Source organism: Miscanthus floridulus, chromosome 2 (genome assembly GCF_019320115.1).
Source record: "Miscanthus floridulus cultivar M001 chromosome 2, ASM1932011v1, whole genome shotgun sequence".
In the NCBI taxonomy this organism is placed as follows: Eukaryota; Viridiplantae; Streptophyta; class Magnoliopsida; order Poales; family Poaceae; genus Miscanthus; species Miscanthus floridulus.
In genome coordinates, this window is record NC_089581.1 from 150,586,134 (window position 1) to 150,647,081 (window position 60,948).

Here is a 60,948-nt window from a genome sequence, read left to right on the forward strand (position 1 = left end):
TCGGATCGATCTCCTAGATCATCAACGTTGACGGAGTCGGAGAGCTCCTCGAGCCGGCGCAGATCGTTTCTGCGCCGATCATCCTCGCACCTGCGACTGCAGATCCGATCTCGGAACCACCTTTGAGGTTGCCTTCATCAGCAACTCGCTGCCCGCTTCCTCGCTACCAGAGGAGGCAGATCAACAACGACGATCTGATTGAGTCTATCGACCGGGTCGGTCTGAAGCTTGCCGATTTTCTCTCCATCGCCGAATCGACCCTGGACACTTTGGTTCAGTGCCGACCACCCTCCGATTCAAATCTATCGGAGTATGCTCGGAAAACTCCAGAAGTTGTGGCTCTGCCCTTCGGACTCACCAACGTCGCCGCTACTTACCAAGACGCCATGAAGGGAAAATTCGCCGACCAGGTGGGAGACGACCATCCACTCGTCGACCAGCTCGCCGTCCAGCCTCCGCCAGCCGTCAACATGCTACACATAGGCCAGTGCCCCGGAGCGTCCCTCCAGACCATCCCAGAGGAAAATCCGGGCTCCAAGTCTCAGGGCTCTACGGAGACCGTCGCCGAAACCTTCACCGAGCAACCCCTTCTCCTACCCTTCCGGGGTGGCACGATCTTCAACGTCAGCGTCGACAGCCCTCCTCGGAACGGCGAAACTGAGGAGGAACGTGTCGCTCGTGAGAACCAGAACATCAACCACGCGCAGCGCCGAGAAAATGAGGCAGCCATTGCGAGGGCCGATGCTGCTCGAAATAATCGGCTCGACTCACAAGAAAGGTCACTCCTGCTCCACTGTGACCTCGACGAAGAGTTTCTCCGCGTTGATGGCCACGACGTCTTCAAGACTCCAAGCGCCAATCTGGCAGTGGCCGCCAACGAGCTCACCCGCCTCCCGTAGACGCCCGAGCTCGACAAGGTCGCCGCCATGCTTAAAGCGGCACACTGTCAGGTTAATGAAATTCGCGAGGATCAGAGACCTTCGCCAGAGACCTTCGTCACTGCCTCTCCAGGGGGAGCCGAGGCCACCGCGCCGAACACCATCGCCAACACGACCAGGAGGTCGAACAGGACGCTCGAGTGCACCTCAGCAACATCCGGGATGCACGACGGCGTATCAAGCAACGTCGCTTCGGTCGCCATGAAGACGAAGTACGCCGCCGCCCAGAGTACGGAAACCTGGACTCGGCTCTCGAGCCGATCGACGCCAGCAACGCTGCGACCGACGCCAACCACAAACCCGAAGGACCCCAACGTTTACGAGGGTGCTCCGAACACTCCAGTGGCCTCGTGGTTTCAAAATCACTGGGTCCCGCGCCATCTGCGAGGCATGGCGCCGAATCACCTCCGACCGCACCTTCCTCATCTCCCACCACCGCCGCCAACCTCAGCGGCGCCTCTTCACCTTCGTCCGCGACGTGGGAACTCACTACGACAACCTGAGACTTGTTGACTACTGCGTCGAAGCTCTTGACTTCCGCAAGCACGAGTTCCGGTCCGTCGTTCGGTTCACCTTCGACTACTACGACCCGTTGGTGAGTGACGGACCGTTCTCCGTCCACGGTGCTTGCGATGGTCTCCTGCTCATGTCGTTCAGAAATCGTTTGTATCTCAGCAATCCGACCACTCGTCAGTGGGTTTCCGTCTTCCCACCCGCGCTTAAACATGTCAAGGTCAAGGCTGCCGGGCTTTATGTTCATGGCTCCGAGTACCGAGTATTGTACTACCGAGAAATTGGTTTGGAAACTACATTCTACATCAGCACGGTGGGATCGGGGAATGAGGGGTGCATTAGGCCCCATTCATCGTTGGTATTTGTGAGAAAATTGATAGCAGCAGGATCTGATGCTATAGACTTTAAAGAGCCTTTCCTATTCCATGCAACCTGCACTTGCTGATTTCCTTGCCCAATTGCAGAGACATACTGGTGTTCGACACCATAGGTGAAGTGTTCTGGTTGTTGCATGCACCTGTTAAGAATTTAGCTTTGATGTCATCCTTGCTTGAGATTGATGGCATGCTTGCAATATGGAACAGTAATGTCGTTGGATCAAAGGTGAATCTTTGGCTTCTGCAGGACTACAAAGGTGTTGTATGGATCCACAAGTACCGCATTAAATTGCCAGTCGTTGAGACAAGCCGCTTTGAAGAACTTGGAGAAGAGTGGGACTAGAAAGATGGAATACCCATGTGAGGCCATGTAAGGCCAATAGTTGAGGTACCTGGATTCAGACAAAACTCCAAACATGTAAGAATCTACCTTGAAGCAAGGTTTCTACTGGTTAATGCGTTCCACCCTATTGATGACAGCTAAAGTTACTAAAAGCTTAGATGAAGAAAGAGCTTCTGAGCGAAGGCTTGTTGGCTTTGGTTGTTGGCGTGGATTATCTTGTTAAGCTCTGCAGAGATGGTGAGCGTGAAGAACTACCATCAAGGACAAAGAAAGACAGCTCTCAAATGGATTTGCTGGTCTATGATGACCAAGTAGAAGCATCCGTTCCACATAGGTGAGAGCCTAGTCTTGCATAGGCGCAACACATACCTCTTCTCGGTGTGGTGGAGCGATATACGAAAAATAGATGCTAAGCCTGCAATGTCCGATAACGGGGCTTCAGTAGTGAATTTATCGGCACCACAGCAGTGGCATACAACTTTGGACCTAAGGGCCGGCCCCGTTACCTTTCGGAATGGGGGATCCCCGTTGGCAACAACAACGGTAGTAGTTGCGGAACTACTGGGCCAAGAGAGGACAACCTGTTGTTCCTGCTCCTCCTTGGTGCTCGCGTATTCTATCCCGGGAGGGAGATGTGCTGGTTGATGGTTATCATTGGCAGCTGCACTTTGACAGAAATGGCAATTTACTGGAAAAATTTCAATGCAATGGCCGCTTGCTAAACTTCACTGTAAATGTTTTCAGAGAAAGCCTCGTTCCACTTGCACTCTTCTGAGAGCAAGAGAACAGAGCTGCACGTGATCCACCTTTCTTCAGGGGGCTGTAGAGTGTAATATGGTTTTCCATCATTCCACCTACTAATTTACACTTTTGAGTATCTAATTATCTATGCAAGAGGCTTTACTGTTAGTAGATGGAGCTTAAACTAACTAGCTTCTTTGCTATCTGTTTCAGTTTATGTGTTATGATAGTGGTAGTAACCAACTGGTCTGTATGAATGTAATATGTTTGATGTGCTCTTTAGTTGGGTACAATTAGTTCTGTTTTAATGCCTCAGTGATCTGGTCCAGTGAATATGGGATTTTGCTGCTCTTAAAACTTGAATGGGGAAACATTCAGGTACTGCAAAGGGTAATGCCTCAGATATTTTGTCTAATGAATATGGGATCTTGCTGCTCTTAAAACATGAATGGGGAAACATTCATGTTGATCAAGATTTTAATTTTTAGTACGCCCATGAGTTCATCTTCTGAACTGAAAAATGTCTGGGATCGTGCACTTTATTTTACCAACCTTGGCTTACCGTCTCCAAGTTGTTGTTTGAAACTCCTTTCTTCTTAATGAAAAACACGCTTCGGCGTGGTCGGAAAAAAAAAATAACACTGATAGTGAAAGGTCACTGTCCAAGTGTACATTTCTCGTTGCTGATGTTTATCTTAGATAAGTTTCTTCATTAGGTGACATTTCTGGCCATGAACATCCTGATGGTCGCTTGTCTTTTATGGTTTTGAAGTGTTTTTATGGTTCTGAAACAAAACTGCTGAACACTGCAGGACTGTTCTAACTGATTTTCCTCTTCACAATTATTTCCCTTGAACAAAAGATGTGTTGTTTATCCTGGACGCTATTCTAGTGCTTGATCATAGAGCAGCATTGATGCCCAGTTAAGTGATAGCTGGAAAGCTACCATCCACCAAAACAGAAGATGAAGTCTATTTTGGCTCGAGCTCTCACTTGCATTATCCACTGCATGTTAAAACTGTGGCATTTGTGATCAACTCTTGAGGTCTAGCTACTTGACAATTTGATATGTTACTTGGAGTTGGAGCACAGGATAGAGTAATAGATATCACAAGGGTCAAAGAATCCCCTACAGGGCTGCACTTTCAGAATCTGGATTTTTTTTTGTATGTATGCATTAGACGTATAAATCGACTGAATCCTTTGGTTGGTTTTATCTTCCCTTTGAGGTGCGACTGAGGAACCGAGTCTTCTCTTGGTTGAATTCGATGTTTCTGGTACAATATTTTACTGCTCTTGTTTGTTAAACTGCATTGAGGTACATGCAAAAGCATAGGATTTCTTCATTCTGTTCCAGATTATGCGAGACGCTTTAGGGCTCATTCGGTTAGTAGGGAATCATTCCGTGGAACGATACTTACCCGGATTGCTTGGCTAATTTATATAAGCATTGATCAGTTGGAACATTACTAGGTGCATTTCTGAAGAACCGAACGAGCTCTTATTGGTCTTTATGTTCTTGTAACTGATGTCTATATATTATGCACGCATGTGCAATCTTTCAGAATTCAGAAAGGATTTTTCAGTGCGATATTTTTTTTTCGCGTCGATTGCTAGATAATGTGCCAATCTGGCTCTCAGCCACAGCCCGTAGGTCGGTCTGTAGGAAAAAAATGAGAAAAATACTGAACAAATTAGGAAAATTCACAAAATATTTTAATCTGTCTCAAAAATGTTCTTGGAATTATGAATATTAGAGATATCTTTTTTGTGGTTTTAAATTCTTATCAATTGTTTTTTTTTTCAGATTTCTTAATTAAAAGATGACGAAACACTTTGAACCAGGGCATAGAGCCAACTTAAATAATTTTAAGAGTTGAGGGAGGCGATTTATCTGGTTTTGAAGTTCGAGAAGAAAACCTAGACTGTGATGATATTTTAGAATGTAAAAATGTTTTTTTATAAAAAAAACAGAAGTTGCACGGCTCGTCAATAGTAGCAACCTTCATGGCCCATTAATAACGCACTAACAAATAGACAGAGCCCAAAAAAAAAGTCATCGTGGCCCACGCAGCGTGTCTAGAAGGCGAGATTCCACAATCCAGAAGGGATCCCAATCTCGTAAATAGCCGCGAACCTCGGTGGCGAAGCCCGGAGCTGGCGCTCGAAAATATCTCGCCGCGGCACGAGCTCTGGAACCTTCACCGGCCCCAACCCCCGACGACCAAAGAATTCCCCCTCCTATTTCAGAGGAGATATTTCTCTCACGCCCTCCCCGCGGAATAAAAACTTTTTTCTCTCGCCTCCCTTCCTTGGAATCCATCCATCTCTCGCCTCCTTTGCAATTCGATGCCTTTGTAAGCTTGTAGCGCTGCTGCCTCGCCCTGCGTCGCGCCGCGTCGTCGTCGCGGGTGCCCGGCCGGCTTCGCCTGCTGCTGCTGCGACTGCGATTCCAACATAATGGACGGGGGATCCGGCAATGCCTCCGGCGGCGGCTCATCGACGTGCTGCTACTACGCGCTCCTCGGCATCCGCAAGAACGCCTCCGCCACCGACATACGCACCGCGTACCGGAGGCTCGCGATGGTGAGTTCGCTTGCTGTGCATGCGCGCGCGGCGGCCTCGCGCCGTTGTTTGATTGATTTGGTTCTGTGTGTTTCTGTTTCCTCCTCTCCCCTCCCGAACAGACCCCGCTCACATGTTCCGATCTCTTGCCGTGGGCGCGCAGAAGTGGCACCCGGACCGGTGGGCCAGCGACCCCGGCGCGGCTGGCGAGGTCAAGCGGCGGTTCCAGCGGATCCAGGAGGCATACTCCGGTAAGGCCTACGTGTTTGGTTATGCTTGGATTTCACGAGATTTGATCGAATTGCTTGTTTGGTTGGCGCAGTTCTGTCGGACAAGGGGAAGAAGGCCATGTACGACGCCGGGCTCTTCGATCCCCTCGACGACGACGACCAGGTGAATCAGCACTCGGTTTTGTTTCCTGTCCTCTTTTTTTTTCCTTGGTTCCTGCTGCTTATTGTCTCGTCGAAATCAATCAAATCCTTTTGCCATTTTGTGCGAGATTATTATGTGTATCTTGTAGCCTGATGAAAAGAAATTAATTTCCCTGCTCTGCTCTCGGACGGCCAGGATTTCTCCGACTTCATGCAGGAGATGCTGGTGATGATGGATAACGTGAAAAACGAGGTAGGCGCAACGCAATCCACCCACCACCACCATGCGGATTTATATTTGTTTAATATTTGTAATTAACCTTAGGTTCCGTGCAGAAGCCGGACACGCTGGAGGACCTGCAGAAGATGCTAGAGGACATCGTGAACGGCGACGGCGGGGGCGGCGTAGGCGGGCGCGCGCCGCCGGAGGTTGCCCAGCGGACGCGCGTCGCGCCCTACCCGCAGCCGCAGCAGGCGCGCAGGTGACCGGCGCGCAGGTGTACGAGATGTACACGCGCCGTAGCTGCGGAGTACTGTACGCTTTTGGTGAAAAGGACCGGAGAAAGATGAGCAAGCAACGGGAGGCTCTGCAAAAGAAGAATAAAAATTTCACCCTTTTTAGGCCATCTGATGGTCTGATATAGGAGTAATTTAGGCCACCTTTTGTGTAGCGGTGGTCGATTGTGCAATCAGGGGGTTGGGTTTGGGTCGGGTGGTGTTGGATACCGGCCGCGCCGCCGCAACAACTGGCGGACGCGTGGCCGGGGACTCTGATTTGTTATCTCGTCGACATTTCGACTTCGTGCCCCCAATTGCACTTTCGTTTGTATTTGGCAATTAGTGTCTAATTATGGACTAATTAGGTTCGAAAGTTTTGTCTCGCGATTGCTTATCTAACTGTGCAATTAGTTTTTTTCGTCTACATTTAGTATTCTATGCATGTGTCGCAAGATTCGATATAACACTTTGGGGTGAAATTTTTTGGAAAATAAACAGGGCCTTGGTCGGTGCTGCGAAAATCGCCGCCGAACCATCAGCCGGCCACCACTTGAGCCCGGTGCCTTTTCCCGCTCCAAGTTGCCGGGGCCAGGCCAGGGTCGCCGTCGGGACTCTGGACCAGAGGATTTTTTCTCCATGGTTGGCCGCGGAGGACTCGAGTGTTCGGGGGTGCAAATGGGACATCTATCGACAGGTCCCACGAGACGAGAGGGCAGGCCCGGACCCGGAGCATATCACGCGACGTGAATGCGCGTCGCCGGTCGAGTAGCTCTCTAGTTGTGGTGTGGTGAAGGCCCTTTTGGGCCTGGGACTCCGTGGTCCACGGAAACGTCTAACCGCGCCAGCGGAATGCGTTTATCGGTCCCTGCTCGTTTCTGAAAGCGAAGAAACAGGCCACCTGACTCGACACGAGATGGTTCCGGCACCCGTTCGTCTTGTGATCGTTGGACTAGCTAGCCTATTTCGCTTATTAATCTCCTACGGTCAGTGCTGCAACATGGTCACCGATGACGAGAACGCGATCTCATGCTTCGTTTTTTTTTTATCTTCTTTTATAATTGAGGCGTAGCGTAGTACACCAATGCCTCCTTCCTGAAGTATCCATGGCTCCATTCGTCAGAGAAAAATATCTGTTCGGCTGGAACAGTCCGGGCTCCAGCACTGGCCGGAGGACCATTTCTTCCTTGTGGACGGGAGTGTTCCATTCCATCCTCTTTTTGTTTCGCCATCACGCCCGGATTTGGTAAATTCGGGCCCATCTTTTGCTTCGTCCGCGCCTGCCGCAAGTTCCGCCGCCTGACGCCGATGGCCGTTGCCCGCCGCCGTCTGCTGGTTCACAAATCACGACTCTGCAGGGGGCAGTGCTCTCTTGACTTGAGAAGTTGAGATCGACCCCCCTCCATCCATGTGAACGCGATCATTTTGCGATCCATTATCCGTGTGAGGGCTCTTGTGTCCTAACCAGCTTTGCACGAGGACATCAATCTCGCGTGCTTATACTATTTTATTTACTGCTCCATTTGTGGCTTCGCCTGCTGTTTCCGCCACGGATGTCGGCTGCTCATCACCGTATGGATCAGATTTCAGATAGCAGCTGCTCCGCCGTCCAAGGGCGAACTCCTACCGAAGTGGACAATCAGAGGAACGTCAAGAAATAATGTGTCCAGACAAAAAGTTGGACCGTGCTCACAGAGCTAACGGTTAGCGTACTGTAAAGGTAAATATAGCAATGGTCGGACCGTGCTCACAGAGCTAACGGTTAGCGTACTGTAAAGGTAAATATAGCAATGGTCGCTCTGTACTCTTGCGTCTGTGCGGTTGACGTGCATGCCACCCCCGCTCCCTATACATGTACCTCGTACATAATATGGAATACCATTATTTATTTCAATCACTCTTTCATGGTATCAGAGCCGGTTCGCTCCTGCGACCGCGCTTCCGCAAATCTTAGCCACCCGTAGACTTTGTCGTCGGCCAACTACCCTCCCGCCGCTGAGTTCCTCTCCAGGTGCCTTGCTGCCGTCGATCCTCTCGCCAGAACCTCGCTGGGCCTTCCACCTGCCGCCGAGTTCCTCGCCAGGTGGCCTGTTGCCGCCGATCCGCTCGTCAGCACCACCGTGCCGATCACGGCCGTCGGCCTGCAACCAGCAACACCAGCGCCGCCGATTGAGGTCGTCTGCTCGTCGACGCCGCGGGCGCTCGACTGATCCGATCGCCCCACTGCGACCGCGTGCTCTGGTGATCGGTGTGCCATCGCGCTCGCCAACGCACGCCTTGGCCAGCTGCTCGCCACTGCTCGCATCCCGCGCTTGCCTCGTTCGCTCGCGCGCAACTCACGAGCGTCTGCGACCTCTTCCTCTCCTAGCGCCGCCCATCGATCCTAACTGCCGCGCGCGATCCGCCCGCTCGGCCACCCGTCCGCGCATGTGAGCCTTCGCTCGGTCGCGTTGCCCGCGTGCACCCGCTCAGCCTACTCTACTTGGCCACTTGTCGCCTGACTCGGTCTCCGCGCGTGCGCCCGCGTCCGATCGCCATCCTCTTCCTCTTCCTGTCGCGATCTTCTTGCTTCCGCATGCAGCCTTTTCTTTGTTGCTCCCGCATGCAACCTTTCCTTTCCCGCTTCCGTATGCAGGCGTGACCGCTTGCCTTTCCTTTATTTCCTCCTGATCGCATCCACCCATCCACCAGCCCGCGATCCGCGTGGACTCCTGCTTCCTCTCTCTCTCTCTCCACGCAACACCTAACCGAGTCGTACTACTACCGGGCCTGCAGCACCCGCATCGCCGCTCGCTTCCCCAGCCTCGCTCCCTGCCCATGCTGTTCGCATCCTTATTTTCTCCTACAAGCAGCGCGCGTCCCCTCCTCATGCGACTCCTTCCTAGTCGGTGGGACCTCTTCCCCTCGTGACTCTTGCACGGGACACAAAAAAAAGAAAAAAAGAAAAAAAGAAAAAATTAGAAAAAAAGAAAAGGAAAAGGAAAAGGAAAAAAACTTTTACCTAGCCACGCGCACTCGCGCCTCGCTGGCGCACTCCATGCTGCCCTACGATCCACAGGCTAGCTATGGTGTTCCCGGCTTCGGTGCCCCGCCCAACTTCGGCGCACCACCCGGCTTCCGGTACGAGGGAGCCTCTGGCGCGCCTGCCCCGGCACCCTCCTCCACGGCCACTCCACCCCAACAGCAGCCCACCGTGTGGTACGCCGACTCCGGCTTTGGCTCTCATATGGCTCACAATGCTGGTATTCTATCATTCTCCCACCCTCCTTCCTTGTTTGGTCCTTCATCAATTGTCGTTGGTAACAGGGCTGTGCTTCCCGTTACTTCCACGGGTTATATTCTTTTCCTACACCTAATCATCCTATTTTTCTATAATGTCTTAGTCGCACCTAGCATTATCAAGATTTTAATTTATGTGCGTCGCTTTACCACTGACAACAATTGTTCTATTGAATTTGATCCCTTTGGCCTTTCTGTGAAGGATCTCCAAACTCAGAGCGTGATCGCCAGGTGCAATAGCACGAGTGACCTCTATCCGTTCTTACCACCCACGAGCACACCTGCCCTTGCCGTTGCATCCGTGTCCACTATCTTATGGCACCGCCGCCTTGGTCACCTTGGCTCAGAAATTTTTTCCAAGCTCATTACCTCTCAAGCTATCTCTTGCACTAAACCAAAGAATGATCATGTTTGCATGCTTGCCAATTGGGTCGGCATGTTCGTCTTCCCTTTGATTCCTCACAATCTTGAGCCCTCAATAAATTCGAGTTGATACATTGTGACCTTTGGATCTCACCTGTTACTAGTGTGTCCGGTTACAAAAATTATCTCGTTATTCTTGATAATTGTACTCACTGTGTTTGGACATTTCTGCTTCACCTTAACCCTGACACTTTTGCCACTCTTTTTAACTTCTTTGCTTATGTGCGCACACAGTTTGGCTCCCCTATCAAGGTTGTCTAGTGCGACAATGGCCGCGAGTTTGATCACTCATCGGTCCGCACATTCTTCCTCACCCAAGGTGCAGTCCTCCATATGTCGGGCCCCTACACCTCTCAACAAAACGGTAAAGCAGAGCGCGTCCTTCGCACCATCAACAACATTCTTCGCACTTTGCTCTTTCAAGGTAGCCTTCCACCTATCTATTGGGCTGACACCCTCCACACTGCCACATATCTTTTCAATCATCATCCCACTAAGACCTTAGGCGGCCTCACACCGTTCTTTGCTCTTTTCGACACTCATCCATCTTTTACACACCTTCGTGTGTTTGGATGTGCTTGCTACCCAAACATGTCTTCCACAACTCCCGATAAACTATCACCTCATTCATCCATGTGTGTCTTCCTTGGCTACTCCTCATACCTAGGGGGTATCGATGTCTTGATCTTCATTCCAGTAGGATCATTATTTCTCGTCATGTCGTATGTAATGAATCCCTATTTCCCTTCGCCGAGATGTCAACCTCGCCATTGGACCCTACCAGCTTGGAATTTTTGGACGATGCTGATGTTTCCACTATGCCCGTTGGGCCTAGTACTGTGGTTGCAGGTTCCTCCGCTACTGCTTTAGGCGCGCCAGCTCATGCTGCGCCTAGTGCCAACACGCCAGCGCCTAGCGTCCCCTCACCTATGCCAGCGCCTAACGCCCATGGACCTGCACCTACCTCTCTTGCTTCTACGCTCGCGCAGTACACGCCCGCCATCGAGCTCAGCTCTGGCTCGGACACTAACATCGCGCTAGGTGCTAAGCTCCTCGGCGCCCCCACTGCGTCTGGTTCTGCTGCCCCATGGACACTTTGTCTCGGGTTGCTGCCAGCAGAACTAACCGCACCACCACCACCCTACCGCAAGTCATGGTCCCTATCACCAACGACCATGCCTCGTCCTCGATGGTGCCACCCCATGCTGCCGGTACTGCTGCCCCTATGGCTCATGCCTAGGTTGCTACAAGTGGCCCCTGTCGCACCGCCTCTACCTTGTAATACCCCTGGTGTTACGAGCTTGCTTAGCATTGAGATTTAGGTGCGAGAGGAATTAGCCAAACAAGTTTTTGGGTTTTAAAAATTTATAACACAAGTGAAATGATAAGCGAATCATATGTGACTCACTTTTGTGGTTGAGAAAAAACAAAATAAATAGTGTTAACCAGTGCTCTTGGGGGCTCAAAATCAAATTTGATGTTAAGATAAGCTCTTTTCGTTAAGTCAGCAAACACTTGAACTATTGTTAAAATACCATTTTTGGCAAATTATATTGAGCAAAATAGTTAAATGGTGCTTAAATATTTTGCTCCTATGGGTTAGTATAAGGTATGGACTATTGCATGAAGTATTTGTTGGTCGAAGTTAACAAGGTTTACACCTATTAAAAATTGCGACAAAAGAGTTAATGGTTACTTAGCCCCAACCGAAATCCTTAACTTTTTAAGTATGGAAAAGTAGTAAGACAATGCTATTTTGACATTTAATTTCTAACAAAAATGTTTAAACACTAGATCCATGTTTTTGTACTGTTGGTTGCTTCTAAGTAAGGACTTGAGCATGGTGTAGGTCGAAGTTGTGTTGGATGTCATGTTGTCCGCTCTAAAATTGCCCAAACTTCGTTGGAACGCGTTGTAAACCATGTTGTTGTCGCTCTGTTCGTGAACTAGCACTCTAGCAACGAACCCAAGTTGGCATCCTTTTATCTTCCTCTTTTGTTGCTCTTGGGTCATGACGGTTGCTCCGCTAGCTAGCTGGTAGTGTCGACTTTAGCTTAGTAGGATTGGTTGAACTTCGGTTGAGAAGATCAACATCCTTTACTTTGCCTTAAAATGCATGCACGGCACCAAGCGTAGCCGCTCGGCCTAAGTCCGTAGTCACAGCGCGCACGAACGCTGTGGGTGTCAGTCTCACACCGTGGCTGGGTCATGGCCGTAGGCCAGCTCGTGTGAATGGATGGTGCCATGCAGCGCCTCGGCCTGGCATTGGTCAGCCCCGGCTGGCCGTGGTCTGGCTCCCACTGTGCCGTGCGCTGGGCCGAGCCAAGGCTGTGGCTACCGTCGCTCGATCGACATGGCGTCCGCCTCACCCCTTGTTTCACCTACTGTGTCGAGGCTCTAGGCATGTGTCAATGCCGCCACATCTGGGTCAATGACCTCGGTCGCAGGGGTGATGGTGATGCCCCTCTGCCATGCTTGCCCCCGCTAGCCGACGTCGGTGTGACCTGCTTAGGTTTGGCCGCTCTAATTCAAGCGCTTCACGCTATGCTTCTAGGTCTCATCGTCTGAGTACATGTGCACGTACTGCTGGCATCAATCAGGGCCGCCTTGTCTTAATTCGCTCGAGCTTACTCGTGTGACCTCCCCATAATCACGCTGAGCGTGGAGCCACCGTTCCTCCTTCCAATCAACAGCTCAAGGCTTCCTAGTCTAATTCCTCATGTCAGCGAGTACCAGAGGAAATTAGCTAGGTGCCCCGTTCTCACCGAGACCAGTTGTTGTCTATCGTGGTCGAATTTGGTTTCTACCCACCATCGGTCATGGGCACCGTCGAACCAGTAGGTTGGGAGGTGAGTCATGTAGGAGTGGTAGCAGTTAAATTACTCATAACCCTGAGCTCGCCTTGACTCCCTCCATCCAATGCTCACGCTGCTTTGGCCAGGATGCTCGTCGATGGTGTGGTGACACATCGGTGCCACGCTTGGAGCACTGCCACGTGTTTCGGGCGCGTGTGTCTAGGTCACCTCAGCACTCCCTGGTTTCAACCGTCACCATAGCACGGTCCTCGGTGAGATCCTAATGCTTCTCCGCCATCTCTACCCCTTTGTTAGCGCTCTAGGTCATCAGAACAATCACGCCGTCATCGTGGATAGCCACTCGCCGTTGTAGCCCGCGATAGTGCGCCTCCGACTCCCTAACTGCCACCCATCCTTGCACGTTTAGCTATAGATGATGGTCGGCCCCTTACTTTCGTCGTATCCCGCCTAGGTTGCTTGGCGTAACCACCTTGTGCCGTTGGCTGCCGTGCCGGCGCTCGTGGGGTTTCTAAAGATCTCCCCGTGGTAAAGGCAAAAACATCCGAGAAGTTTGGTTGCAAAGTTACTAACGGTAGGAATAGTGTGCATAGTAGTCGTATTAATCTCTGAAAGCTCGGGGCCTTTCTTCAAAATAGCCAACACGCGCGGGCACCTCCAGCCTTAGGTCGTACTGGGCCATCGCGATGCGCGCGCAGCCACGCCGCGCTAGGCTGTCGGGCCAGATAGGGTTGCTGCCGGCCCTTTTCCTTTTCTATGTATTTTCTAATTTAGTTTCTAAGGTAAACTTATAAATACAATATAAATTTGTGTAGTTGGTCAAAAATTATGAAACCAATTTTGTTAGGTTGCTAAAATCATGATCTATCTGTTAGTATATTTTGTTCTCATAGTTTTATAATATTTCTATGAGTTATTTAATTAATTTAAGATGCTTAATATCATAAGATATAAATTTGTAGGAATTATTGTAATAAATTGGTGATAGTGTTGGTTCTAAAAATTTCATAGTAAATTCATCACATTATTAGGTGCTCACTGTAATTTTTGTAACTCCATAATAATTAGTTTGCTAAGATAGCTAAATGAGCCCTAGTTCAAAAATATATGTTTAATTAATAAAATGCCGAAACACCTTGGGATTTTAGAACTAAAACATTTTTCGAGAGATAAAGCCTTACTTGACAATGTGGATACATAGACTAGTACGTTATCATTAAATCTAGCTCATTAGCTTGCGGAGCGTAATCGTATATTTAAGAGTTGCGGTTATCGTTGATCAATTGCGCCTCTACGTTGCATCCACCTATATCATAATAGGAACAACGATGAATCATGAAGTCGGCTGAAGTAGCGGAAAAGATGGTACCTTTATAATTGTGTCACTATAATAGAATGCTAACTTTTGGTTATATCTTACACAGGCAAGCCCTGGTGCATAACCTCTATTATTCTGCACTTTATTTTATGCGTGTGCATTAAGTTTTAAGGAGTTGAATGAAACCACTTACATATATATATATTCTTATCCTATGAGTCCTACTAGTATGTTAGGATTGTGTAGATTGCTATGCTATAGGATTCGGTAGAAGTCTAGTGATTACCTGTCACTCGCGAGAGATAGGAAAGCTATTATTGTTGTTATTATATTACTATCACATGAAATATATATGAATGATAATTGGAGACCGGGTGAGACTGTGCTTTGGATTTGGACTTGGTTAGGCAATCAAGCGAGGCTCGGATTGCATTGGTTCCACTTGTGTCGATTGAGGACCGTCTATTGCTATGGATGGTAGTCAGGTCATAGACTTATTATCCTGAGCACATACTTGCTTATGGGAATGAAAAGGCTCATTATGTTCTTGTCGTGGGTTCCGACTCTTTCCGGATCGACTGATTAGAGGCACGAAAAGGTGGAGGTCTAAGCACTATACTAAGATTGGGTCACAAGTGTGGAGGCTTGGAGTCTAAGTTTGGACGAGGACCTAAACCCCTTGATAGGAGTGGAATGGGTTGATCTTGTTTGTGCCTGGGTACAAGCGAAGCGTGTGTTTTGGGGTACCCAGCTGGGATACATTGATTCATGAATCGCTGTTTCTATGAGACGGTACCGACTTGGCTACGGTCTAGCACCGTAGTAAGAACTAAAATATGAAATGTGGTAAAATGGTTTTGATTGCTCACCACTTGCTTGAAAGTAGCATATGCGCTTACATAGAATGAATAGTTGATGAACTAATGATGACTGCTAATAAAACTGACTATAAAGACGCACGTTTAGTAATGCTTCCTGCAGATGCAATAACCCACAAGCCCGACAGCCTTGTATATCCTTGGAGTCTTTTATTTTTCTTCTGTCGGATAAGTCTTGCTAAGTATAATCAAGTACTCGGGGTTTTATTCCCCCTGTTGCAGGTGACCGGAGGATACGTAGAGCTGACTCTTATGTGTGGAAACCTCCTGGTGGTCTCAGAGAGGATTCCTTTTCCGCTACGACCGTAGTGTTTATTTATAACCCTCACTAAATGTTTTTATAAGAAAATATGTAAAATCTGCTAGCATCTTTTGTATAAAAATGTCCCCTATGTTAATGCTTCACTATGTCATTAAATTAATCTTGCTTCCTTGGTAACTCTGATAGAATTGTTATATTTTGTTGTTATAATAAATTAAGGTAATATTCTGTACCGTAATAAAGTGATGTAAGAAATAACTTAAGAATGTTGTAAACTTTATTCTCTCATTTATGATCCTGATGGAAAAATATAGATTTTCAAGTTCTCCTTTGGGGTGTGCTCGATGGAACTACGTAGTTTAGTGTCCTCTCTTGAGTACTTAGTATCCAATAGAAGATAAGTACTCTTGAGAGGCATTAGATTAGACTGGTTATGCTTCCCCCATGGACACTTTGTCCTAGGTTACTGCCAGCAGAACTAACCACACCACCACCACCCTACCAGAAGTCGTGGTCCTTGTCACTAACGACCATGCCTCGTCCTCTACGGTGCCACCCCGTGCTACCGATACCACTGCCCCTACGTGAAACAACCCCAATTTCTGCGAAGGGAAATCCACAGAGTTGAAGTGTAATAAGACCATTGGAGATCATATTACCCAAATTCCAGTCGAATATCACATCCATACAACGATAATATCAGAGTACAAATAGTGCGGAATTACATAATTTATTACATCACTACATTGGTGGAATCAAAAGTAGCATTCATTCAGAACAGCTTGAAGATAAGATCGCCAAACTCGAGCGTAGGCACGAACCCCTCATCTGTCAAACTCCTCGGAGCTATACTCCTCAGCAGAACCTGTGTGCCAAAATTTATCAGTACGATTTGTACTGGCCACTCCCATCCCTATGAGCATTGCTTTGTGGAAATTGGATGCAAGTGGGACATAGTCAAAGGAACCTATAAAGCTAGGGTTTCCTATGCATTAGCATATCAAGTAAATAGTAATAGTTTGTCAAGTTTTAACACCATTTCCACACACATTCCACTCCATTCCCTTTACCAAGCCAGGTTTCGATCCTAGGATCGATATACCACCATATCCACACCATCACCATACCACACTCATTCCATCGCTTAGTCGATAGGCCAACTCCCTCTTGGCACTGTCTCAAGGCCCGTAGCCCCTGACTACGTCTGAACACTCATCCCAGGGGGAGAAAAAGAAAGACTCATCTCACTATCTAGTTTAAGCAAAACCCAGGAAAGGTCCATAGCCGACAAGTTGGCACATGTATCGATCGATCAATCATACACTCTGCAGAGGTTTTACATAACCACAAGATCCGCCTTCCTCGCTGACCGTCGTCAACTAGGCTGATTCCGGCTGCTTGCTAGCCTAGGATAATGCCACTCTACCATTCAGTCCTGGTACACCCCAAGTCCAGTCTGGGGTGGCTGAAACTGTGAGTCATGAGCCGGGTCCACAAGGTCTCCATGAAGTCTCGGTAGGGTGTGGGGGAAATCCTCCGCACCCCATACCTCCTTACACTGTCCACTAACAACCTAGCAGTAGTGGCAATATCCTACCAAGTAGTCTGGCCATCCCGCACCATATAGGGTGAGTGGTACGTAAGGCTTCCCGGTAAATCTGAGTACTAGTAAGTCCTTATGGATGACTAAGCCAGAATGTCTTCATCAGGGTTTCCATTTACCGTGCCACCACAGCACCTCCACCCTGGGCTCCTCCCATCACAGGTTCACACCTAGGGCCACCTTATATAACATTTACCCACCACAGGTATCCATTCCAGGGGTGCCCAGGTAGCACCCCATGGCAAGACTTGCCCCAGGCTTGTCGTATACTCTAACTTGGTCAACACAACCCGCACCCTCCACGCACCCAAGTCACACATGTAGCACTCTCCCCATGGTCCAGATAACACCATTTTCCACCATGCCTCCATTTAGTGCGAGCATAGTAGAAGTAGTAAGCAATGAAATATATTAGCAAGCGTGTGACTAGCCTAACAGCAGGGTGAGCAGGGGTAAGGTTGCATCAAGGTAAAGGCCATCAAGAAAGCATACTACCATGCAAGTCCTACCATAATGTGATCATGACAATAAAGTAAGCGCTAGCATTTCTATATTAGCCATGCGTAATAGGTGCTACGAGATTGGGTGGGATGTGGCACCTTCAGTGTAGTCGTCTCCATACTCCTCATGGTACTCACGATCCTCGTTCATCCGGTTCTCCTCCGAGTCTACAAACGACCGCATTATAGTCGCGTTAGCGACGTCTATAGAATATCACAAAGATGCAATGAAAATTCAAAAGGGCCAAATGCACTCAAACATGGGTCCATTGCATAGATCTCAATTTTAGATGAATTTTGGTCCTAGTTTCGTATTTTTCCGAGGTCATATGAATTAGTTATGAATTTTCGAAGATTAATTCCATTTCTAAAAATAAAAAAGGCTGAATTAATCCTGGGCTGACACGTGTCACGCTGTGGTTGGTCCACGTGGCTTGCTGATGTCAGCAAGACGTCAGCATCACGATTCCGAGCTGACAGGTGGGGTCTAGCTGACGTCAGCATGACGTCAGCATAACATCATCAACGTCATGCTCACCGACAGGTGGGGCCAGAGGCTATTGAGTCACTGACAGGTGGGTTCGGTCAAAGTCAACGACGAGTCAACAGTCAACATCTTTGGTCAACGGTTAGGGTTACTGACGTGTGGGGCCAGGGCTGCTAACGTCATTAGCTAATGTCAGCGTGACGTCAGCATGACGTCACCTCGGCTGTGCTGGCTTCTGACATGTGGGTCCCACGTGACGTCATCATGATGTCAGCATCTGACGTGTGGGTCCAGGGTGTTTGTGTCACTAACAGGTGGGCTAGGTCAACGGTTAGTGTTGACCAGTCAACGGTCAATACGGGCCGGGTCCGAACTAGGCCGGTTGGGCTTCAGGTTGGGCTAGGCCGGACCGAACACGTGGCACATTGTGACGCGGCCACGTCACGGCCGTGGGCTCGTATTGGGCTATGTCCACAGCGTGGCTCACACCGTGTGGTTCACGGTGGACCAGTGCTCATGGTCCATAGACCTACGGCAGGACGCATGGTGGACCGTGTCCACCGCCTCTTCTCCCTAACTTGGCTCATGTGCACCGGGCTCACGCTCGGGTGGTCGGCGAGGGGGGGTGTTTCCCCTGTTTTCTTCCGCGGCGGTGCTCCCGTCGGCGACGAGCTCACAGTGAGCCCCCGCGGTGGCTCAGGTGTCCGATTGGGGAGGGGAAAAGCTTCCCTGGACCACGGCGACTGCGTCTGTGGGGTCAAGGTGGTGGCTAGAGCTTTCCAAGGTGCTGGCCACGATGAGCGGTGGCTCGGCAGTGCTTGCCGACGATGAAGTCACACGTGCGGCCTTCCGGGTGGCTCGGCTAAGCGGGTAAAGGCTACTGCGAGTCCGTGGGGGCACGGTGAAGTGTCCAGGGCTCAAGGTGGGGCTTCGGTGTTTCCATGTGGCCGGCAGGGATTTCTCGGCGGCCACGGCGCCATGGAGACGACGGCGAGGCACGCGGTTGATCAACGGGGCTCCAACGGGGTGGTCACGGCGTGGTCACAGATGTGTGCGTGGGTGCGGGTGTTCCCAGCGGCCGGCGACGGCCTTGGCCTACACGCTCCTGGTGTGGAGCGCCATGGCCGATGTGACAGAGTCCGGCGGCAAGTAGAGGGATCGAAGGAGGGCTCACCGTGGGTGCTGTGGAAGAGAGGATAGCGGTGCCGTGACGAGTTGCGGCCGTGTAGCTCCGGAAGCTGTGCAGTGCTGACCCGTGGCGGTGGTCGGAACCCCGACGTGCTCCTGGTCCTTCCCCGACAGTGGCTTCGATGTTTCCATTCCCCCCTTCTTCCCCTTCTCCCTCTTCTCTCTTGGTTTGGGTGTGCTGTGGTTGGCCACCGAGGTGGCGGTGGGCGACGGGACAAGCGCTAGGGCTCTTGGCCGAGGCTCTTATAGCCGAGCGGGGATCGGTGAGCCCGGTGATCGGCGGTTGGGAATTCAAGGGCGATCGGGGTGCGAGCTTGCATCTAACGGTGTGCGCGGGGTTGCGTGGGCGCGGCGCATGGGGGAGACAGGACCATGCCCCGGGCATGACCCCTGGCCCACTCTGCCATTTCTATCGGGGCTCTGTCGCGCGGTGGTTTGAGCACGGCGTGGGGAAGAAGCACAGTAGTGCTGACGTGCGGGGTCCAATAGGAAGCGGCTGCAAGTGGAGACGGGGAGACGTGCGGGCATGGGCAACGTGCGGCTGTCACGCGGGGCCAAGGTGGCAGCGACCGCAAGCGAGGCTGACGGGCGCGCGGGCGACGCTGGGCCACAAGCTGGGCCGCGTGAGCCGAGCGGCTGGCTGGCTGTAGCGCGTTGGTGGGGCTGGTCGGTGGCTGGCTGGGCCGGTTGCTGGTCGTGTGGGTTCGGCCGAGCAGCTGGCTGGGAGGCCTTCTTCTCTTCTTCCTTTTCTATTTTTCATTTCTTTTCCATTTGTTTGAATTCAAATTTGGTTTGAAATTTGATTTCACAACTGAGGTGACTTATTCATTGAAGTTTAGGGAATTTTGTTTAATAATAACTTTATGGTTTATTATTTTATTGGAGTTGTTTAGCAATCATAACTCAAATGGAAATCCAAATCACATTTTGAATTTAACAATGTATGCAACATTATATTTGTTGGAAATTAATAAACACAGTCATCTAATGACATGCCATGCTTATATGTTGACTGGGGTTAGGTTAGACCTAATGCATCCCTTAGGTTGGGTTTCTATACATAGCACTCATCATCACATGGGATTCTTGAGAAAAAAAATTTGTAGCTAGTATTTTTGGTGTATAGATTTTTGGGTTGTTACAGTCCTACGCCCTTAACAGAATCTCGTCCTCGAGATTAAAGCGTAACGTACTCTTCAAAGAGGTAAGGATATCGTAGCCAGAGGTCAGACTCTTTCTCCCATGTTGCTTCTCTCTTAGTGTGATTATTCCATTGGATCTTGCACATAGGAATAGTCTTGCTTCGGGTTTCTTTGGTATCTCTGCCTAGAATTCTGATAGGATGTTCTCTATACTCAAGTGTATCCTAAATGTCAAGTATATTAGTCGGGATCACTTCATCAGACACTCTCAAACACTTGCGTAGCTGTGAGACATGGAATACGGGATGTACACTCGTCAATTCTTCAGGTAACTCAAGTTTGTAGGCGAGCTTCCCAATTCTCTTGCAAATCTTGTATGGGCCAACAAATCTAGGGGCAAGCTTCCCTTTCACATGGAATCTGACAGTCCCACGTAGCGGAGATACCTTGAGATAGACGAAGTCTCCCACATTGAACTCAAGTTCTCTTCTTTTATCAGCATAGCTCTTGTATCGACTTTGAGCAATCCTCAAATTCTCTCTTACTTGAGCAACTCTTTCTTCGGCATCTTGAATCTTAGCGAAATCAAAGAATGATCTTTCACCCAGTTGAGACCACATCAAAGGTGTCTTACAAGGTCTGCCATATAGGGCTTCAAACGGCGACATCTTGATACTAGCTTGGTAGCTGTTGTTGTAAGAGAACTCTGCATAGGGTAAGCATTTCTCCCAATCAGATCCATAATTCAGCACACTAGCGCAAAGCATGTCTTCTAAGATCTGATTTACTCATTCTGTCTATCCATCTGTCTATGGGTGGTAAGCGGTACTGAAATCAAGTTTAGTTCTAATAGACTTGTGTAGAGCTTCCTAGAATCGGGACACAAACTGAGGACCACGATCAGATACAATACTAGAGGGAGCTCCGTGTAGTCTGGGAATATGCTCAATATATAGATCTGCTAATTTTTCTACATTAGTCTTGGTCTTCATTGGTACGAAATGAGCAATCTTGGTTAAACGATCAACAATCACAAATATGGAATCGTTGCCTTTCTATGAACGGGGCAATCCAACTATGAAGTCCATGGATATACTCTCCCATTTCCACTCGGGAACGTCAAGAGGCTTTAGCAATCCTGCAGGCCTTTGATGTTCAGCTTTGACTCTATTACAGGTGTCACATTGTGCCACATGTCCTGCAATGTCTGTCTTCATGCCTTTCCACCAAAAATGTTTCTTTAAGTCTTGATACATCTTTGAATTTCCAGGGTGAATACAGTACTTAGAATCATGGGCTTCTGACAGAATTTCCTCTCGTAGGGCTGGATCAGAAGATACACAGATTCTGTCCTTGAACTAAATGGTTCCTTATTCATCTTCATGGTGGTTGGTCTTGTAGCCTAGTTTCATCAGACCACGGAGATATTCAATCTCCTCACAATTTTTCTAAGCTTGACGGATGCGATCTGTGAGATCATACTGTATGTGGAGCTCATTCAGCAAGCCATGCAGTAGTATCTCAAGTTGGAAATTATCAATCTCTTCCTTGAGCTCAGGTGGTACAGATTCAGTGATCAAGGTGTGATAGTAACTCTTGCGACTGAGAGCATCTGTGACTACATTAGCTTTTCCTAAATGATAGTGAATTTCCAGGTCATAGTCCTTGATCAACTCTAGCCATCGGCGTTGCCTCATATTTAGATCTTCTTGAGTGAAAAAGTACTTCAAGCTCTTGTGATCGGTATAGATATCACACTTGTTACCTATCAAGTAGTGCCTCCAGATCTTCAAGGCATGCACAACTGCTGCTAACTCAAGATCATGAGTTGGATAACGGTTCTCGTGTTCTTTCAACTGTCGAGACGCATATGCTATCACTCTTCCATTCTGCATCAGTACGCAACCAAGTCCTTGGTGGGATGCATCACAATAGACCACGAAATCTTTGCTGATATCTGGCAATGCTAACATAGGAGTTGTGGTAAGCTTCTGTTTCAATTCCTAGAAGCCTTGTTCGCACTCGGGCGTCCATTCAAACTCCTTGGTCTTCTTCAGAAGGTTGGTCATCAGACGGGCTATCTTGGAGAAGTTTTCGATGAATCGGCGGTAATATCTAGCCAATCCCAAGAAACTTCTGACTTCTGTCATATTACGGGGTTGTTCCCATTCTTTCACAGCCTCAATCTTAGCTGGGTCAACTGCAACACCTTCAGCTGATAGTACATGGCTGAGGAAGGCAACTTCCTATAGCCAAAACTCACATTTGCTGAACTTTGCATAGAGCTGATGTTGGGCTAGTTTCTCAAGTACAGTTCTCAGATAATGTTCGTGTTCTTCAGCGGTAGGTGAATAGACAAGGATGTCATCAATGAATACTACATGAACTTATCCAGATCATCCATGAAAACCTTAGTAATCATGTTCATGAAGTATGCAGGTGCATTCATGAGTCCAAAGGATACCACAGTGAACTCAAATTGTCCATACCTAGTCACGAAGGCTGTCTTCGGGATGTCACTCTCTCGAATCTTCATCTGATGATAACCAGATCTGAGATCAATCTTGGAGAAATACTTGGCACCTCTAAGCTGATCAAGCAAATCATCAATCCTTAGTAGGGGGTACTTGTTCTTGATGGTGACAGCGTTCAAGTTCCGGTAATCAATGCACATTCTCATTGAGCCATCCTTCTTCTTAACAAATAGAATAGGGGATCCCCAGGGTGAAGCACTGGGCCTCATATATCCCTTCGAGATGAGCTCATCAAGCTGAGCTCAGTCAGTTCATCAACTGACATGTGATAGGGTCTCTTAGCAATGGGTCCCATTCCCGGTAATAGATCAATGATGAACTCGACATCACGGTCTGGTGGCATACCCGGTAATTCTTCAGGGAATACATTGGGATAGTCTCTGACTACTGGCACATCATGAACTGTCTTCTTCTCTTTTCGTGATTCTGAACTTGCTTTAAGGGCACATAGGATAGAGGTGGACTTTCCGGACTGGGGTTCATATCTAATGACTTGGCCTGATGGGTGGGTCACTTGGACATATCTAGGTGAACATGATATGATACCTTGGTGAATGGTTAACCAATCCATACCTAAGATGACATCTAGGTTAGTGGAAGGTAGCAGGGTTAGGTCGGCTCTAAAGATAAGACCCTCAATGGTAAGACTCACTCCCTTACAGATGTGGGTGCACTTTAGGTCTCCTAAAGGTGAGCTAGTGATGATAGAATCTTCATGTGGGGTTACAGATAGGTCATGATCTCGTGCAAACTTGGATGATATGTAAGAACAAGTTGCTCCAGAGTCAAATAGAACTGATGCAGTATTGCCATTAACTAAAAACATACCGTACACAACGTCAGGGGCAGCTTGTGCTTCCTTGGCGTCCAGATGGTTGAGACGTCCATGAGTAGCTGATCCCTTGAACTGAGACTTCTGTGCAGCTGAGTTCTGAGGACATTCAATGGCTTTGTGACCTGGTTGGCCACAAGCAAAGCAGGTGAAAGGCACACTGCCTATAGGGGTTGGCGCGGGTGCCTTCCAGTTTCTAGTGCCTGGTGCAGATCGGTTCTATGCTGGGTGTTCATTCGCTGTGCGGGGACGGTTGAAATGGTCCTGACTGTTGTGGTCCTGAGCATAACGGTCCTGGGTGTAACGATCCTGAGTAGGGCGGGAGTATTTGGTGGTGTAGCCTCCACTTCCCCTACTCGATCCAGGGTTGTCATCCCTATTATGGCGAGAGCGTTCCCTGGATGGTGCATCTCTGTGGAACCTCTTACGATCATGACCATGGAAAGACTCCTTAGGCTTATGTTTCCTATCCCTATACTCTTCTCTAGCTTCAGTATGGTCCTTCTCAATCTGGATGCAGCGATCCACCAGAGCACGCAATGTGTTGCTCTCAATACTGCCAAACTTCAGCTTAATGTGCGGGTTAAGTCCCTTGCGGTAATAGTACAGCTTCTCCTTCTCAGAGTTCACAACATAAGAAGGTGCATAGCATAGAAGGTTAGTGAAACAAGTAGTGTACTTAGTCACCCTGTCTTTTCCCATCTTGATGTTGCGGAACTCCTCGGCTTTGGCCTCCATGATATCCTTGGGAATGTGATACTCAGTGAATGCTTCAGCGAACTCATCCCACAAGATGTGGGTAGGGTCCTCATGGGAGTCACTGAAACTGTCCCACCAGGCACGTGCTGCACCTGTGAGTTGGTGTGTGGCAGCTCCAACACACTCATCATCGGTGAAAGTAGTGAGGTCAAGCTTCTTCTCCATTTCCTTGAGCCAGTCATCGGCTACAAGCGGGTTAGGGTCGGTGCCATCATAGGTAGGTGGCCTTAGCTTCAGAAATCCCTCCAGCTTCCTTTGGAAGTCATTCTGCTGACCTCCCTAGCGATGGTTTGCTCCTTCAACAAGAGCTGCAAGAAGCTAGGTCTGCTGTGCCATCAATTCTGCCAGGTTCGGTGGTGGTGGAGGAGGAATGTTCTCCTTAGGCGACAGAGTATTCTCCAGGTGGAAAGGTATCCCTCCACGTCTACGGCCACGGCCACGACCACGGTTATTGCCACCACGTCCCCTATTGGGTTCAACTGGTTCAGGGGTGGGCGCACGTCCTTGATTCATTAGGCGATTAGAATGGTGGTTCGGCATCTGCAATCACGGATCATCGAGAGTTTAGTGCTTGTGCCATAAGTGCTTATAATTCAATATGATTACATAATTTAGATGATTTAAAGAAAACATTTACACTATCCAACACTCATTATAAAGAAGCAATAAGATCCATAAGATGCAATAAGATCTGAAACATTCATTACATGGTTTTTATTACATAGCATCATCTCTAGTAGCTACACTTGAAGATGTGTGAGAATCGTTCTACTCATAGTGTCTCATAATACATCTCATAAGGGGTACATCATGGGGTACAACTCATGGAAGCTTCTGATATGACTCATGACCACATAGGGTCATCTACTCTAACTCGTACACCGCAGCTGGGATACGACTATTCTCGATCTCGATCTCCTCGTCAGACTTGTGAAGTCAAGACACGTACTTCAAGGCCTCGGTGAGCTCCTCAGTAGGCTTGGCTCCAGGTAGGGTAGGGTAGGCGTCTAGGTTGAGGCGAGTCAAGGCTAACTCAAACTCCTCCATCCTAGGCCTCGTCTTGCTACGAATCTCCTTGGGTAGCTGATCCCACATACCCTTCATCTCCCTGAGGCACTTCTTGTTAGTCCTCTCACACTTGTCCTGTAGGTACTCAGTCTGCCTGAGTGCCTCGATCAGATGACCCTGGTTGCGAATGGCCTTCTTCCTAGACTCCTCCAGCTCCTAGGTCAGGGTCTTGTTCCGAGAGTGAATTTTTAGCATATCAATCCCCTTGGACCTCTCTCTGTCTCCCCTGTGGTTGAACTCGGCCTTCTTGTCATCCAACTCACTCTGCAACTCCAAGACCTTGCTGTCGAGGTAGCAGTTCCTATTGCCTAGGTCAGCGGCTTTGTCCTGTAAGTCAGCGACCTTGGCTCTGTGGTCCTCCTCACGACGGTTGAGTTCGTCCTGCAGCTTGGCAACTGTCTCTAGTAGACTAGCTCGCTCCTATGCTCCCTATGAGTCTCGCTCCTAGTACACCCACCAGAGGGCCTGGTCCTGATGTCTCCTCTGCTCCAGCTGGGTCATGTACCTATCCTGCTCCAATAGGTGAATAGCTGAGACACGAAGGCATCTATCCTCCTCGGCAAGGATAACTCTGCCTGCTGCGAAACTCTGCTCACTGGGGGTAAGGCTGAGGTCAAAGGCCTGGGGAAGTAGACAGAACTCTATTGTCTTCAGGTGCTCGTAGTGGTCCCTCATCACTCTGCGAAGTGCCTTGTGTGAGATAGCTCGAAGTCCCTCCTCGAGTGTGTCCACTATAGTCAACTCGGTGAAAGCTGGGACAGAAGGTAAGGTAGTGCTAGCTGGGAACTCCACTGAGGTGACAATTGGTCCTTCGATTCCTCCTTCCTTAGCTGGCTTCCCAGTGTAGGTGACCTTGACAAGCTCGTCGGGGACACCTAACGTGACGAGAACTCGGCAGAGGGTCTGTGCAAAACCCCCGAGCTCACGTAGGTCGAAGGTAAGCTTGGCGTGGTCCAGAGGTAGCGGTCCTAGTGGCGGCCAGTCGACATTCGTTGCCATCTGCATTTTTCAAGGGGACAGGTGTTAGCAGGTCAATAATAGATAAGCCTTGCATAAAAGTAAATGTAGGGTCAGTATATAACCGAAAGAAGGGATGTTTACGTCCTATTCTATCATCCATTTCTAAAGGTTTCGACCTAAGGTCAAGTATGGCTCTGATACCAACTGAAACAACCCTGATTTCCGCGAAGGGAAATCCATAGAGTCGAAGTGTAATAAGACCATTGGAGATTATATTACCCAAATTCTAGTCGAATATCACATCCATACAACGATAATATCAGAGTACAAATAGTGTGGAATTACATAATTTATTACATTGCCGCATTGGCGGAATCAAAAGTAGCATTCATTCAGAACAGCTTGAAGATAAGATCACCAAACTCGAGCGTAGGCATGAATCCCTCATCCGTCAAACTCCTCAGAGTTATACTCCTCAGCAGAACCTGTATGCCAAAATTTATCAGTATGATTTGTACTGGCCACTCCCATCCCTATGAGCATTGCTTTGTGGAAATTGGATGCAAGTGGGACATAGTCAAAGGAACCTATAAAGCTAGGGTTTCCTATGCATTAGCATATCAAGTAAATAGTAATAGTTTGTCAAGTTTTAACACCATTCCAACACACATTCCACTCCATTCCCTTTACCGAGCCACAGTTTCGATCCTGGGATCGATATACCACCATATCCACACCATCACCATACCACACTCATTCCATCGCTCAGTCGATAGGCCAACTCCCTCTTGGCACTGTCTCAAGGCCCGTAGCCCCTGACTACGTCCGAACACTCATCCCAGGGGGAGAAAAAGAAAGACTCATCTCACTATCTAGTTTAAGCGAAACCCAGGAAAGGTCCATAGCCAACAAGTCGGCACATATATCGATCGATCAACCATACACTCTGTAGAGGTTTTACATAACCACAAGATCCGCCTTCCTTGCTGACCATCGTCAACTAGGCTGATTTCGGCTGCTTGCTAGCCTAGGATAATGCCACTCTACCATTCAGCCCTGGTACACCCCAAGTCTAGTCTAGGGTGGCTGAAACTATGAGTCATGAGCCGAGTCCACAAGGTCTCCATGAAGTCTTGGTAGGGTGTGGGGGAAATCATCTGCACCCCGTACCTCCTTACACTGTCCGCTAACAACCTAGCAGTAGTGGCAATATCCTACCAAGTAGTCCGGCCGTCCTGCACCATATAGGGCGAGTGGTACGTAAGGCTTCCCAGTGAATCTGAGTACTAGTAAGTTCTTATGGATGACCAAGCCAGAATGTCTTCATCAGGGTTTCCATTTACCGTGCCACCACAGCACCTCCACCCTGGGCTCCTCCCATCATAGGTTCACACCTAGGGCCACCTTATATAACATTTACCCGCCATAGGTATCCATTCTAGGGGTGCCCAGGTAGCACCCCACGACAAGACTTGCCCTAGGCTCGTCGTATACTCTAACTTGGTCGACACAACCCTCACCCTCTACGCACCCAAGTCACACACACAACACTCTCCCCATGGTCCAGATAACACCAGTTTCCACCACGCCTCCATATAGTGCGAGCGTAGTAGAAGTAGTAAGCAATGAAATATATTAGCAAGCGTGTGACTAGCCTAACAGCAGGGTGAGCAGGGGTAAGGTTGCGTCAAGGTAAAGGCCATCAAGAAAGCATACTACCATGTAAGTCCTACCATAATGTGATCATGACAATAAAGTAAGCGCTAGCATTTCTATATTAGCCATGCGTAATAGGTGCTATGAGATTGGGTGGGATGTGGCACCTTCAGTGTAGTCGTCTCCGTACTCCTCACGGTACTCACGATCCTCGTTCATTCGGTTCTCCTCCGAGTCTGCAAACGACCGCATTATAGTCGCGTTAGCGACGTCTATAGAATATCACAAAGATGCAATGAAAATTCAAAAGGGCCAAATGCACTCAAACATGGGTCCATTGCATAGAGCTCGATTTTAGATGAATTTTGGTCCTGGTTTCGTATTTTTCTGAGGTCGTATGAATTAGTTATGAATTTTCGAAGATTAATTCCATTTTTGAAAATGAAAAAGGCTGAATTAATCCTGGGCTGACACGTGTCACGCTGTGGTTGGTCCACGTGGCTTGCTGACATCAGCATGATGTCAGCATCATGGTTCCAAGCTGACAGGTGGGGTCTAGCTGACGTCAGCATGACGTCATCAACGTCATGCTCACCGATAGGTGGGGCCAGAGGCTATTGAGTCACTGACAGGTGGGTCCGGTCAAAGTCAACGATGAGTCAACAGTCAATGTCTTTGGTCAACAGTCAGGGTTACTGACGTGTGGGGCCAGGGCTGCTGACGTCATCAGCTGATGTCAGCGTGACGTCAGCATGACGTCACCTCGGCTGTGCTGGCTTCTGACATGTGGGTCCCACGTGACGTCATCATGACGTCAGCATCTGACGTGTGGGTCCAGGGTGTTCGTGTCACTGACAGATGAGGCCAGGTCAACGGTCAGCATTGACCAGTCAACGGTCAATATGGGCCGGGTCCGAACTAGGCCGGTTGGGCTTCGGGTTGGGCCGGACCGAACACGTGGCACGCTGTGACGCGGCCATGTCATGGTTGTGGGCTCGTATTGGGTTGTGTCCACAGCGTGGCTCACACCGTGTGGTTCATGGTGGACCAGCGCTCATGGTCCATAGACCTACGGTAGGGCGCATGGTGGACCAAGTCCACCGCCTCTTCTCCCTGACTTGGCTCATGTGCACCGGGCTCACGCTTGGGCGGTCGGCGAGGGGGGGGTGTTTCCCCTGCTTTCTTCCGCGGCGGTGCTCCCATCGGCGGCGAGCTCGTGGTGAGCCCCCGCGGTGGCTCAAGTGTCCGATTGGGGAGGGGAAAAGCTTCCCCGGACCACGGCGACTGCGTCTGTGGGGTCAAGGTGGCGGCTAGAGCTTTCTAAGGTGCTGGCCACGGCGAGCGGCGGCTCGGTAGTGCTTGCCGACGGTGAAGTCACGCGTGCGGCCTTCCAGGTGGCTCGGCTAAGCGGGTAAAGGCTACTGCGAGTCCGTGGGGGCACGGTGAAGTGTCCAGGGCTCAAGGCGGGGCTTCAGCGTTTCCATGTGGCCGGCAGGGATTTCCCGGTGGCCACGGCGCCATGGAGACGACGGCGAGGCACGCGGGTGATCAACGGGGCTCTAGCAGGGTGGTCACGGCGTGGTCACAGACGTGTGCGTGGGTGAGGGTGTTCCCAGCGACCGGCGATAGCCTTGGCCTACACGCTCCTGGTGTGGAGCGCCATGGCCGGTGTGACAGAGTCCGGTGGCAAGCAGAGGGATCGGAAGGAGGGCTCACCGTGGGTGCTGTGGAAGAGAGGATAGCGGTGTCGTGACGAGTTGCGGCCGTGTAGCTCCGGAAGCCATGCAGTGCCGACCCGTGGCGGTGCTCGGAACCCCGACGTGCTCCCGGTCCTTCCTTGGCAGCGGCTTCGACGTTTTCCTTCCCCCCTTCTTCCCCTTCTCCCTCTTCTCTCTTGGTTCGGGTGTGCTGAGGTTGGCCACCGAGGTGGCGGTGGGCGACGGGACAAGCGCTAGGGCTCTCGGCCGAGGCTCTTATAGCCGAGCGGGGATCGGCGAGCCCGGTGATCGGCGATTCGGAATTCAAGGGCGATCGGGGCACGAGCTTGCTTCCAACGGTGTGCGCGGGGTTGCGTGGGCGCGGCGCAAGGGGGGAGACAGGACCATGCCTCGGGCATGACCCCTGGCCCACTCTGCCATTTCTGTCGGGGCTCTGTTGCGTGGTGATTTGAGCGTGGCGTGGGGAAGAAGCACAGTAGCGCTGACATGCGGGGTCCAGCAGGCAGCGGCTGTAAGCAGAGATGGGGAGACGCGTGGGCATGGGCAACGTGCGGCTGTCACGTGGGGCCAAGGTGGCAGCGACCACAACCGAGGCCGATGGGCGCGCGGGCGATGCTGGGCCACAAGCTAGGCTGCGCGAGCCGAGCGGCTGGCTGGCTACAGCGCGTTGGCGAGGCTAGCCGGTGGCTAGCTGGGCCGGTTGCTGGTTGTGCGGGTTGGGCTGAGCAGCTGGCTGGGAGGCCTTCTTCTCTTCTTCCTTTTCTATTTTTCATTTCTTTTCCATTTGTTTGAATTCAAATTTGGTTTGAAATTTGATTTCACAACTGAGGTGACTTATTCATTGAAGTTTAGGGAATTTTGTTTAATAATAACTTTATGGTTTATTATTTTATTGGAGTTGTTTAGCAATCATAACTCAAATAGAAATCCAAATCACATTTTGAATTTAACAATGTATGCAACATTATATTTGTTGGAAATTAATAAACACAGTCATCTAATGACATGCCATGCTTATATGTTGACTGGGGTTAGGTTAGACCTAATGCATCCCTTAGGTTGGGTTTCTATACATAGCACTCATCATCACATGGGATTCTTGAGAAAAAAAATTGTAGCTGGTATTTTTGGTGTATAGATTTTTGGGTTGTTACACTATGGCTCACGCCTAGGTTGCTACCAGTGGCCCTGGTCGCACCGCCTTCACCTAGCTGGTCATCATGCCACCGATCAACAATGCACATCCAATGCGCATGCGCGACAAGGCTGGCCTCGCTCAGCCTGTGGATCGTCTGAATCTCCATGTTGTGCCCATGTTGCTATTGCCTCGCTCCATCCATGACACTCTTTCAGACCCCAATTGGCACTCCGCTATGCAAGCTAAGTTTGATGCACTCATCGCTAATGGCACATGGTGCCTTGTTTCTCGACAACCTGGTGTAAATCTAGTCATCGGTAAATGGATCTATTGCCACAAACTTCTTGCTGGTTCACTTGATCGCTATAATGCTCGCTGGGTTTTGTGGAGATTCACACAGCGGCCCAGTATTGATTATGATGAGACTTTCAGTCCTGTAATGAAACTAGCAATAGTTTGGGTGGTCCTATCCCTGGCATTGTCTCAAAATTGGCCTATTCATCAGCTAGATGTCAAAAATGCATTGTTGCATGGCACTCTGACAGAGTCAGTCTACTACATGCAGCCTTCTGGATTTGTCGATTCATCCCGTCCTAATTATGTTTGTCGGCTCAACAAGTCTCTTTATGGTCTAAAGCAGGCTCCCCATGCTTGGCATACCAGGTTCGCCTCCTATCTCCTGTCCCTTGGTTTTGTTGAGGCCAAGTTAGATACTTCACAGTTCACATATCACCGGGGATCAGACACTGCGTATCTGCTACTCTATGTTGATGACATTGTTCTCACTACTTTGTCAGCTGGGTTTCTTCAACACAATATTGCAGCCCTTTAGCTTGAGTTTGCTATGACTGACATGGGACATCTTCATCACTTCCTTGGTGTCTCCGTCTCTCGCTGCAATGATGGTCTTTTCCTCTCTCAGCGGTAGTACACTCTACATCTTGGAGCGCGCTGGGATGAGTGCTTGCAAGCCCTACAGCACCCCTATCGACCTGCACTCCAAGTTGTCTACCAACAGTCCTCTAGTTGCTGACTCTACCGAGTATCACAGTTTGGCTGGTGCACTACGGTATCTGACTTTTACTCATTCGGATATTGCCTATGTTGTCCAGCAGATAAACCTATACATGCATGATCCACGCGAGCCGCACCTTGCTGCTTTCAAATGGATACTACGGTACTTACAGGGTACTCTTTCCCTTGGCATGACTCTACATCGCTCTCTGCCTACCGACCTTGTTGTTTACACTAATGCGGACTGGGCTGCCTGCCCCGACACTCGCGGCTCGAACTCTGGCTACGCGGTGTTCCTCTATAAAAGGTCCTAATGGCTAGAGGGGGTGAATAGCCTATAAAAATTTCTAAAACAACACTTAGCAAACCGGTTAGATAAATATGAGGCGAATCAAGTGTTGCGCTAGCCTACTAAATATATAAGCCACCTACCACAATTCTAATTTATATAGTCTCTATCCACACAATGGCTATGTCACTACAATAAGTTAGTGTGCTCTTAAAGGCTAACTAAAGAGCCATACTAACCAAACTAACAAGCTCTCACGACTAGCTACACTAAAGAGATTGACAACTAGTTTGCGGTAATGTAAAGAGAGAGTGAGCAAAATGGTTATACCACCGAGTCGAGGAATGGACCAATCAATTACAAGAATGAATACCAATAAAGACCAATTACCTCAAAATTAAATAATGACACAATAATTTTTTATCAAGGTTCACTTGCTTGTCGGCAATCTAGTCCTTGTTATGGTGATTCACTCACTTGGAGGTTCATGCGCTAATTGGTATCACACGCCAAACCCTCAATAGGGTGCCACACAACCAACACAAGCTATGAGCAATTTACTAGATTACCTTTTGGCTTTTTGCTGGAAAAAAGATCAAGAATCCCTCACAATCACCGCGATCAGAGCCGGAGACAATCACTAACCTCCGCTTGACGATCCTCGCTACTTCAAGTCGTCTAGGTGGCGGCAACCACCAAGAGTAACAAGAGAATCCCGCAGCGAAACACGAACACCAAGTGCCTCTAGATGCAAACACTCCAACAATGCACTTGGATTCACTCCTAATCTCACAAAGATGATGAATCAATGATGGAGATGAGTAGGAGGGCTTTGACTAAGCTCATAAGGTTGCTATGTCAATGCAAATGGCCAAGAGTTGAGCTTGAGCCGGTCATAGAGCTTAAATAGAGAGCATCCATGAATAGTGCCATTGGCTCTCTGTTCCCTGAAAAATTAGGGCGACCAGACACGCCAGTCAAATCGACCTAGCGTCCGGTCACGCGATGCACGTCATGTGGCCCCTGCTTCAAATGTTGATCGTCCGATCTCAACGGTCATCAGTGCACTTAAGTTGTGACCGGACACTCTATAGTGTAGGACCGGATACAAGACCCCAGCGTCCGGTCACTTCCAGTAAGGTTCCAGTGGCGACCGAACATGCCCGGTCACCCCCGACCGGACTCACCCAGCGTCCGATCACTTACCCTCTTCTCTGTGCGCCATAACGTCAGCAGGACCAGACGCTGAACAATGTTCAACCATAATCCGGTAGCCTGCGTTCGGTGACAGGCCGAGAGTACCACTTTCTTTTATAATTGATCGGACGCTGCCCTCCAGAGTTCGGTCACACATGATCGGACTCGATCAGTCTCTGCTGACTGACCGACGCCTAGGTTTAGCCACCGAACGTGTCTGGTCCCACGAGGACAACGTCCGGTGCACTCTGTGAAAACCTGTCTTTTCTGTATAGGGCACGTCGGGTCCCACGAGGACATCGTCCAGTGCACTCTGTGAAACTCTGTGACACTCCGCCGGTGAAGTTTCGATCCCTTGCTCCCAAGTGCTAGACACAATGTGTATCACCTTTGTGCATACGTGTTAGCATATTTTAACAAATATTTTTAAGGGTGTTAGCACTCCACTAGATTCTAAATGCATATGCAATGAGTTAGAGCATCAAGTGGCACTTTGATAACCGTATTTCGATATGAGTTTCACCCCTCTTAATAGTACGGCTATCGATCCTAAATGTGATCACACTCGCTAAGTGTTTTATCACTAAATCGAAAAGCTCCTATCAATTTCACCTTTGCCTTGAGCTTTTTGTTATTCTCTTACTTCTTTTCTAAGTCCAAGCACTTGAACATCACCATGGCGTCACCATCATCAAGTCACGATCTTCATTTGCTTCACCACTTGAAGTAATGCTACCTATCTCATAAACATTTTGATATACTAGGTTAGCACTTAGGGTTTCATCAATTCATTAAAATTAAACTGGAGCTTTCACTCGGTGACAATATGGTGTCCTGGTCTTTCAAGCGTCAGCACACAGTCTCTCGGTCGAGCGCAAAGGCCGAGTATCGAGCCGTGGCCAACGGTGTCGCCAAAGCTTCATGGCTTCGCCAGTTACTTGCCGAGATTCGCCACAACCTTCGCCGTGCCACCCTGGTTTATTGTGACAACGTCAATGCTCTCTACCTCTGCACCAATCCGGTCCAACATTAGCGCACGAAGCACGTTGAGATTGATCTCCACTTTGTTCGGGAGCGTGTCTCCCTCGGTTAGGTTCGGGTTCTCCATGCCACGACATCTTAGTACGTCGACGTTTTCACCGAGGGTCTCCCAACATCGGTATTTCAGGAGTTTCGATCCAGTCTTAACGTTTGTTGTGCTTCCGATAAAACTATGGAAGAGTGTTAGCATGATGTAAATATAGCAATCGGCCTATACTTATACGCCCCGGGCTACCATCCTTCGTTCCGACCACTCTTTCACTGACTACGCAAAGAAAAGTGATGGTACAGGCTCGAACAGCACCAGTAGCCCCTGTATGTTCTCCGTCCTTGTCGCAAAATGTGACACCCGTCGTGCCGAGACGGAAAGAATGTAAAGCCGCTACTCAATACAATCTTAATTTCGTTTGGAAAAAAAAAAATCTAAGCTGGATGTACAGAGGGAAAAAAATAAAAAATAAAGTTAGAACGAACGGATAAAATGCAACTGTCCATCGATATTTTCTTTGCTTCATTACGCGTGACATTTTGTGTCACGTTGATTTTTTTTTTCAGATATATAGTTGGTGTACGTCTCCTATGGGCCATATATTCTGTTTTAGATTTTGTATCATCAAAATATCAGTTTGTTCGCTTGTTGGTTTCAGCCAGCCCAAACTAGTCAGCCAACAGTATTTTGCTCTCACAATAAATCAGCACCAGCCAACCCAAACCAGTTCAGAAACCAACCAGTGAACAAGCCGTATGACTACTTGGCATGTAGTGGTAATACAGTGGGCCCAGCCGCTGGAGTCGGGACATATTCGCTTCGTACCAATGCGGCCATGGCTTTTTTTTTTGAATTACACACTAGACTCCACAAAATGCACACATACTCACCTCTATATACACACACGTACGTAAACTCTACACTTATAAGTACTATCGAAGGAGTGAGCCGACAGATCTCAAGATTCATAAAGTCACCATAGACGCTTCATTATCGACATGACGTCGCCTACCACTAAAAACATAGCATCATTAAATCATAGAATAAATTTAGAAAAATTAGTCCTCGTGCTAAGTCAAGGACTTAACATGGGTGGACTCCGAGGCCTCGCTGATGGGGAAGAATACGAAAATAAGCAAAATTATACTAGTACGGAGGAATACGTTCACCAATTTGTCTATGGGCCGCATCCTTCCTAGTCTTCAAGCCCAGCGACGCTGTTGCTTGCCGCTGGCTGGGCCAGGCTACTCGAGGCCTTCTCTTAGATCATTTCCGCTAAAAGGCCGAATCGTCTCATCAGAAAAATCCCAAACAAAAAAATTGAACAAACGCAACACCAATAGCCACCGTCCGTCGTCGTGTGGGTGTGGGTGTGGGTGTGAGGCTCTCCCTTCACTTCGGCTCCAACGCCAATGCACAACCGTCCTCTTCGCCCTGTCCCAAATCTGACGCTGCCTATAGTAGTATAAAAACTCGTCTCGACGCTCTTGCTAGGTACTCCAATCACACCAAAACATAGAGAGTGTCGACCCTTCTATTGGTGTGGTTGGGGGCACGAAATACCTTACGCATTACATTTACGTTCATACTGTGTTTGTGTGCGTGTGTGTGTGCGCGCGCGCGCAGATAGTACATATATAGGCCGTGAGGTGTTGCGTCGCCAACCATGAAAGGCGCCGTCATCGGAGCGTCGACCGTCCTGGTGGTGGCGGTGGTCGCCACCATCTGCGTCGTATCCTTCAGAGGCAGCGGCAATGGCGACAGGGACGAGGGCGAGATGTCCACGTCGGTGAAGTCCATCAAGTCCTTCTGCCAGCCCGTGGACTACAGGGAGACGTGCGAGAAGGCGCTCAAGGCGGCGGCCGGGAACGCCACCAGCCCGACGGACCTGGCCAAGGCAATCTTCAAGGTGACGTCCGACCGGATCGAGAAGGCCGTGCGCGAGTCCGCCGTGCTCAACGAGCTCAAGAACGACCCGCGCACGTCGGGCGCGCTCGACAACTGCAGGGAGCTGCTGGACTACGCCATCGACGACCTCAAGACCACCTTCGACAGGCTGGGCGGCTTCGAGATGACCAACTTCAAGAGCGCCGTGGACGACCTCCGGACGTGGCTCAGCTCCGCGCTCACGTACCAGGAGACGTGCCTCGACGGGTTCGAGAACACGACCACGGCCGCGGCGGGCAAGATGCGCAAGGCGCTCAACAGCTCGCAGGAGCTGACGGAGAACATCCTGGCGCTCGTGGACGAGTTCTCCGAGACGCTCGCCAACCTGGGCATCCCGAGCTTCCACCGCCGGCTTCTCGCGGAGCACGCCAGCGGCGTGCCCTCGTGGATGCCCGACGCCAAGCGCCGGCTGCTGAAGGTCTCCCCCGGCGAGAAGGGTTTCAAGCCGGACGTGACGGTGGCCAAGGACGGCAGCGGCGACTTCAAGACCATCAACGCGGCGCTGGCCAAGGTTCCGGTGAAGAGCGCCACCACGTACGTCATGTACGTCAAGGCCGGCACGTACAGGGAGTACGTGTCCGTGCCCCGGAACGTGACGAACCTGGTGATGATCGGCGACGGCGCCACCCAGACGGTGATCACGGGCGACAAGAGCTTCATGATGAACATCACCACCAAGGACACGGCGACGATGGAGGCGATCGGGAACGGCTTTCTGATGCGCGGCATCGGCGTGGAGAACACGGCGGGCGCCAAGAACCACCAGGCGGTGGCGCTGCGCGTGCAGAGCGACATGTCGGCGTTCTACGAGTGCCAGTTCGACGGGTACCAGGACACGCTGTACACGCACACGAGCCGGCAGTACTACCGCGACTGCGTCATCACGGGCACCATCGACTTCATCTTCGGCAACGCGCAGGTGGTTTTCCAGAACTGCCTCATCCAGGTGCGCAAGTGCATGAACAACCAGCAGAACATCGTCACGGCGCAGGGCCGCAAGGAGCGGCGGTCGGCGGGCGGCACCGTCATCCACAACTGCACCATCGAGCCGCACCCGGAGTTCGAGAAGAGCGCCGGCAAGCTCAAGACCTTCCTGGGGCGGCCGTGGAAGGAGCACTCGCGCACGCTCTACATCCAGTCGGAGATCGGCGGGTTCATCGACCCGAAGGGGTGGCTGCCGTGGCTCGGCGACTTCGGCCTCAACACCTGCTACTACGCCGAGGTGGAGAACCGCGGGCCCGGCGCCGACATGAGCAAGCGCGTCAAGTGGAGGGGTGTCAAGAACGTCACCTACCAGCACGCGCTGCAGAAGTACACCGTCGAGAGCTTCATCCAGGGCCAGCACTGGCTCCCAAACCTCGGCGTGCCATTCATCCCGGGGCTGCTGCCGCAGAACCAGTCTGGCAGGATACACTGAGCGAGCGTGGAGGAAGACGGTGTATGAATCGGCGGGCTGCATTGTCGATGTGGCACTGACATGTACGTACCGTGGTTTAGTTTGTTGGTTGGAGGCTATTGTGACTACTGTTTATATTTGAAAAAAAATGCCGTACATAATTAAGTAATGTGTGCACAGTGTTTGGAACTTGGATTGTCCCGAAATAAACTGGTAATAAGTTATTTAACAAAATGAAAGAAGTCATTTTCCCAGATATCTTGACCATCCAATTCCAAAACCGGATATCTATCAAACCTAGCCTGGCGGGATGGAGCCGTTGGCCCTCCACACGTTCCCCTCAGGTGCTCGACCGCCGCCTCCAGAAAATCACCGAAATCCACCACAATCCCTCCCTAGATCCAACCAAAATCCTTCTTCCAACTACAGATCTGCTCCTACCTCTTGTTGATCTGCCATTTGATGGGTTTTCTTCCCCCGGGCGAGGCTGTGGTTGGGATGGAGCCGCCCCTTTGGTGGGCAGCCAGCCGGCCGGGCCGTCGTCGCTTGGTCCCGCTCTGCCGGTCGAGCCGTCGTCGTCTGCAGTTGCTCTACTGGCCAAGCCGTTCGTCGCGGCCTCACATCCTACCGCTCCACTGCCGCAAGCTGGGGGAGGGATGACTCCCTCCCACCCACTGGACCCGCCCCCTCCACCCGGCAACGCCGGCGCAACCACGCCTCCTTCCTCGCCGATCTGCCAACCCAGCCCGGATCCCATCCTGTCAAACCCAGATCCGCGCTCCCTAGGACCTGATCTACTGCGCCATGTCCTTCTTGCGGGCAGCAAGAATGGGGTTGATGGCTCCTGCTCGCGTTGTTCCTGGGCAGACGAAGTTGAGGAGGAGGAGGTTGCTCGGAGTGCTGGGAATCCTAATCTACTGCAGCTACCTCCGCTTGTGGCGGCAGCTCATGCCAGCTTCGTCCTTCGTTCGAGCTCACTCGACCCCGACGTGGAGACCTTCGCCACTTCTCCGGGGGGGGGGGGGGTCGGAGGAGAGGCTGTGCTTCACCGACTCAGAGGCATCGCTTGACGACTCCATCGTCTGGACGATGTAAGGCCGTTCTGCTGCCGCGGCTGCAGCGCCGTCGTCCACGTCCACGTCGGGGGCGTCAGCCGAGCGTGCGGCTGCCACCGACGTACTGCCCTCGCCGGCTGGTATCTATCGTCGTCCACCCGGCACGCATGTCGGTCCAGCCGGACGAGGATGGCTTCAGGTGCACAGCAGGAGGCGATGGCGGCGTGCCATGGCACAGCATCGACCGGTGCCATCGTACCTGATCGACAAGTGCTTCAACTGCCTTGCCGGCGACCACGTGCGAGTCGACTGCACGTTCCAATCCAAGTGCTTCACCTGCAAGGATGTCGGCCACCAGGCGCGCGACTGTCCCCAGGCACCGGTTGTTAGTCGCTGTGCGGGCAAGCGTGGTTGCTCCCGTGGGCGTGCCCCTCGGTCGCTTTAGGGCGCTCGTCGGTGTCAGTTTTCGCCCAGTCACTAGTCACCGGTGGACACTGCCTTTGTGTGCTCTGTCTCCACCGGTAGGGAGCCGTCTGTGCCACCGGTGTGCAAGCCTCCTACTCCGGAGCCTCAGGTCGACGTGCTGGCTGCGGAGACATCAGGCCCTGTGCCGCAGGCCGGTGCGAACCTAGATGCCACCAGCGGTGACACGGGTGGTGATGCGAATGTTACTGGTGATCCTGTTCTGCCCAAGCGCCTACGTCGCATCTCGCGCTCCCTGCTCAAGCGGGTTGAGGCGCCGTCGGCATCGTCACGGCCATGGACCACCCGGTTCACCGAAGCAGACGAGCCAACCTTCCATACACAGGAGTCGTGGCAGGCCATCATGGTCGGGGACTTGATGTGCCTAGTCGTATCGCCGTGCGGCGCCATGCCCTGCTTTGGATGCGTCAGCGCGGTTTCTGCCATGCGAGCGACGTGTGTCGAACAGTCCGTGGACAACCAGTTTGACTTCGCGCTCTGACGCCCTGGCTCGCCCTCTCCTATCAAACGGGCAGCGATCGACCCGATGCTTATTGAGGCATCGTTGTGCACGCCGCGGAAAGTTGTCAGCGACAGCGGCGTACGGCCTCTCTCCATCGACATCGATCCGCGCGTCGGGCGAGTGTCCCGCACTTGTCACCTTGGCATGGTGGGGTCTGCCCTAGAGGCGGAGTTCGAGCTGATGACGGGCTGGGTGACCTGTGTCCCAACTGGGCCTTGTGATGGCCCTGACTTCCTTTTCGGATGCGCGTTTAATAGAGACTAGGCTGGCCCACATATTTCAGAGACGGCCCTGGCAGTGGACATGTGCCTCTCGGGCCCTGATGACCGCGGATCCGGCCACAACTCTCTCAGGCCGCACCTCATGGCGCTGGAGTTGGGGGAGGAGTCTCCGGTTTTATCCGTTGAGATCGCCGGACCTGAGCAGGCTGGGGCACCCTTGTCCACGCCTCAAACCGTCGAGGCCTCCGAGCTCAGGGGTGATGCAGTCTTGGATACTTCGCCTCAGCCCATCGACTGCCCTGAGTTCGTCGACGATGCAGCTATCCGCACTTCGGTGCCTCCGCTGCAACCGATGTCCGTCGATGACTTTATCTCCACCTTCAGGAAGCCACTGTCGCAGCCCGTCCTCTCGTCGCCGCCACGCTTGCGGGTCACCAGGTCAGCAAGGGCACGGGCAATTGAGGATGATGAGCTCGTCCCCAAACGGAGCGCTCGCCTAGCTGCGAAGAGCAAGTACAGGGAGCAAAAGCCTCAGGCGCAAGCGAGGAAGGTGATGATGAAGCACCTTGGCGTTGAGGTGGAGACACAACTCCCTGACAAGGCTTCGTTTCAGGAGTTCCAGACAACCTTCAAGCTGCCGCTATCGTCGTCAACACGGGAGGCCATGCAAGTTCTATTTCCAGGCAGGAAGCAGCGGGCCTCTAGGGCCGTTCGCGCCGCCTAGGCGTTACCCTTATTAGGTCATAATATTTTGTCGTAAAATTACATCCCAATGTAATATCGAAAAGGAATTGGATAGTTAGGCCAGTCATGGGCTGTGATGTTGGCTTCTCGCCGGCATCGTCTGGTATCTTTGTAACGGATTAAAACTTCTTTCCTCTTAATGAAAAACGGGTCTAACCCGATCGCGAAAAAAAAAAGAACTATCAAACTTGACAACTTTGATCATCGTAAGGATGATTTTAAAGATGGCTTTCCCTATATATGTTCTTTTAATAAAGATATGATTAAAACTCTAAAAAATATATCTAATTCATTTTAAATGAAAAAAGAAACATGGGATCAAATCTATCCTACCCCTTATTTCCCTATCCCAACCCCTATATCTCAGTATCCCCTTAGGCTCCGTTCGGTTGTTACAGAAGTGGTCATTCCGCACATGGAACACGGATCCGGCGCTATACAAGTTTACGAAGATGCCGCTCGGCTAGGAATGAATCTCCCGTAACCAAACGAGGCCTAAACTTTACTACCACGATTCATAACCTTTTATGGTTCTAAGCAGCATAATGCTATAATGTGATCATAAAGAGACTCAAATCAAAGGCAGTTGGACAGCTTCGCATGGCACCCAAAAATAGGTTCATTGAATGAGATCATATTCCGATTACATACAGGGCAACCAATGGAAACAACTATGGCCGACTACTACACGCTCAAATCAGCAAAACTGCAGCTTGCTAACAAGACATTTCCCAGCTGCATAAGAGCCCTATGCGTTAACAGGAACAACAGGCTACCTAACCTAACTCTATAGCATTTACAGGGTAAACGGGACCCCTATACAAAGGATGGGCTACCAGGTCTAAATGTCAGTTACCACCTATCTACAAACATTGAACCAAGCCTCTCACCCTGCACTTTGCGCAGCTATCAAAGAACCATGAATCCTGCCTTCTCTCCTTCCCTTGAGCACAAGAAGCATTGCCTTTTGTCAGCTCTGCAACAAGCAACCAAACTTATGTACTTGCAGGCAGCAAGATTGATTGAAGTTGTCCTAGAGGCTATTCCTATACCCTGAAACGGTTATAAGGCCAGTTAGTCCAACTCCTTCATTTTGGATCTGAATGAATGATGAGAATATAGCCACAAATGAAATATAGCCTATAGGATGGTTGTAGTTTGGGGCACCCTGGCGATAGAGCCTACAATACTAGGTTCACTAGCACTTCATACTTCTGAACCAGGTAACTCAATACAATGGATGTCAAATCAGACACTTACCATTATCTAGTTCCTGAGAACCCACAGCTGGATCCTGCGTTACACGGGTGACAAGAAGCCCTGCCCAGCAGACGCAGCTACCACCAAACACATGGGATCTCAATCTTGAATTAAACAGCCTCTAGTTTGATTGATGCTTTTGAAAAAACTGACAAAACAAAAGGTGCTTCCTCCCCAGGATGGATGGTAGTTGGCACAATCGTGTACCCTTTGGGATAAGGATCCAAGACCAGTTCACATGATATCTCTCTTGAGTTAACGTAATCTGTTCCACCAGCTGATTCATGCATGTAGATATTGTAAGCAGCACGACAGCCCTGTGTCTTGAGTATCCTCATTCCAATGTAAAACATTGAAGAATCATGACTAGATTGGTAGTTACGGAAACCATTCGTCTTTCTAGAGAAACCAACACCCTGGAAAGCATGAAATTTATGCAGATAAACATCATTGTGCTTCTCCTAGTGTTACATTGATAAGCAGGTTCGGACATACCTGAGTAAGGGTAATAAAAACATGAACAGGGTATAGTGCATCACGTCCTGTTACTCTAAGTCGATACTGTGGATTTTGATGCCATGAGTCATAATCTTGGCAACCACCTGCATTGTAGCCACGCCATTGCCCATGGACAGAATAACGCATCTCAGGTGGATAAACACGGCAAACATATATTGACCGAAAGTGAATCTGAAAATCTTGCCAAGACATCCAGAATACCCCATTCTTCGACTGCAAGGATGGAGAGACAAGGGGGATTGGAGTCAAGATCTGTAGATGAAATCAAACTTACAAGGTACACTTTGTTTACTAGCGGTGCAATGAATTATCTCAATTATCAATAAGCTGTGGTTTGCCACCAACTAGTGCGATATGACATGCAAATAAATTTAAATCAAGAGACAAGTACCTGTGGAACATGCATGATCTTATGCTTCATTCGTTCGGTCCACTCTGGTGAAGAGTCTGACCATGGTCCATTCCATTCAACTTCATTTGCCCATGGATTTCTGATTTGGATGAGCTTGTGGCCATCAACTTCTCTTACCTGAAATATAGTACAATTGTGTAAACTTATCCAGTAGTAGTGAAGAGCTGACAATTACCCAGAAATCTCAGATATAATTGTATAAACTAGAGCAAACCTGCAAAATTGAGTACGCATGTCCCTGAACAATGCCACTTGATGAGATGTGAGCATCAGATCCAGAAGGACTTCCAGCACCAAGAAGAAAACCTTCTTGTTTGAAATGCAACAACTGGGACCACAATCTTCCACTAGCCAGATCAAGTTGTGCTTGAGGACTTCGCATATCAATCTCTTCACCAGCCCCACCTGTGAGATCCACTAGAGCATCTTGAACAAGCCCACCTTCCAATGCCTCATAAGAGCCATGAAGTTTTGCATAAGCCTTCTCAAGAATGGATACCCAAAGCTCATTTTGCTTTCTACTAGTAGCGAATGCTGGTTTCCCCGGAGACTCACACGGGATCCAATCATCAACAACCACGGCTACCCACTCACCCTACGGAAAATATAAAACATAATAAAAACTATAACTCAGAAAAAGAGTTTTTTAAAATACAGAAAAAAAATCAAATTAGTGTAAGATAATTCACAAAACCACTCCACAATGTAAGCTAAATATTGAGTCAGGGGAAAACAATGCGTTAGTGATAACCCTAATAAAAACATAATACAAGTGCTCTTCTTGTGCACTAGTTTCCCTTCTGAAAAAAGGTTACACCAACTACGGCCAAGTTTTATTGAGAAATTTGCATTGTGATATAAAGATATCACTCCAGAAATCCATATCAACAATATGTGGAAACTACATGGGATTAGTAATAGAAAGGTCTAAATAGGTGTCACTGAGGGACCCAGGGAAGGGCCATAAAAAGTATGAGGGAGGAAAGTACTTACATTGCAGGGGTGAAGTATAACTAAGCTACTATTTTTAGTAATATACACTACATATCTCCATTGAGCAGTGTACATCCAAGATGACCCCAGCATTGCTCCAGTAAATATTGCAGACCGATGAACTACTTCTAATAAAATAATTTGTTTTTTTTTCCCACACAGCTAAATATGTTATCAATGCATGTAGCATGGTGTACACATTTGCTTCAGAAATAGAACCCTGATGTTAAACTGGACATACGATCGTTAAATGGTAAACTTCACGATCATTTTGTGGTCTAACATTTTAAGATAACTGTATTATAAACTTTGCAGAATGAATCAACTGAACCTTCCTAGATAACATAATAACCACATGACGCAAGGCTAATATATTAATGGAAAAGGAGCAACCCAAGTGAGCAGATACTTATCAGTCAAATAGTTTAAACATTGGATACCTGAATGCAGAATCTGACTGTGTAAATCCCTTCATCGTTGTACTCAGGAGTGATTATAACTTCTGATATACGAGACATCTCAGTTAAAACTGCGACTGCACTTAGGAACCAACAGTCTCCCAACCGACCCTGAAAATCAACAATTGGGTAAACTGGATCTCAATTCTGGCAATAAATGACAATGCCCTAAATTCCCCTTTACCACAATTCTGGCAGCACAAAAGTAGAAAACAAAAAAATTATACCTGACACACATCTGAGGAATTCACAGAACCCGAAAACAAGCAAGGCTGAGAACTGATCGATATCTCCTTTGCTATGTCAGAAGGCCTCATCCATTCAGAAACAACCTAAACTCACAAATTAAAACATATGTCAGAACTTAACCAATATCTTTCACAAAAGCAAGAGATGTGCATGCGATACCTGCAGTTTCAGAGGTGGATTCATTGGATCTACAAATAAAGAACGATCCTCTGGAGGGAACTCTTGATCAGTGAAGTTTCTCTCTCCTTTCGCGACAAGAGCATCCCTGACAGCCCTTTCAACAGAAAGCATACGCTGGTTGACTTCATCACGTGTCTCAAACCTTGGTTTTCTTGGTCTCCTAGCAAAGGAGTCAATGTCAATAGCTACAGCATCATGTACCGGACGTTTCCTACCACTTGAGTACTGTCCATCCCATTCGACATCCCCTTGATCATAAACCTCATAAGCATCTTCACTTTCCCAGTCATCCACCTGAATGAAACATAAGAAAAACACATTCAGTTTCATATTCCCTACCAATTCAAGACATGACAAAAAACTAAAGTGCAGAGAATTTATAGGTAAAAGCAATACCCTTGCAGAATAACTTCCATGCCAAGCATCGCCAGGTGCAAGGTCAAAAAATCCATACTCAGCAGGAGACATGGCAGTATGTAACACAGTAACCTCATCTTCACTGAGACATCTTCCCCATAGAAAAGCATCCATGATCTGCATCTTTGAGTCAGAACCTTCACTATCTGACCTACCAAAGGCATCTAAGTCTGTGGGTGGCCTAGCACCAACCCAAATATCAGTCCCAGGTTCCCAAATACCATTATCTGTTGGCAACGGCAACCCATTCTGATATCCATCATAAACTCCATCAATGAAAGAAGTTGCTTCACCTAGGTCAGCATCTAAAGTTACAGTGACAAGATGCCACCTGCAAATTTACATGGCAGCTATGATTGCTTCCAAATATGGTAATACCATAGTTTATGATGCAGAAGAATTGAACAGGTCTGAACCCAACGAGTAATAATTCAAAAACAAATATTGAAGAAATGTTCATCAACAAAAAAAAATCCCCATCCAAAGTTTAAGTAAACCCACGCATACTCGCAACAGGTAAGACACCAAACCTGCATCAGGCATTGCCATCGCAAGTAAAGTAAAATTAGTTTTTTTTTTCCTGAACAAGCAGGAGAGCTTAATGTTAGGATGTATGCCCTAACTGCCGCTCACTCTCAGTTCCAACACATGCCAGTACCAAAACAACAAAAACAAGCAACCCGGCGCTGCTTTTGATTTTATTTGCTATGCATAATGCAATAGTTGTGAATAGGGGGGTACCTGCCATCTGCAATACTATTATTTGCTATGCATAATGCAATAGTTGTGAATAGGGGGGTACCTGCCATCTGCAATACTAGACGCACCAATATTCCACTCTTTAGCAACAGTAGTCATCCTTTCACCCTTAGTCACTAATCGAAGACCAACCTGTCCAGCTTCCATTCCCTGTTCTGATCCTGCCACTAAGATTTCCCAGCAAACCTTCTTTTGGAATTCACTTCCAAAAAGACACACTGGACCAGATACAGGTTGAACCATGACAGCAATAGACAAAGTAACCTTTTGACTTTGACAGAGGCACAGGTCAAGTTCTCCACAATGACGACCAGTACTCCTCGGTTCATCATCAAGTATGCATACAGTGCCTGGAATACCAGTCTGTTCCACATTCATACCAAATTAGAGACACGAGCATTGGAGAAAAACATTAAAAACAGAAGACATGTACAATGCATTACTAACAAAGCAAAACAAGAAGGCTTCCAGCGGTCAGCGGTGACTATGTAACATCTTTAAATTTTTCCATGATACTCCCTCTGGTCATTAAGAAGTCGATTCCAGCAGGTTTTGAGATATTAAGGTAGGGATATTTTTACTCTTACGCTCTTATTTAGTACTACCTCCGTCCCACAAAGTGACATCCTAGTTTTGTTCTAAGTCAAATTATCCTATGTTTGAACAAATTTGTAAAGAAGATTATCAATGTTTGTGACACTAATGATACTATATTTCATGATGAATCTAATGATACTTATTTGGTATCATAATTCATAAATATTGGTACTTTTCTCAATAAAATTAGACTAAGATTGTTTGACTTAGGACAAAACTAGAATGACACTTTGTGGGGTGGAGGAAGAATGAAATACGTAATTTGATGATGCCACTAGGTATCCAATACACGTACACAAACCAATACCCGTGTGGAGTTTAGGGGTATCAGTTACCCATCTAATCATGGGTATGGGTAGGATATAACGGATATTACCCGGTTAACCACCTACCCACAAACAATCAACATATCAACAACTGCTTTCGACCAATCCACCGATCTCCTGGAGATAATAAAAAAATCCACCGATGTCCTTTCTCAAGGACTCCGACGAGCGTGCGGTCAATGGCCAAGGCATGCACACGTGCACGGTCACAAACCTTCGGCGTCATGACCATCGAGGCCCACAAGGGTGGCATACGCAGCATGCAGGCAGATGAACCCCTTGTCGTCGTGGCCATCAGCGTCTAGGTGCACCTCCCTCACTAGGCATAGGTACGTCGGCTTCAGTGGAGCAAGGTGAGGTAGAATCGGGGAGGGGGGGGGGGGGGCAATTCAGTTGTTACATGAAGACAAAATCAAAGTGTAATAAAAAGAACTTCACAATTGCTAAGGGCAAGGAATAGGCAACAAAAGTGTGGATATGGAATGGCGTGCTTGCATGCATTTGGACATGCAGGTTCATTGGTAAAGTAGCAAGCATACAGGAGTTCATCAATAGAAAACTTCACACGGTAGGGGGGGGGGGGGGGGGGGGGGGGGGGAGCCCAATTTGGCCTCCACTAGGCTCAGCCACAGCTCATAGCCATCATTGCAGCTTGCGCTCAACCTGCTGCTTCTAGAATCCCCCTTCCTATCCACATGCAAGTCGAGCCATCATTGCGGCTTGCGCTCAACCTGCTGCTTCTAGAATCCCCTTCCCCCTTCCTATCCACGTATTCAAGTCGGGACCTCAGCCCGATTACATCATGGGGCCTGGGATCTCTGGCATGGGCACATCCACGTTGCAGCGCATCGGACTCTGACGGCGTGTCGGTGCTCAGCACCTCATTCGGTGTACACGATTGACGAGCCCAATAAAGGAAGGCAATGGACAGCATGCATGTGCCGATGATGCAACGTCATGGAAGGCATGACACGACGGAGGCAGCAACGGGGATTAGCTCCATCTATTACTCATTGGTTTATCCATATCCATTGGGTATTACCCTCAATATTTGGATTGGATAATTTGGGGATGGATAGTGTGCGGGCACAGGTATGGGTTACCTCCCTAACAGCATCACTAACGCAATTCCAGGAAACTCCATTCGATTAGTATTCACGCTGCCTGGGCCTGACCTTTGCTGTTGCATGTGCCGCCAACTTTAATTAATTAGGGGCCAAAAAGGGCTATTTTGCTGCTTATTTCCCCTCAGAGACATGTATTCATGTGCTTTTCTGGAGTGTCATAGCGTAACCTATTAATGACTGGAGGGAGTACTTATTTGTTGTCAGATTACCAAATCCAGGCGAGCCACAAAACAGCCAAAGTACCCAGGCATGTTTATGCCTGGCATGCACTCCAAGATAAATTACAGTTCTACAGCACTCAAATGATGGCAGTTGTGTTTCATAACTTGATGAAATTAAGGGTAATCAGGGGTCAGAACCTGTTCTGCTCGCCGAGCCAATTGTGCCTTTCGTATGTGATTGGCTATTGAAGAGACCCTATCTCTTGCAAAAGAATCTTCCAGGGCAGAATCACCTCCAACAGCTCGGACAGCTGCTGCCATAGCTGCAGCATCCCTGCTTCCAGTATTAGGAATGGAAGAAAGCAATGATATTTCGAGCTCCTTCCATTTTCGTTCCTCTCTCTCCAGCAATGCCCTCCTCCTTTCTCTTCCCTTCCCTTCTTCCTCTCGCCTTTGCATCAAAGCCTCCTCTTCCATTTCTTTTTCCCTTATGTAACTGTAGACAAATAACAAAAGAATAGCAATTGATGCATTATGATTTTTGTTATATGCATCATACAATAATGGTATAACTAATAGTAACAGACAAAAAAATTACCTTTCTTGAATAAGCTCAAATTGCCTCCGATCTTCGGGCATCCATTTCTTAATTTCTTTGGCACTCAAATCGGAAAGGCCTATGCTATCCAAAAAGAGTCTTAGACGTACTTCATCCTGAAACAATACAGAAATACTTCACACCATTAATTGCTAACAAATCGGGGTTTAAAAAGAATTATTATAGAACATACCAAATATGTACCTGTATTTGTTCAGCTTTGGCAGTCAATCCAAGCAACAGAAGTAAATAACCACCAAATTTATCCCACATATACACCCATTCCGTATCAATTGCTTCTTCCAAAGCCAAAATACGTGCATGGGCACACATATTCCTCCGATAATCTACGTTTGACAGGGACTGGGGGCAAATTACTAAACAATCTTTTACTCCACATAAGAAAGATCCTGCAGCAATTTCTTCATTTCTCAAACGATCTCTCAGCTTCATAACATCAGCCCTAGGAAGCACAAAGTTCCCAGCCCTGTCCAATGTAAGAGCAGGATCTCCAACCAAAAGAGCAGCAGAGCTTGCAGACCTCTGAGGCGCTGAGTAAGTCCCAGATATAGCATTTCTAGTCTGGAAAAAAAACATACTGTTATGTACAGATCCGGACATGGTGAGTTATTTAAAAAGATTCTGATTGCAATGGTAATCCTACAAGTGACGAGCTTCTGAGATAGATTTAAAATATTTTGTCAATAGTAATTTACACAGATCCCAATGTACACAATGACAGGACTATGACAGAACATGGATGCGTTAGATTAAGAATGAACAGTGCTGAACTAGATCTCAGCATGAGATGCAAACAAGCAAGCAAACTAGAGATTGGTTGAAATGTTTCTAACTAAAATGGAGAAATGTATAAAAGCATGCACACAAATAACTTATGTTGAATATCTTAATAATACAAATATAAAACATACTTTATTAGCAGACCGTGACATCGCTTGCACAACTGTATCCTTGCTGAGAAAATGAACTGCATCCTCCATCATCTGATTGATTTTTTTAAAAAAAATAACACATTTATTAATCATATAAAAAAGGGAGCATGATATCTTACTAGTTCTAGCTGCAGCAAAGTACCAACCTTAAGAGTCAGGCATGGTCGAGAAACAGCAAAACTGAAAGCAATTACAAGAGTAGCAGCAGAAACGCCAGCCCCAACAAATGGTGGACTCATTATTAGACTAGCAATAACACCCCAAACTTCAGTTGCTAATGCAATTCCGTACAGAATAAGAAAGGCATAGCTGTAAAAATGATAATGTTAGAGCATGTTCTCAACTGACACTAGAACTTTTAGGTTGTGACAGAACAGAAATAAGAATACATTATGACCAACCCTGAACTAAAAAAGGCAGACAGGTAGCACGAGAAAGGATATATTTGTACCTAACATTTTTAGCAGAGTCTGCATGAGCATCATAAACATATACAGGCAATACTCTTGGCGAATACACTACAATTGGCGGTGATAGAAGGACCTGAGAAGGGCACAACCATTCAGCATTAGAACAAATTCTACAGTATACTGAGAACTAGCAAGCGGTAACCAACAGTTATCTTAGCGTATGGCAAAACTTACAGTCAAAGCCCTTCCAGTGAGAAGAAATATAAATGAGAAATAACCTATAGATGCTCCAACAAAAGGCTTTCCTGCAAAGTTCATAAGCTAAGTAAATACAAGATTAAATGATAGCAGTAACTCAAACCAATAAACAAAGTGGAATATAGGACAGATGACATAGAAAGAAGATCATCAGTCACCGTGAAATAAAACCATCAGGAAGGCAGCCAAGGCTAGGAGAAAAGCAATGGAACAAACAAGCAGCATCTGAGTCCTAGTTAGATAGAAGTTGTTAGATGTCCAGTAGTGGATGACCCCAATAACAAATACAAGGAACAGAATGGCTACGAGGCAAGCAACTCCAACCTGTATAAAAATGACACACAAATTATAACCTATTGTAATTGAAAGGCTAATGTCCCAGGTCACATAAACTTTACTTACAGTCCAGGGCCTGATTGTGACAATAACAGCTGCAACTGCACCAAACAACAGCAACATTCCCATGCCAACAAAGAGGTAAACGCCACGAGAAATCTTCCAATCATCATCCTTCCTGAAATCATTTGTAATTTTGATCTCAGTGGATCAGAAATACGGAGGGGAATAAAATGCTAAAGACAGTCTTTTTTATACCATTTGTACAGCCCAGTGAACAGCGAGAAAAATGCAGGAATGCAAAGCAAGGGAAGTAATGCTGCCAGGAAATCAGCCTTCAGAGGCACACCATCCTCTCGTGAATTTACCACTCCCCAGTAGGATGCACCACAAAAGGACACAAGAACAGCTGCAGAAAAGCATGACTTAGAACAGCTGCAATCTGTTCTATCCAACATTCAAAGTAATTTTTTTGAAAAAAAAGGATCAAAATGAACGTACTTGCAAAGAGGCCAACACATATAGCTGATGAAGGTGAAAACCGGTACGTTGCAAACCAAGCAACAATAGGTATCAACCCCGTGGTAATCACAGCAATTGTTGAAGACAACGCCCATCCAAGATACATCGATGTTGCATAGGGAGAATAGAAGCTGTTCTTATCAGCATCCCACCCTTTATAGCCTAAAGCGTCTAAAGGCTTTGCTGACACTATTGCACCAAGGCCAATAACTGATGCAGTGAAAACAGCTATGCTGATAACAAAGAGAGCCCGCTGAAACCAGAAAATGAAACGGTAAGCAACACTAATATATTTTTTTCTTAATTGCCAATGTTGGATGGTTGAAATGCATTCCAGACTATCTACTATAATCTTAGTAAAATCTGTGCTACAAATTAGGCAGCAATTTTTATATTAGCATGACATGGCCATGCAAACATGACATGCACATAAGGAAAAGATTGACTTCAAATAGACATATTCAGGTAAATCCAGTTTTCAACATTAGACTGACACAAACTCGCAATCCATCCCTTTCTGACTAAACAAAGAGATTGAATAGATCAGCGTTACACTTACTTATGCATGTGACAAGAAAACCCCTAGTTGCAAAACTGATAAAGAACTGGACAACAAACCTCTTTCTTTCCTGGAGCTTGACTAACATTTTCACGAGTATCAAACTCCCTTCCAGGAATCCAGAAACGGTAACCATTACACATCCATATGGGAACAGCAAATGAGAGGCAAGCCACCATAAGTGGTACTGTGAGAGACAAGCCCAATATAACTGATGACTTGCTGCAGAGTAAAACAGATGACTTTTAGACCAAAATGCAGATATGGTACACCAATAAAAATGCATTAATTGATTGCAGACATAAAGCTTTGGAACTCATAAATAGGTACTCTAGATATACAAAGAGTAAACTTTTCATAATTCAGAGAGGAAAATATTTCAATTTTTCAACAAAAGACCGAGTGATAAAACTAGACCTTTATGTTTAACAAATAAACCTAGTGTGGTAAGGTTATTCATGACCAGGAAGGAGGGATATTTGGTAAGGGGCAATACAGGTGCTGAAACATACGAGGAAAATATGTTTTTTTTTTAAAAAAAAACTTTTTTTCTCTGCTTAATGTGTGAATGTCTAGCCTTTTTTAGAATTTGGATTTATGTGGGAGCACCTGAAGGAACCTCCTATCAGAATATATAAAGAACCTACTGTCCAGAAAAACAAAGAGCTTGTTTTGGCCAAGTCATGTGATACCTTAAGTGAATTGAGCATCTAAAAGCTAAGGAACATCACAATGACCAGAATTAACTGAACAATCCAAACATATAGGTCCCTTCCGTTCCCAACTAAAGAACGGCGTATCTTAATATTTTCTGTTTCTGGTGCTGAGTGAGAGTATAGCTTACTTGTATGGGCTAAAAAATCTAAATTGGTACATCCATTCTGTTTTCTTGCCTTAATGGCACTTTTGATGTCTAGTTCTGGCGCAGCTTACCTTTATGCTCTAAAAACACATCTTCATGTTTTCACTGATAACTACATCAGCCCATTCTAAACACATAATAAGTCACACGATTCTGCTGTGCAAAAACTAAGACACAGCATTGCATAAATGAGCTAGACAGTAAGGTACTAAAATGACTAACATAAAAGACCAAAAAAATCGAATGATTAACCCCTCCGGTTTGCAAATACCTGCCATTTTGGACAAGGTTTGAGTCAAACTTTAAAAACTTTCATTACAAATAACTTTCAAAAAGTATTTAGTTTAGAAATTGAAGCTCATATACATACATTTTTTTTGGAAAGTACTTCTTGAACATGCAGGAGAGCTGTGTAGGTTAAGAGCCCTTACAACACATGCACGTGCACACCCACATAGGCACACACACTCACCCCTTTGTTAAGATGTTCATTTATACTCTGATACTCCCTCCATTCCAAATTCTAAGACATTTCGGTTTTTCTTCAATCTTGATACGTAGTTTTTGCTATGTACTTAGATATACACTATGTCTAGATACAAAATAAAAGCAATACATCTAGAAAAGCTAAAACGTCTTACAAGTTGGAACGAAGGGAGTAGAAAATAGTGGTTAAAGCTATGTTTTGGAGACCGTGTCGTCGTAAAAAAATGTCAGCTATTTGCAAACTGGAGGGAGTATACTGGAACAATGTATTGCTATGCATATAAAAGTTGATGTCCTTGTGTAAATAGATAATCAACTAGGCACAAAAGGCTAATTAGTATTTATATCAACTAAAACTATATAACAGTAAATATGTTTCAGATGCAAGAGAAGTATGTGTACCTTAAGAAAGAGAGAAACAAACCAACACATGTGCTCAGTAGCCATGCAATGAAACCATACTGAAAGAAAGGCAAGTTGTTATAGTTGAGACTAGTAATATTAAAATAATAGCAACTAATACAACATTATATATCTAAACTCTAAAGGAAGATAAATTACATGTCATAAATACATTTTACAGCTGAGACAAAATTATAGACAGGATTAGATGTTTCAGCACACCTAGCTCCCAGGTAAAAGTAATTATTTTTCTACTACATAGCGATTATATGTGCAGACTGGTAAGGAATTACTACATTCGATACATGAATTCTCTCATTCACATATATATTCATGTTACACTACATAGAAGCTAGTCATAGTAAATGTTCAACCAGAAACAGTATGAGGCGCTGGTTCTGATATGGTAAAGAGTTGTCATATTAATAGAACAATCATATCCGGGTATGCCCAATAGTGAAACTATTTTTATTTTAGTGCATATCACCTTCCGGGGCTTGGATGTCATCATCATTTCTTCAGCACGCAGAGACCAAATGAATGCCATAATGGAGCAGACAACTGGTGACAGAAGCAGTATCGAGAAACCAAATTCAAACTGCCAAATTAAGAAAACTTCTATTGGTCAAACTAATAGCCAAACTTTCAAAAGAATTACAGTGCACTGCAACAAAATTACCTGTTCATGTGTTGCATTTATCACTTTGATGGTCTCTGGTCGATATATAGCCACAGTAGCAGTCTCTATTATGAACATTACTGTGAAAACAATAAAAGCACGTATTGGGGATCCAGCTAAATGATGGAATATTAGCCTTGAAATGTTCAACCATTTTTCTAGACCGCTTCTCCTTAGTTCTTCTGACAGAGAGATCTGGTTTGCAATAGTGGTATCCAATCTATCTGAATCAGTAGCTGTGACATCTACATCATCTTGATGCTCTCTATCTGCATCTAAGCTGCTCCTCTGTAGCAAAGCTAAAATCCGTGGATCCATAACTTTGTCTTTCAGCATGTAGGAAAAATTTGGATCCAATCCTTTATCCTGAAGAAGATTAGCTAGTTCTACATCTCCAAGTCCACCGTTCTTTTTTAGCATAGATGAAATCCTTGGGTCATTTAATCTGTCCTGAAATATCACTGCCAGGTTCAAATCCAATAACTGTTGATTACCTGAGGTGGTGGCTGATCCACTAGGCTCACAGCCATGACTTTCCAAACCACCGCTAGAACAAACAAGTGAAGTAGTGGGATCTCCATGCCTATCTATTGAAACAACAGCAGTTTCAGAGTCTTGGACAGCAGATAGGCATGAATTACTCCGATGAGCTAAGCTTGCACGTGCACTATCTATGTTCTTGTCAGAGCTCCGGCCTTCTTGACAACTGTTTGATCGATCAAAAGGAATACTGCTCCAATTGACACCATCGCTTTGTGAGTTGCTTCTGTACATAGAATCCGTTGCATTACCATTTTGACCAGCTTCAACACTACCGCTACTACGCTTCAAACTAGAGCCACAGCCTTCTGATGAATTTGAAGAACTATTTTGTCCTTTTCTTCGAAATCCCTCTCGCAGCTTTATAACTGTACTTCTTAGAGCGTCTATCCTTGCAACTGAGGGGTTTGAAATAGAAAGCCAGGAAGAGACAGCAGCAGATAAAAGCACAGATGCTACAAAAGCATAACTGATGCAATGGCCAAGGTACCTAATGTAACACCTTCTAGTTAGCAAAGAGGCAGAAGAATACTAGGTCTCAAATGTTTATCAATACAAAGAAAGAGATGAATATTGAACACAAACCAGTAATGCACTCCGAAGGATATAAGGAAAGCCCTTGATGTTCCAGCCACAAATAACACTATCATCCGACTTTTAAGAAGCTCAAATCTAAATGAACACAAGCCCAGATTCCAGTCTGTAGAAAGGAAAATAAGAAGTCAAGAAACAGATACAGAGCGAAAACTCAATGATGCAAGGAAGAAAAACATTACCAAGGATCACCACTGCAACTGAAGTTAAAGCACCCAGCCAACGAGCTTCTTTTGATGTAAGACCGTACAAGATGGAATAGGCAACAAGCACAAGCAGCGAGCTAATGTAGAGAAGCCCTAAATGCAAGACCCTGCATTTCCAGGTTACAAGTTGTGAACATTTTATCAAAATGACAAAGAAGAAAAAGATAATACAAAGAAACATGTGACTCAGTTCAGTTGAAAGCACAAGTATGGATAGAATTTAGGACGCCCTCCATTTCACAATATAACCATAAGTCCAAGCACATCATGCACACAGACCAAAAACACAATAGTGAAAAAAATAAAAAGCTTTGAACCTTCTCTACTGTTCTTAAATTTTGGTCACTAAATCCTATCCAGTGAGGGTAGCTGGAACTTTGTTAAAGCTTACACTCCTGATTTTGCCTGTTGACATATATTGTGGAAAAACCATTCCTCAAAAAATAAACTTACAAGTAAAACAGTATTAATAGGTATAGAAAATATACAAGACTGTATGATTAAGGAAAAATAAAAGTGGTACCTGCTGGATTTTGTCATGTATAACTCACTAGGATCTGGTGGCTCAGGAGAGCATGAAACAGGAGCCACTTCAACACAGTCAGAATAGGCAAACTTGTACGACCTCCGCATATATTCATCAACATCAAATCCACTTACTGTGCATAAAATGTGCAAGAAGGTGAAGTTAACTATGTTTCCATATTAATGCGTTAAACATATTCACAGACAAGTGAAAAACAGAACAATAGAAGCTTTACCATTAAACAGTATTTTACATATAAAAAGCATATTGATGGCCAATGATATTGCAGACACCCCGAAGAAGAACCCTGATGGAGAATTAAGCTCGGAAGCACTAGCACCAGCCGTCACATAAATAGCACAAAAGTCGTAGGCACATAGTAGGCCTACTGCCAGGAGGAGAAGGTAAGCAACAGCCTCTGCAACAAACATGTCATTAGTTAATACAACAAGATCAATAATGACAGAGACAACAGAGGGACCCAAAACACATATTGAATAAACAGCTAGAAGTCTGGAGAAACTACTGAAAACACTTCAAATCGCATTTTAGAAACGTTTTAAATGATGTGCTGATAACAGGTAAACCCCCAAGGACTCCAAGCTTAGTGTGTCATTCATAGTTTGGTTGCAAATATCTTATAGGGCAATCTTTGATGACAATGAACATGTTTTGCAACTTCCTTTGATGACTGGTGGGCTCCAACCAATGACGGAGTTGATGGGCACGTCCTGGGAGGTTTGAATTCAGTCATCATTTGGGGAGCTTGGGCTCTCTGGACTCACCGCAATCACTGTGTCTTCGACGGCGTCTCTCCCGTCCGGTCTAATGTGTCTCTTGCTTTAGAAGAGATGAGATTTTGGAGTTTGGCTGGTGCTTGAGGTGTTTCTTACCTCCCCACCCTTGCGCCCCCCAGGAGCTTAGTTTTTTTGTTAGATCTGTCTGTTTTGTTTGTCAGGTGTGCCTGTTCTTAGGGGTGGTGATTTGTACAAGGTTTCTAAATCCCCGCTTCTTCTTAATATAATGGCATGCAGCTTTCATGTGTGTTCGAGGAAAAAAAAACATGTTTTGTAACAGTATTCTTTATAAATCAAATGAGGTAACAAATTTCTTGGTGAAATAATTATAGGTGAACACCACTTTTCAAAATATCAGACCATGAACCCATAAGAATTGAGCCTAGCTTAGTTGATGGGAGGTCTCGGTGTACAAGCCCACCACCCAGATTCGAGTCTTCGCCTATTTCTTCTTATTTACAATGCCACTTAGTTCCTCCTATGTTGGTCGAAATTTTTAATTCATGAACCTTTGACCAGCAACTAAGTGTGGACATATAAATATTGTTACATGGATTCTAGTCGTCAAGAGAAATAAATGTTAAGTTAATCAAGATAAAGCAAAGATAGCATACTTGAGCTTTGCCATTGTGTTCTCCACCAGAGCATTATAGAGTAGAATGACAGAAGCAAAGCAACACCCGCCATTATAACAGCTAAACCAATTATGTTCCTTTCCAGAAGAGCAATAAGGATGCTTCCCCACACGAGCAGAACTGCTATAGGAGAAATGACAACAAGCCATGCAAAAAGAGTCAAAAGGCTGCAAAGTGTGCTTAGTTGAGGTCCTTGCACATATGTTGGCCATTTCCTTGCATATATCCAACTGAGTCACAAAACAGAAGGAAAAAAGTTAGCAGATTGAGACAGAAATAAGACAACCCAGTCAGGGCAATGTGAACACAATAAAAATAAATAAATATGCATAAAAACAATAGATAACTTTAACATCAGTATTTATATGGTAAGTTTTTCTGATAACACGTAACACGGCATAAGTTCAAAGCCATATTTTTGTTAAGTGGTTCATACGGCTCATGAGGTGCTCTATATATTACTATCTCCTCTAATGGAGAGATCATCCTCGCTAATCACTGTTAAGGTATAATAGTCAAGGGTATTAGTGTAATCTCCCAGTCTAGGGTTTTCTTCCTGTGTCCCTCATGTACTCTCTATATAGTCCCCTTTAGGCCTCAATACAATTATCGTGTTGAGTCTCCCTTTATTCGCAACATGGCACCAAAGCTCTAGGTTTAGATCCAGCCACCACCCTTCATCCTCGCTGTGCTTCCCCCAGGAGGATCAGTCCCTGTTCCCGGGGGCAGCCCTCATCGTCGATTTTCTTTTTTCTTTTTCGTCGCGTCCGTCGTCATGCAGCAGCAATCCATCCATAGCAGCAAGCCAGCAACTCATGTTTCGTCAGATCCAGATCTAGTCGGCCGCCGGCACCATCATCCTCCGTCGGGATCCCCTTCGTCCGCGCTCCTCTGCCCATCGTTGCGCCGTCACTCCGTGCAGCCTGTCACCGTGTGACCTCCGCCCGTCGCCCACGTTCTTCTTCACGCGTGGTGTTCTTCACGCGCGTCTCCATGCGCGGATCGACTTCTTCACGCACGTCTCCTTCGGTTAGTAACAATTTTATACATGAAACAGAGTGTTTGACAGAACCAGAAAGTATGATGGTGTACTTCGTTACTCATACCAAACCCACTAATCCATCCACTTCACAGCTCACAATATAACATAAGTCCACAATGCACATAAACCACGCAGTCACAAAACCAAAGGAATAGCTGATAACATCAGTGTGACAACTGGCCCAGCTCGAATTTAACCAATGGTGGCCCATGTTGTGTGTTGATGTGAGATTTCGGGGGTTTAGTCCCACATTGCTTTGTAAGGGTGGGTTAGACTATCATATAAGGCTTCTAGAGTCCATACCACCAACACTAGGTTGAACCTTTTACATGAAGCGAGGATGGAGACGTAAGTGGGTTGGTGGAAATGTGTAGTTCACTAGAGCTGGTTGGACTATGGGGCGTAACAATTGGACCATCCTACCACCTGTGTCCCTATAGGATGGCATACTATGACAACTCAACCTCATGACTCTATCAAGTATAAAGCACGGGTAGAGAACTGTTAAAGTGTTAATTTCCCCAATTGACTTGCATTGTGGAACAACACATCCAAGACCTAGATGGATACTTAGAGATCTCCGACATAACTGTATAAGAAAAAAAAACAGATTTTATAGGTTGTCTGAAAATGCCGCAGCCATTTCACTATGAGCATAAAAGTATACTATTATAAAGATGGACCTTGTGGAAGTGAACAAACAAATATAGGAAGCAAAGATCTAATATCCCTAATACAAAAAAAAATGGGTTTCCTGCTTTGTTTATGATAATCAATTGTACAAAGAAAAGACATGCAATTTTAGCGAGAACTCAGGCAACAAAAATAGTAAAATACTAGTTGAGCCCGATAGAGAAAGATATAAAACTTCTGCAGAATACCTGTATAACCTCCATGGCCTCCAATTCACAGCCCATAGAACCCAAAAGCTGAGAGGGCTAAGGACAGCGAAGAGGAACCCACAGATGCTGCATGCCAAAACAACTCCGTGGTGTCCCTCCTCTTCCATCCTCCCCCTTTTAAATCACCTTTTGTAGGCAAAAATCATGGATGGCCTGCAAGAAAAGGTACAACATAAGAGCAAGAGCACTAAATGACACTCGAGCATACAGTTCAGTGTTAACTAACCAATTCACAGATCCCAAGCAATATGATAATGCTTTGGCTAATCCTAGTAGCAAATGCTTCGTGTGTTACCATATACAGAGCATTGACATGTACCAAACAGGCCATCAGTTAGAACTCCCAAAAGTTTATCTCCACCTCTATGATTTGGTGCTTAATAATCAACAAGTTGGCTCCATCACATTGAACTGTTTTGAATTTGGTTGAATTGGAGATAATTTGATCATTCATTTCCAGTAAGAAATGGTAAGTTTATGCACACAAGACTGTATTTTCTTACAAGTTCATCTTGCTTGGTACCATCTTTAAAGGTCTACATCCATGCCAGTTCAAATCTGGTTCCAGACACAACAAAAGGGATCTACCGGATAGGTATAGTCTGAATGTTTGATGCAAATTAGAAATTACTCAAAGATGGGTTGGGTTGCTTGTGCAGGGGAGGCAGAAATTAACTTCCTTTTGATCAACTTGCTGTTAATTGCGCCAATGCTATTAGATTTAACTCGAAATTCCTGAATTTGTTCAGATGGTTTCAGCTCAGTCTTTACCCAGGGGCGGATCCAGTAAAGGGACATGGATGTACACATGTACACCCAATAATTTTTGCAAACACTTCGAAGTTAGGAAGCTTGTCAAATAGCTAAATAGCTTTAGGTTAGGGTTTCTGTGCTCAGCTTCGCACAGCTTGAAGGGAAGAGAAGGGGTGGGAGTACCTGGTGGGTGCTCGTCGCCGGTGAAGAGACCGGCGAAGAGACCGGCGAAAGCCTCAGCACCTGGCTTAGGGCGGCGGCGGCGATGACGGCGGCCCACCAGTCGTCGGAGAGCGAGAGGGGGGCGAGAGTGACAGACAGAACAGCACGCGGAGGAATGCAGCTGACTGCGGAGTGCGGACGGAAGGGGTAACGCAGCGGAAGGGGTTGTTGGGCGCAGACAGAGCGCACCCGCACGGCGGCACGGGCTTCTGGCCCGTTTTTTCACACATTTCTTTGGAAAATTCTTTTTTAATATTATTATTTTTCTTTCTCTCCCTTTTAATTTTTTATTCTTCTTAATTTCATACCTATCTCGGGACACTATAAATGCCTAGTACAACATAGATTTTAAATAATAATAAAAAATCTAAATAATAAAAAAATTATAAGTATATAGTACATTCTAAATAAGTAAACGGAATTTTTTTT

General features: G+C 47.2%; 3 protein-coding genes and 1 pseudogene across 3 annotated transcripts; 3 read left to right on the plus strand and 1 right to left on the minus strand.

Annotated features, from left to right (window-relative positions):
• Positions 1-926: 926 nt before the first annotated feature.
• On the plus strand, positions 927-3,136 carry LOC136537258 (uncharacterized; annotated as a pseudogene).
• Positions 3,137-5,152: 2,016 nt separating this feature from the next.
• Positions 5,153-6,677, plus strand: LOC136540077 (uncharacterized). The gene is made up of 5 exons (XM_066532066.1): positions 5,153-5,498; positions 5,641-5,728; positions 5,800-5,870; positions 6,045-6,101; positions 6,185-6,677. The coding sequence occupies exons 1-5, from the start codon at positions 5,373-5,375 to the stop codon at positions 6,332-6,334; spliced, it is 492 nt and encodes a 163-aa protein (XP_066388163.1). The 5' UTR covers positions 5,153-5,372; the 3' UTR covers positions 6,335-6,677.
• A 29,286-nt stretch (positions 6,678-35,963) lies between these two features.
• On the plus strand, positions 35,964-37,943 carry LOC136540078 (probable pectinesterase/pectinesterase inhibitor 21). The gene has a single exon (XM_066532067.1). The coding sequence runs from the start codon at positions 36,098-36,100 to the stop codon at positions 37,793-37,795; it is 1,698 nt and encodes a 565-aa protein (XP_066388164.1). The 5' UTR covers positions 35,964-36,097; the 3' UTR covers positions 37,796-37,943.
• A 3,428-nt stretch (positions 37,944-41,371) lies between these two features.
• LOC136532986 (calpain-type cysteine protease DEK1-like) lies at positions 41,372-60,672 on the minus strand. The gene is made up of 32 exons (XM_066525556.1): positions 60,481-60,672; positions 59,524-59,697; positions 57,580-57,830; positions 56,404-56,586; positions 56,166-56,301; positions 55,619-55,749; positions 55,428-55,542; positions 54,303-55,332; positions 54,111-54,221; positions 53,624-53,682; positions 51,933-52,095; positions 51,294-51,567; positions 51,051-51,201; positions 50,859-50,970; positions 50,615-50,780; positions 50,433-50,503; positions 50,240-50,331; positions 49,935-50,097; positions 49,768-49,839; positions 49,040-49,417; positions 48,836-48,951; positions 48,436-48,733; positions 46,070-46,389; positions 45,247-45,598; positions 44,830-45,144; positions 44,649-44,753; positions 44,404-44,532; positions 43,185-43,565; positions 42,950-43,087; positions 42,535-42,771; positions 42,040-42,455; positions 41,372-41,832 (listed from the first exon to the last, which is right to left on the minus strand). The coding sequence occupies exons 2-31, from the start codon at positions 59,649-59,651 to the stop codon at positions 42,150-42,152; spliced, it is 6,483 nt and encodes a 2,160-aa protein (XP_066381653.1). The 5' UTR covers positions 59,652-59,697; positions 60,481-60,672; the 3' UTR covers positions 41,372-41,832; positions 42,040-42,149.
• Between the last annotated feature and the right edge of the window lie 276 nt (positions 60,673-60,948).

What these genes read in the sequence shown, in the direction of transcription:
- LOC136532986 (XM_066525556.1), bottom strand. Translation starts at nt 59,651, where the DNA reads ATGGAAGAGGAGGGACACCACGGAGTTGTTTTGGCATGCAGCATCTGT. An exon ending in AGTTGCAGTGGTGATCCTTG is followed by an intron (nt 55,543 to 55,618) that starts GTAATGTTTTTC and finishes TCCTTTCTACAG; the next exon opens with ACTGGAATCTGGGCTTGTGT. An exon ending in TTCACTGGGCTGTACAAATG is followed by an intron (nt 50,971 to 51,050) that starts GTATAAAAAAGA and finishes AAATGATTTCAG; the next exon opens with GAAGGATGATGATTGGAAGA.
- LOC136540078 (XM_066532067.1), top strand. Translation starts at nt 36,098, where the DNA reads ATGAAAGGCGCCGTCATCGGAGCGTCGACCGTCCTGGTGGTGGCGGTG.
- LOC136540077 (XM_066532066.1), top strand. Translation starts at nt 5,373, where the DNA reads ATGGACGGGGGATCCGGCAATGCCTCCGGCGGCGGCTCATCGACGTGC. An exon ending in CGTACCGGAGGCTCGCGATG is followed by an intron (nt 5,499 to 5,640) that starts GTGAGTTCGCTT and finishes GTGGGCGCGCAG; the next exon opens with AAGTGGCACCCGGACCGGTG. An exon ending in CCCTCGACGACGACGACCAG is followed by an intron (nt 5,871 to 6,044) that starts GTGAATCAGCAC and finishes TCGGACGGCCAG; the next exon opens with GATTTCTCCGACTTCATGCA.